General features: G+C 34.5%; 1 protein-coding gene and 1 pseudogene across 2 annotated transcripts; both read right to left on the bottom strand.

The window, feature by feature from the left end:
* Positions 1-23,087: 23,087 nt before the first annotated feature.
* Positions 23,088-24,627, bottom strand: LOC143581970 (trihelix transcription factor DF1-like; annotated as a pseudogene). Its single transcript, XR_013143909.1, has 3 exons — positions 24,401-24,627; positions 23,275-24,049; positions 23,088-23,224 (listed from the first exon to the last, which is right to left on the bottom strand). The product of XR_013143909.1 is annotated as a trihelix transcription factor DF1-like (transcript).
* Positions 24,628-56,178: 31,551 nt separating this feature from the next.
* On the bottom strand, positions 56,179-57,675 carry LOC143581974 (uncharacterized). Its single transcript, XM_077064645.1, has 2 exons — positions 56,254-57,675; positions 56,179-56,210 (listed from the first exon to the last, which is right to left on the bottom strand). Exon 1 carries the CDS (start codon positions 57,578-57,580, stop codon positions 56,327-56,329), a length of 1,254 nt encoding a protein of 417 aa, XP_076920760.1. The 5' UTR covers positions 57,581-57,675; the 3' UTR covers positions 56,179-56,210; positions 56,254-56,326.
* Positions 57,676-72,089: the final 14,414 nt, after the last annotated feature.

Raw genomic sequence — 72,089 nt, 5'->3', positions numbered from 1 at the left:
ATTTCTAACACGCATGTTAGGAGATGAAATGTTTACAAAAAACGTATTGATTATAAATTAAGCCCGATCTAACGCATGTCAACATAACCTCCTAGTCGTGTCTTCTTATGTCGTCATTCACTTGGTGAACCTGTCTTGATAACCAGAATCCATCCGTATATTACGAGCTGCAAGATTGAACAAATTGTGGTTCCCGGTTGTGGGTGAGGATTTATGTTAAAAAGATGTCCAGATTTCAATCCAAGGGTACAACAGCCGAAGCAGTATTTACTGTCGAGATTACCCTAGCACCCGACTATATTTGTGACGAGAGATTGGGATCGACATAGAGAGAGAGTTGGAACTGAGAACACGTATCATCGGCAGGGAGCCGTTTTAGTTTCGTGTGCATGGTAACGAGCTGGTTAGGATGTCTGTGAATTTGGGTCATGATTGATCTAGGTTGTCGGTGTGTTGGTGTCTCGAAACTGGTCTCCGGACCTTTCTATATATAGTAGTTAGGTGATGAGTCACCATGACACGTGTTAGCTCGTGGTGCACACATCACTAGGAGGTGACACGTAGCATGCTGACTCATCACATGTAATGACACTTGGCGCCACTTGCCATATGATGTTGCCATGTGTCGGTTGGTGGCACAAAACTCTCCAAAGGATGACACATAGCAAGTTACTCAACACTCACATTTACACTTGCCACACTCACACTGTCACACCCCGACCAAAGGCGGCGGAACATGTCGAGGTGTAACGATTGCCTATAAGCACATGACACTATTTAAAGCGACAATATTTAATAAACTCATTTCATTTCACAACATCGAAAATGTCACATAACGAATATTCATAAGACAAATACAACAAAACAAAGGAAATAATATATTGTTCATTTTGCTAATATCCTAATGGTATTTGTGACGTTTTCTCCACAAGCTCCATAATCAACCAAGATGTAAACCTGTAACATTTCATAAAATAAAGTTTATCAACACAAAGGTTGGTGAGCAATTCATAAGTTTGAACAATAGGCATTTAATAAGAAAAACCACAATCTTGTATACAAAACAACAAATAAATAGCAATAATTTGGATAATATGAGGTCGCTAATAAGAATACATTAGCGGCACCGTCTATAAGAGAATACCAAATAGATTCGGATTTCATGAGGTCATTAATAAGAATACATTAACGGCACCGTGCTATAAGAAAATACCAGATATTTCACGGATTTCTGATTCAACTCTCCAAAATCGGTAAACACATATGCACATAACCATGTAAGCATAGAACACCAAATCGAGCATTTATTTAAGTAAGTATACAATAAAGTTTGTGGTTTAAGACTCAAGTATAAAGCATTTAATTTGAATAAGTATGAAATGTCACCCCCAAAACAAAAGATAGAAAAACGGGGTATGAAAGTACTCACGTTCAAGTAATAACTTGAAAGATGATAATTTGAAGATTTGCCGGAACGGCGGGTTTAACGATCAAAGCCTAAAAGAAAAAAAGTCTCGGATTTAGAAAGGTTGTCTTGAAAGTCTCTAAGTAAAATAAATGTTGAGAAATGTAAACAATTAAAGTTTCAAGGTTTAAAATGTAACTGTTTGCAATTTATAATAATAACCCTTTAAAAATGTAAGTTTGCTCGAAACCGGGTTAAAGTATCTAACCTTAATATTTACTCAAACTATGTTAAGTAATAAGGTGAGTAAAATGCAAGAGTGCAAATCCCTTGAGAATAAAGATACTAAAACGGGTTTTAACGAGTGTTCGGGTTGTTGATTCGGGTCTTGATAATTGGTCAAACCCAAAGTCAACTTTCCAAAATATTAAATGTTATGAGGTAACTCACAAAAATTAAGTAAGACTTAACCAAGTATGTAGATCTATTGTTTTAGAACTAACAACATACGTTAAGCGAGTGTTCGGTTTTGTCAGTCCAAACTTTGTTATGAGATCAAGTTGGATCCAACATTTCCAAGTACTTCAGAAAATAATTAAAATCAGTTTATAAACTATTTTTAAAGAAATATACAAGTCTTGATAGCTAAAAACACACTTGTGTGTCTTAAGCGAGTAAAAATCGGAGGTTCGGTTTCCATCTCACAATAAGTTCATAGATGGTTTCCACATGCCCAAATATCCAAGAACTTGTATAATAATATACAAATGAAAATACTTAAGTTTTACAACAAAAAAGTTAACAATAAAGACTTTAAACAAAAGTTCGGTTTACGGTTTCAGATATAGTTTCGGGTAAAGACCGAGTTTAGAATCTACCAACCCATAACCATGGAACTCATAAAAATGGTTTTATAAACTGAAATCTAACATTAAACATGTTTTAAACAAGTATTTAATAAAAACTAGTAAGCAAAGTTCGGGTTATAGTTTAGAGCTCTTTACGGTTGAACCAAAGTATAGACCCTCAAACTCATAACCATGGAACTTGTAAATAAACTAAAATGAGCAGATGTTAAGCATGGTTAGTAAGCAATAATAAAGTTGGATTTGTTAGATGAGGAAAATATATAACAAGGACCACGTAAGTCCTCCATGAAGTCTTGCCTTACAAGATCCGAAACCTCACCGACCGGAGCCGGAAAAGCAACTACCAAAGGTAACAAGGGGTGTATATTATGTATATGTTGTGTCACCATAAACAAGTATTACTAAGGTTATATGAACAAATTAGAAGGAAAGATTAAACTCGGTTTGACTTTTAGAAGTCAAACCTTCAAGAACACAATAATAAACAACCTTGAATCTATGGAGTTTGAGAGAGAATTTGGAGATGTAGCAATTGTAAAATGAAGAATATGGGTGTGTATATATAGGGTAAGGGTCAAAGCTTCTTTGCAAGGTTCTCTTTTATGTTTACATGAAAATAGATTGGTTAAACAAACAAGCAAAGCACAAAACAACAAACAAAATCTGTAACATGTCAGACACCAGAAGGTGCCGCGCGAGCTCAACCTTTCCTCTGGCCACGCGGCGCGGCGTGCCCGGGGGGGGGGGGTTCCCCAGCTCGTCTTTTGTTGTTCGTTACGCGTCCGACAGTTCGTTTTTGATGTATTTTGCTCGTTTTAAATGTGTTTTCGAATCCGTATAAGGGGTTTTTCAAATTAAACAAATGGAAATGATTTGGTAATATAAAAAATCCAATATTTTATATATCATGAGTTTCGGTTTACAAAACGGGTAGGTTTACATGTTAAACGAACACAAAAACAAATATATACAAGACCTGTAATTGACGAATGTCACACACACACACATGGTGCTGCCACACGACGACACTTGTCACACTACCCTGTTCAACCACACAAAATACTAAGGCGGCTCTCAGACGTTCTACTAATGTAGAAAAAACCCATTTCTCTTTTTATCAATGTTCAAGTTCTCAGCTACACACTTTAGCGTATCGTTATGGTTAATATTAGCCGATCTCAAATATAAATTGATCTTTTTACGTGCTTGTAGATTGATAGCTTATTCTATTTTATTTTTAAAATGTTTTTCCAAATTTTATTGTTAAAAAGTTCATTGTTAAAATTGTTTTGTTTCGTGATCGATAGTGAAGAAACACGGATCTACTCCCCACTAATGGGTCCTAGATCCACTGAGTCCACAAGGTAGGATACGGTTACTGTCAACACGATATGAATACAATTCCTAAAGTCCAGTGACGTGAATCCTGCAAAACAGAACACCGTGAGCTCGTTACAGGAAGGACAAGAGGGGGGTCTTCCCGTAACCACCCTCCGGCGTGAGAATAAGTACCGTTCTTTTAAAGAGATAAAGTACTTAAGTAAATTGTGAGAGTATGGTGATTGTGAATGAATACCTCATGATGATCGAGAGGGTATTTATAGCCGAAGGATGTGGGAAGGTGATTGGGCCAGCTGTCCCTTAGGAAGATGCCTGCATAACCGTCTGGACACGTGTCCTTGTGTGATAGGTTTAGCTTATGCGTTGCATGTGCATGTATAACGACCTGGACACGCGTCCTCTTTCCATTTGTTAATGGGAGAATATTGGACATGTGCACGGTTATAACGACCTTGCCAGGTGTCACTAGCTGATTGGCCAAAAGATCTTGAATTGCCCAAGAAAGCATCTTGGTAAATCTTCTAGAAGGTAATTGGTTATTGACAGCTGTCCCAGAGCATTACCTCGTGGTCATTAACGCGGAAGGTTATTCCTTCTTGCGGATGACTTCTGAGGGTGCTATGATGCTTCTGCATGTGCTATGAGAGTGTTTCTTCCTCAAATGATTATGCGGATGACTTGTGTGCCCCGCAGGTGTCTTATGAGGGATTTCTGAGTGACCCACGGGTAGTCCTTAAGGGTATTTGGGTCTTTTTGGTACCCTACCTCTATAACTCCCCCCAGTCCAGTGTTTCTTCCGTGTGAAGTATTTTATGCGGGTGAAATTCTGGACTTAATGTGGATTTGGGGGTTTTTAACTTTTCAAGTTGGTGAGAAATATCTTTTGTTGTCTGTGGATAATCATGGAAAAGGACAAGTTGACCACTCGCAGGCGCGTGTGTAGGTGATATGACGTTTTTGATGGCCGTTACTGTACCCGACTGTACAACTTTTTCTCTTTTTCGAATTTCCCGCGTGACGTGGCGATCTGTTACTAGACGGTTTTTTCTCTCTCTACCGTTCATATCCCATCGCATTAATTGTGGTGAGGGATTTCTTATGAGGGATTTCTGAGTGACCCGCGAGTAGTCCTTAAGAGTATTTGGGTCTTTTTGGTACCCTACCTCTATAAATACTCATGTTCTATTGGTGTGGTGATATGGTGTTTGTTCTTATAAATGTGATGGTGAGTTCAAATTCTTTTAAATGCAGAGAAAATGGAACTAATTTAAATGTTAAAAATGTGTTATTAAATAGTAGAGTATAAACCAACCGCTAATAATGAATTAATCGTCTACTTGAATTGTCTATCTTACATTGCATTATATAACCTAAAGGAAATCCATCCTTTAGACTATGGCATCACCGCCACTTCATCCACATTTCAGCAGTTCAGCCATGTAGTTAAGGAGGGCTTGAGTCCCTTTGCGAGCTAGTATATTAACAGGTGCAGAGAGAAAAAAAAATCTAGATCCAACTAAATAATATGTAATAACTAAACATACTATACAAGTTTTCTGAGGATAAAATATTAATATCCAAAAAAGTTAATATTATATCAAGAATGATCAGTATTTGTTTCGAAGTGTACACACGTTTCAAACACGCTAAATAAATGCCACATCATTCGTCAAAAACAAGAATCTCTTTAGCCGTTGATCTCACACGGTATCGTCACCTACGATAGATCTTATGGCTTAAAATTGACGGATTGCTAATTTGCTATAGCAGGTGTTTTATTTTAATCAGGATTAAATATTTCTTAATAACTAAACTGAGGTCGTTTTATTTTATCAAAACAATACGAATTTATGAAAGTAAAATTTCATTTAGAAAGGAGGAGAAAACATGCTGTGATAATTTGATTATGAGTACGTAACACATTTTTAACTGGCGTAATATTAGGTTATAGTTTCACAACTAACACAATAACCATTACACTATGAATTTAACATTGTGCATGCAAAATCAACTTTATTGTCATGTTGTCTTTGCTGTTGTGTTAACAAACTCAAGCGAACAAGACAAAGTTACATGAGTATGAACGAGAAAAATAAAATAAAACACTTAACCTTGTTTATGAAAAACTGATTTGAGAATGAAGCTTCTAGATATTATATGATACGCAAACTACATGCAATTAAAATAACACATCATATTTATTTTTATCATTTGGCAGCTCCCGTATATATAGTATACGAGTTCAAAAGCTAATGATTAATACAAGCATATCAAATGAGAGACATATAACAAATGAAAGCTATAAAATAAAAATATATACTGAATCATAATTTACATAATGTATTTATCATGAGTATACTAAATAAGAACAGTAGAACTAGTATATTCATCAATGAATACACTAACGTTTAGAATAAAACAGTAGTGTATCGAGTCATGAATACACTATATTCTCAAAATTCACGATTAAGGTAAGGTATTCAGTAACAAATACACCATTTACTATTAGAACAAGCGTAGTGGGCGACGGATTAGAGCGAGAAGGGGCGACAACACCGCCTCCGTGGGCGATTTTTGGGGCGATTTGGGCGGTGGCGAGAACTTCTTATCGCCTGAGATGTATATGTGATGTGTGTATTGTATCTTACTATCTAATCTAACTATACTAATAAAAGAAAATAATGAGTATGGATGGCAACGGGCCGGGTTTGGGCCGGGTATTGCTAATCCCATGCCCATACCCGTTTGTAAAATCGTGTCCCATACCCGGCCCATTACCCGTCGGGTATTTGTCGGGTAATTACCCGTCGGGTTTCGGGCATACCCGTGGACATCGGGTATACCTGTTAGGACTTTCAAGTACATTTTTTTAACCGTTATATTTATTTTATACCTTTTATTTATACAAAAATTATTGCAAATTTAAATATAATGCACTCCATATATAAAAGTGTGACAATAAATAAATAATATCATTATAACTTTTATATATATTTTTATATACGTGTTTCACAACCTATGAAATACAAAGAATTTTTCGGGCATACAATTCGGGTACATATGCGGGTAAACGGGTATGTGTTTTCGGGTAATCGGGCCGGGTATCATCTAATCCCATACCCGGCCCGTACCCGCGAAATTTTTAAACCTAATCCCATACCCGGCCCATACCCATCGGGTTTCGGGTATACCTGTCCCATTTGATTCGGGTTTTGGGTATACCCGTCGGGCTCGGGCTTTTTTACCATCCCTAGTAATGAGGATGATGTGCCAATCCTACATTCATACTTGGCCTAATCTCTCTTCTTATTCATCCTACATATCCATGGGTTATGGAGCAAACCATATTGGCAAATGGATTATAATTTCCTTTCTAATTCTCTAATTTTTCATCTAATTCATCCTAACTATCCATTGGTTATGGAGCAAAATAATTTTGACTAATGTGTTATAATTTAATTTCTAATTATCTAATTTCTCATCTTATTTATCCTACATATCCATGGGTCATGTGACAAAACAATTTTGAGAAATAGGTTATAATTTCTCTTCTTATTTTTTAATCTCTCATCTCGATATCATAGTAATCCACGGGTAATTGGTCAAAACAATTTTTGCAAATGTTGTATATAAAAAAAATCAAATTTGTAAATTTGAGATTTTATACTTCTTATTGTTTGTATTATATATTTTATCTTCTTTTTATCTATAATTTTGTTCATTTTTTCAAATAATGGATCTTTTTATTTTTATTATTTTACAAATCTCATGTAATACACGGGTTAAAAGCTAGTGTACGTGTATATATATATATATATATGCGTGTGTGTGTATTAGCCTACAACATCATTATACCCCAAAAACAAATTCCTATCCTTTGCTGATTGGGAGCCACGTGTCGTAATTCGCCCAATTTATAGCTCATCCACTATGCATAGCCTTAAGAAAGTCCATCCTAGGTAATCATTAAAAATTAATGACTAAAAGTTAATGACATAAGGCTGAGGGGTGTGGGGGGCGCGAGAGGGGGCGCGAGTGGGGGCTCCAGCCAATAATATTGTGACGTGTGGCAGAGAGAGAAACTTGATAAGATGGGTGTTGGTTTTGGTGCTCGCGCCCCGGGCCCTGGTGTGGAGGGGCGCGAGAGGGGGCGCGAGCGGTTTTTTTTTTATTTTTTTATAAATGTATTAAAAAAACGTATTATTAAAAAAACAAGAAATCATTTAAAAAAACACACATTTTTTTGAAAATTCATAATAAAAAAAAACATACTAAAAATTAAACAAACAATAATATTTAATAATAAAACTAATCTAATACAAGATCATCTGGTCGCCTCGCCCACAAATGTTCAACCAACTCATGTCGAAGATCCCCGTGTATCTCACGGCTCTTGATATTTGCTATGTTATGAAGTTTTTGTTGATCACTGATTGTGGACGGTTGTGGCGGAATGTCACCTTGGTAGTTTTGGCATATAGCTTTGCCCTCGTCTTCTAACGTCATGTTGTGTAGGATAAGACACGTGTAGACGACGTCCATTATCCTCTCCCGAGTCCAATAACGTATCGGGTTCGCCAGAACATAATATTGTTTTTTTATAGCTCCAAAAGCTCTTTCAATATCTTTTCTAGCAGACTCTTGCTTCTTCGTAAAATACTTCCGTTTGTCGGCGATTGGATCTGTAAAAGCTTGAACTAACACAGCCCATTCGTTGTAAATACCATCGACCAGATAGTACCCGTACTTGAAGAGTTCTCCATTTGCAAGAAAAGATTGAGGTGGTTCAACCCCGTCGATAAGGTCGTTGATCAAATGTGACTGATCGATAACATTAAGGTCGTTATTTGACCCAGCAACACCAAAAAAAGCATGCCAAAACCAAAGATCCTGTGACACCGCCGCCTCAAGTATGAGGGTCGGCCCTTCATGATCACCACGGTGGAACTGACCTCGCCAGGCCGTTGGACACATAGCCCATCCAACATGCGTACAATCGATGCTACCTAGCATCCCAGGAAAACCATGTTTTTCTGCGTGCACCTCATATATGCGTTGGATGTCATACGTTGTAGGTTTACGCAGATATCTCCGAGCGTAAGTCGATATGACTCCTACGTACAATATATATTACAAAATGTAATAAATATTTAATAAAAAGTAAAATTAATGTTTTTTACCTTGGCAGAAAAAATGAAGGGATTCACGTGCAACCTTTTTCGACATCTGTAAATACTCATCCAAAGCGTCCGACGAGATGCCGTACGCTAATTGACGGATAGCAGCCGTGCATTTTTGAAGAGGGGTAAAACCGGGAAGACCCCTAGCATCCTCCCTTTGTTGAAAAAAGGGATACCGTGCCTGTAAATCACTCGCTATACGCGTGAACAATTGCCTGCTCATTCGAAAACGAGTTCGAAAATCCGACTCCGCGTATACCGGTTGAGGGCTAAAATAATGCCTCATCAAAGTATCGTTAGCACCCGATCGATCACGATCACGAGGTGGTGCTCTAACCCTCGGGAGTCGGGGTTGATGGGCTTGATTTTGCAAGAGATTGACCACGGTTGCGGTCAAAACTCCCCCTACATGAAGAAGCAAATCATCCTCTTCGGAGGAGTCGGAATCAGACGAGTACGACGACATTATTTTAAAAAAAAAAATTGGGACGATGGGTTGTTTTTGGATTTTTTTTTGAAGTTGTGGTAATTGATTGATATGAAATGGGTTATATATAGGAAAAAAATTTTGGGTTTTATAAAGGAGTTTGGGATATTATATATGAGTTTGGAGATTGAAGTTGTGTTTGATATGGTTAAAATGGGTTGATTTAGGGGTATTATATAGGATTTTGTAAATGTTTTTTTAAAAAAATACCCGAGCTCAACGGCTCTTTTAGGTGGGCCCACCAGCTTTTCCTATCTCTTCTCCCGCGATCACCCTTGCGCTCGCCTGGAAATCCGCGCTCGCGCCCCTCTCGCGCCTCGGTGGTGTGGTGCTCGCGCCCCGGGGCGCGAGCGGATGGCCTCACGCGCCCTTTCTCGCGCTCCACACCCCTCAGCCTAATAGTAATTGGGTTTTTCCTAAAATGATATTTTATATAGATATAGGACTATAGGAGCCAGATGTGTATAGGTTGGATTAGGGGTGTGCACAAATCATGTAGACCCGAAATTACCCGAGACTAGTGGTGCACAAATCGGTTTTTTTGAAAAAACCGGTTCGGTTATTAACCGGACCGGTTTTTTTTATCCAGAAAAAAACCGGTTCGGTTAATAACCGGACCGGTTATTAACCGGTTTTTGTCAATGAAAACTCAAACCGGCCAAACCGGTTTGGACCGGTTTAGAAACCGGTTAGAACCGGTTATTAAACCGGTTTTTTTACAACCGGTTTTTAATAACCGGTCTAACCGGTTTTTTTTTTTTTTTTTTTTTTTTTTTGCTTTAGGGTTTAGGGTTTAGGGTTTCGTTGTTAGCATTCTTTGCTTGGAAGATTAAAAACACATAACTTTCATTTATAGCTTTTACATTAAAAATACAAACATTAAATCGTTATCGCATATTCGTAACTCAAAAATACAAACATTAAAGAATGCTTAGACACGATTACATTAACAAGTTGATGTTTGTTACTCATTTTCTTCGCTACCCGATCCCGAGCTATTCCTTAGGTAATCGTGGGGATGACCCGAACGACGGTTTCTCCCGTGTTCGAGGCACCCATGTTGACCGATGAAGCAGCACTTTGGGAGGCCATGATAATCGACTACGAATTAAGAGTGGTATACTCGAGTATGAAATAAACGACTACGAAAGAAGAGCGTTTGGAGTTGTATAATCGCGTATGAAATAAACGTTTAGAGCGTTTGGAGTTGTATAATCAAGTGTGATCTAACCAATACCCAACCTAAACTATATATAGATGTTTGTGGGGGTAAAATGGTAAAAAAACAAAAAAAAACGGCTAAAAAACGGTCAAAAAAAAAAAAAAAACGGCTATAAAGCCGTTTGGTAACGTTCGAAAACCGGTTTAACCGGTTAACCGGTTATTAAAAAACCGGTTAACCGGTTTTTTTATAACGGTAATAAACCGGTTATTTTAAAAACCGGTTAACCGGTTTTTTAATAACCGGTTATTAAAAAAAACCGGTTATAAAAAAAACCGGTTATAAAACCGGTTTTGGCTCCAAAACGTATAACCGATACGTAAACCGGTTACGTAAACCGGTCAAACCGGTTTTTAAAAAAAACCGGTTTTTAAAAAACCGGTTTCCGGTTGAACCGGCCAAACCGGTTCCGTAACCGGTTTTTTTGAACACCTCTACCCGAGACCCCAACCGAGAAATGCCCGAAACCGAACCGATATCATGAATAATTGTTGGTCTTCGGTTCCTACATCATGCAACTTACGGGTTCGGGTCGGTCCTCGGGTATGGAGCAAGGGTAACCCGAATCTATCACCAAAGACCGAAGCTATTAAATCATGAAGCAGATTTCATGAAAACTGTAACATTAGTCTTCTGGATTGGATTATTGTATACCTTATGCAGAAGTAGAACTATAATTAATATAAGGAGTCTACTTCACGTGAGAAATTAGGCCATATGTTAACAAGAAACAAATGAAAACGAAATAGAGAAGAAAGGGTGAACAAAAAACATCATGAAGGAGACAGAGAAAAGTATACAAACAAATAAGAAAGATGTTTCATCTTCTTTATGTATAAAAATAATTACGTACGTATTGGGAAAATAAATGTACAATAAATTATTCATTGGAAACTAAAAATTTTACATTATAAATCAAGAGGGTCCAATTTGCGTGAAGGATGGTAAAAATTAAAGTTTAGAAAAGGTTAATACTTTTACTTATTACGAATTCCAATGTACTGACTTTTAGTCAAAAAGTAGTGTATATTTTCTCCATTAGTCTATGTTCCTCTTTCACCTTCTTTCAAAAACCACATGTTATCTCTTATTCTTCTTCCAAGATTCACGAATATGTATTTTCAAAACCTTCATCTCTTTCACCTTGGTTTTCTCCATTTTATTTTCACGATATCTAAAACTTCGGTCTTTAGTCACTACCCGACTCGTCAAGACCGGAAGTAACCGACACCCGAAATAAGCCCATAGGTCTGGGCTTCGGTTCTTGTTTATCCATCTTTCCGGGTATCGGTCTGGGTCGGGTATGACCCGGTTCGGTCCGGTCTTGCCCGTATGTGCAGCCCTAGGTTGGATCATCGTTGAGCTCTCCCTTGCATTCTTAAAACGACGTCCATTCGTCCAAGTGCCCACCAATTTTCATGAAATCAGTACCACAAACATATCATATATAAATATAAATATACAATGCAAACTTTTTTTTAATAAAATCAGATAAATCAAATCAAACTTATGATAATATCTTTATAACTACTTTGCCTATTAATAATAATTAAATATGACTCGGACGTGAAGAATTATTTTTCTTTAATATATTACTGTATAAAAGTATTTATTTTATTATTATTACCTTGAATTGAAAATACGTGAAAGAATCCATATGGATCCATTGAATTCAACAAATAACTCACTAGACTCATGTTAGAAGTTTTTCATGAAATTGTAAGACTTTCCAACGTATATATTTTGTCGCAATTTTCGTGAAAAAAAATTCGCTTTTCTCATGCTAGATGTCTTATATCCATTGAATTAATTGTTACTAGTATAAAATATTGGTTTTAAATTTTTATTGCAAATTGTAACACACAACTTAGAATGCATATATAAACATATACAGCAATTTAATAAGTGTCATTTATGAAAAAAAATTTGTCTCGAGGTTCTATAAGAAAATATATAAAGAAAATTCAAAATATCCAATCCCGGCTGACACAAAGAACCATAGATAAATATATATATATATATATAAGTAAAAGTTAATATTTTATATTTTTTCAGAACATCATGACATTATACAATAACATATAAAAACTTTGTATATAGTCAATGAATGTCAAGTATTTATTTTTTTAAACACTGAAATGGTGTACATGACAGGGACGATAGTCATGAAGTTGTAATATTCAATTTGCGATGCTTAAATCATAACAAGGACATGATAACTAGTCACCCGAATTAAGTATAGCCCATCATCCAATGACTTAATATTTTACTAATAAGACTTAAAATGAAATATAATTTGATATGTTAGAATATAATATCATTACTTGTGTAACATCAGATTTGGTTGAGCACATAAAAAAAAGTAATAGTTCAAAACTTCACATTGAAATGTAAACATCGATATCGACATACGGGCGGAACTAGAAGGTTTGGGTCATCACTAATTTTATTTTATTCATGTATCTATGTTACTATGTATAGAGAATAGAGATGATTCAAAGATTTTAATGATAACTAGTAGAAAACCCGCGCGATGCGGCGGGCGAGACAATTTGCAAGGTAGCGGTCGTTTCTCATTAGTTTTTTCGATCATCCTGTGATATGTTGTATGATATGTCTGCTAGTTTTTTTTTATTTATAGCATCAGTGTGGTTTACCTGTACCTTGAGACTATCTTGTATCTCCTCTTTAATTGCTACGTATGCAGGTTGGAGCCATTTTGGGCATTAAGAAGAACAATGTTTAGTCTCTTACACATTTTTTTTATCAAAACCAACAATTTTATATATTTAGCATAAATAAATAAACTAAACCATAATAGTCTATAGATGTTAAAAAGATATATGATATTAAATTTAGTACGGTTTACAAATACAATTCATTACTCAATAATTTAGGAACAACTACCAAAGATCTAGAATTACAATCCTTAAGAATTTAAGACAAATACAATTCAAAAGGTGTAAGAGTACTTAAAATTTTATAATAACAATTATCGTTTTGATTTGTTTTTTAATCAATGATTAAAAATAAAATACATATGCTATACATTTATACCCTATTATTTGAAAGACACTTAAAACAGTTTGGCAAATTTGAGTATGCGACCAAACTTAAAAAGTACAAGACCGGCATCAAATTACACATCAATATTATCAAGCATGATCCAAAACCATAATTCAAAAATGATCTAAAACAACATATATTCTGTTAATGAATATATGTTGCACACCAAGACCTTCAGTTTCCATTAACTTCAAGAGACCTTCATTCACTTTCTCATGATCCATCAAATGCATGGTACCTTCATTAAACACAGATAACAAATGATTATATTATGATTTAACTCCATCCACTCAAAACATAAAAAACATGAAAACAATACCCCTTGTATTATTTTAATATGAAATTGTGTCATCATTCATTATCCCACATCAACCTAATAGACAACACAATAAGATACATGATTTACTCAATTCAAACATAATGCAATATAGTACTTACCGCAAATACACACATATTTGGTGAACGCTTTCATGAAGGATATCCTTAGTCATTTTGGTTAGACAACTATGAATCATTATGTATGTCTTTATAAGTCATCAAACCTCTTACAGCAGCATTCACCTGTTAAGTCAAAGGTTAGTATCTGGGCGGTATAAAACGTTTTTATTATAGATTATAACATAATTGATTGAAAGCCCTCATTTTAATTGTGGACCGAAGCTTATTAAACCATTTTAACAGACCTCAATTCCTTTTGGGTCACAATGGGCCATTTTAACACTTTAAGAAAAGGTCAATTTGGTTATGGGTCGGAACATGTTCGGTCAAGACGACTTCTGGTCAAAACGGGTCACCTTTTACCGAAGGTCAATTTGGTTCATGTTAGGATAGTGTAATTTTTATGGATTTAATTATTATAAAAATAAAAGAAAAATGGAAGAAAAAAAATAGTTCTGCTGAATATAATTGCTGTCAACCATGTTTATCTGTATACTTATGAAAATTACAAATTGAGCAACTATAAAAGGAGAAAAATGTGGTTGCAAATTCAAAGTGGATGAAGAACAAATGACACATTAGTCCGCTATTGCACCTATTGTGAGGACTTCGGTTATAAAAATATATACTTTCATGGCGTCGTACACACGTTGTATCTATATAATGCATAAAATCTTAATTAATTTGTAACAAATAAGAATTTTATTGAAATAACAAAACTTGAGGTTAGTTCGGTTGACCAGTCAAGAGGGGGGGTCAAGTTGATTTAAAATGGATTCCTTTTTGTTTGCAGATTAATAGAAATACCCCTTGTGTACAACCCAAAGTGAATGAACAAACAACCCGTGACCTGTTTAAACATTGCCGAAATGACTCATATTAGTATATCCGACTCGTACTTGATCACCTAATCAAACAGTTAAGAACCTTCAAATTGAAGATTTATAAGAGGTCAAATAGTCAACAGTCTTGAGAGTGAAACGGATTCGTATGCAGTTTGACTTACAAGAGGTCAACTGGTCTAACAGTCAATAACCTTCAAATAAAATTACTCTTTGACAAAAAAAAAAGATAACTAACCAGATAATGATTCAAAATTCTTTATTAACAGCCCGTAGACTTGCCCAAACTGCCCCTTGAACACATTTATCTAGTAGCACAAACAAAAACATTTACGGTTTAGTGCTAATAGGCCTTAAAGAGAATCATCAAAAATCAAAACTACTCTGGTTGTGGTAACAACAAACAAACATATGTGAACTGACAAAATATGGAACAGGTTCAGTAGTTACATAAAGGATGATCAACAGTTAACTTTGATTGACACTTGAAGTCCATTTATGTTTACAAATTCGTTAGATATAAGAAAAATATGTGTAAATAAGTGGTACATTGTTTATATATACATTTAGGAAAACTAATTTTATGTTGATAATTGTGTCACTGCATATAACCACTTAAAAAACAAAAATAATTTAAATGTGACAACTGACAAGTATTTTAGGTGGCTTCAGTTCGGTTTTCCTTGAATTGAGTTGTTTCGCTAAAGAAGTTCGAATCGGGTTGTTCCGAGTTTGTTTCGGTAATCATTTACGTTCAAATAAGAAACACAATGAATGTTTACTGACTACCATGATTTGACCCATTGTAGATAAAATAACCCGAACGAACCTGTTCTAAATATGAACCACATTAAATTAAATAAAAAAATGGTTGAACTCAATTCAAAGCAACCCAAAATCCGATAAGATATAACTTACAACCTACTCACACCCACAAGCAAAGTATGAACTAACACACACGTTCTTTTTCATAGTGAACGAACACAAGCAAAAAAAAAAACTTTTTCATTCAGTTGCTTGTGTTTCCATCATTTGTAAGATTAAACATAGATGAACAAACAAACGGTTCGATACCTGGTTCGTCGAGACGGGTTGGCTGCAAATAAATAGAAGCTTTCCGTGCACGGTTCATCCTTTGGCCGACTGATAACCATAGCAGACTATGAAGACAAAATCTTAAAAAAATGTCAAATTAGCAAATTATATATTACTCATGCAAAAAACTGTGTAATTTTCTATATACATTACATTATTTCTCACTTCTTCCTTACTTCATTCCACGGTAAGTTAATTCTTGTCTCAGATACATGAAGTTGATTTTATAACTTCAGTTCAACAAGAACAAAGAACCAATTTACAGTTCCTTCAAGAAACTACAACCCAGTCACCATCTTCTTTGCTAAATACCTAAAAGAAGAAACAAAACAAACAAACAATCAAACAGCCACTTTCTCAAATTTAAACAAACAAACAAGCAAACATCTTATTTTGAATTTAAACAATTTATAAGCTGTATGAGTTGTAACACATGCTAAAACAATTATACAACTCTCAAATTTCAACATATCCACTTTCTCTCTCTTATCTCCATTGTATATACTGGTAGATAATATGGGTTAAGTCATTCTACATATAAGGACAAAAATGAAAAAGATGAGAAGGATTTGTAGCAAAAAAAAACAAAAAAAAATGAAAATATGGAATGCAATCCCTCAATCTTATATGGAGGATTTCATGTTAAGTTGCCACGTGATGCAAGTGAAGAATCTTGGATCCCTCCATCTCAGAAGGCGGATCAAGTAATCTCCAACTTACATATCACCGTTAACTTAGCGTGCCATTAGATCATTTCCTCCATCTCAGATAGAGAAACACCTAAAACCCATTAACACTCTTGTGAAACACCCATAACCTACTTTCTTTTGGTAAAACCTATTAGTTTGTAAAAAAAAAAAAGAAGAAATCAAATATTTTATTGATTAATAAATTATACTATATGCTAAATATGAAGTTTGGTGCCACAAGTGACTTGATTGGTCCACTTGACATCACCTGATTAGTCCACTTATTTTTGTTTTTTAGATATCTTTATTTTTATTTGTTTTTAGATATTTGTTATTTATTTAAAATAATTTTCTTAGTTCACACATTTTGTTTTTTATTTAGTGTTGATACCGTGAATTCCGACTAAATTTGTGTTCGCTGTCGTAAATCGTGATTTTTTTGCGGTGTTTTTTGTTTTGATTATTTAAATATATTAGTTGGTTGTATATTTACGTGCTGTAGAAATTATTTTTCAGTACCGTAAGCGGATACCTAAAGAACTAGTGTCGGTTCGCCACCACAACGTGCACTTTTTTACCATTAAATGCCGACACCGTCGATTCCGGAAAAATTCGTGTTAGTTCCCCATCACAATATGCGAGTTTGTTATATCGCCCCATTTTTTAAAATAAGTTAATTTGTTGTATTTGGGTTTTAAAAAATTATTTTTGGTTTACTTTGGTGTCGTAAGCCGATGCCGAAAGGATTCACGTTGGTTCGTCACTACAGTGAGCGTTGTTTTTTGTATTTGTTTTGTTACAGAACCGTAACCTGGTTACTGATCGAATTAATGTCAAATTGTAGTTGCGGTGTGCATGTTTTACCAACCTACCAGATACCGTTCTAAGTGGTTTTTTATTATGAACTATATGAGTGTCAATACCACCAACCCGGCACAACACGCCGGGATACTACCTAGTTATAAAACAATTTATAATTAATTACATGCACTTGAATGTATAGTTAATCGATTAGGTTAGTAGCTCATTCTCCCAAGCTTATATATGCAATCGACCTAAAGAATGAGCCCGAATTTCTTTTTGGCTTAGGCCCATAATCTAATTTCGACCTAAAGAATAACACTGGTTGTTGTTAGTTAACCTAGTCCCATCCGTAACATTGAACTTCTTAGTTTCATTAGCAGAGAGGTAACTTTCATACGGTTTGCTACAGAAGTGCCACGAATTTTAGACACGGTGTCCCAAAATTTAACTTATGAAAGGAAAAAAATCCAACTCTAACACGAACCTAAGCTCACCATGAATATTGTCACGTCACGAATGTTAAATGCGGCCTTCATGTAACCACCTAAAGTTGATTCTACACCAAAGCTGAGTAGACCCTATAAATGTTATGTTATTGAAAATTTTGATAAGCATAATACAAACTATGACCCTATATTTATAGGGTAAAATACAGAGAGAAATAAATAATCATACAAATATAAATACAATAAACGACATAAATAATATGAACAAATATTCCCCGCATTTGGAGTGGTGGTCGGATACTAGGATGGATGTTCAAACTGGATTAAAATACATATGTATGTTATAATGCATATTATTCATCTAAAGAAGACAGAATTACAAATTTTGTCCTTTAAAAATAGCCAAAAACCGGTTCGTGTCCTTTTCTAAGTTTTCTTGCAGGCGGTGTACTTTAAACTTTTTTTTTCTACACGTTATGTCCTTTACGCTAACTGGGTTAGAAAAACTCAGTTAAATGACAACATGTGCATAGCATGTGAGGGCATATTGGTCTTTTCGTCTACTGGTAGTTATTTATAATTAAAAAATAAATTAATATATTATAACAAAAATAAATAATAGATATTAAATATATACTCTCTCTCTCTCTTCCCGTCTTCTTTCTCTCTCTCTACTCTCTCCCTCCCTCTCACTACAGCAACACCACCACTGCCTAACCACCAAACCAACCACCGTTCTCAGCCGTGACCACCACAACTACCATCACCACCAAACCAACTCCCTTTCTTCTTAAGTCACCACCAAATCAGGTGACCCAACTCCATTAAGTGACCAAAACAAGTCCCCCTGTACCGAAACCGGCAAAAACTCAAACACCCTTTTCGTAATTTCACTTGAATTGATACCCGACAAGCTCCCAACAAAAACCCCTTTCGGTAAACCCGACAACTGGGATAAGGAATCAACCAAGTACCCATCAATTATAGTCAAATTGGGCAAATGGGTTTGTTATAAAACACTCGAATTGGTTAAAGATTGATGAATTGGAGGATACGAAACCGGTGTGATATCCGATTGCTTGATGAAAGACGTGTCTGTGAACCTGAAAGGCTTGTCTTTGCGTGAAGGCCATGGGGTGTTGAGAAGGGTTTCTGAAGATAAAGATCGAAGCTTTTCAAGATTTGGTGAAGTGGGTACGGAGTCTTCTAGTGATTCTGCGATTTGGAGGACAAACGGGTCGGATAGGGCGGAAATTGGGGGTCGGGTCAAAAACCTGGGTTTGGGTTTTCTTGGTGGTGTGAAGGATGGAGATGGTGTTGTGTGGAAGATGGTGGTGAAAGCTGAAACAGTTAATTGTATGGAGTTGGGTCACCTGATTTGTTTTGGTCCATAGATCACTGGTTTGGTGGTGATGGTAGTTGTTTTGGTCATTTATTTTAAGTGACCCAACTCCATAGATCACTGGTTTGGTGGTGATGGTAGTTGTGGTGGTCACGGCTGAGAACGGTGGTTGGTTTGGTGGTTAGGCAGTGGTGGTGTTGCTGTAGTGAGAGGGAGGGAGAGAGTAGAGAGAGAGAAAGAAGACGGGAAGAGAGAGAGAGAGTATATATTTAATATCTATTATTTATTTTTGTTATAATATATTAATTTATTTTTTAATTATAAATAACTACCAGTAGACGAAAAGACCAATATGCCCTCACATGCTATGCACATGTTGTCATTTAACTGAGTTTTTCTAACCCAGTTAGCGTAAAGGACATAACGTGTAGAAAAAAAAAGTTTAAAGTACACCGCCTGCAAGAAAACTTAGAAAAGGACACGAACCGGTTTTTGGCTATTTTTAAAGGACAAAATTTGTAATTCTGTCTCTAAAGAAATATATTCTCTATGATCAGAAGATATTTGGGAACTTCAATTGGATGTTTGGATAAGTTATATTTATTTTTTTATATGTATAAAATTTGGAAGTTTCACACGAGGTTTTTTGTTTGTGCATATTTGTTATTCAAATCTCCATTCATGTGTCGTTGCTGTTCATCATCGAGCACCCGAGTGGTACTAAAATAAGTTGTAGGCTGTACCGCTATACTTTCAATTTTTTCATACGCGGTATTAAAATGGATTCTTGTTTATTTTTGTTTATCTAATCGTTAGTTTTATTTAGATGATTGTTAGAGAATCAAGTTCATGAAGATTGAAGATTCATGGAAATTTGGCGGGTCGATGCCGCTTGAATGAGAAGTTTCAAATTATGAGAATATATTAGTTTTTTTATTTGAAATATTGTTTCTTTTTTTTTAAAGCCGTAATTAGATTTCAAATTTAAAATTCTGCTGAGTTTGCCCACATGTTGGTGACGTGACATTTGAATTGTTATTAACATTTCAAAGCTATTTCGTTTTATTTGTTAACACTTTGTGATTTTATCAGTTTCTTTACACATAAGAACATGAAAACTGTATTTTTAATTACGTGTGGATATATGTTATAAATATAGGGTGCAGTTACTGTACGCTAATGCCTTAACATACGGTGGGTACGGGAGACGCTTAAAGGCAAAAACCTAAAACGCTCAAAAAAACTTAAACGCTCATTAAACACTCAAAAAGGGTCTTTGTGAAAAAATGTGAAAAATTGATCGATTAACCATCCAAAACTGCTTTTTCGGTGAACCAATGATTGATTGGATATGTATTGACGATTCCGAGATGTTTGGATGTGATTTCATGTATCGATTCGTGGAAAAATGGATTCGCGTACGTATTGTACGTTAAGGCATTATTGTATTGGCTCTTTTCCCTATAAGACTATGTGGCGTGGTCAGGTGATGTGGCGGACGCCCTTGGGCGCGGAACACCACCAAGGAGCGCCCTTGGTGGTGGGGTGCGGACCCAAGGGTCGTCCAAACAATGGGCGCGATGCATGGTGATTGTGGGTCCCCCTCTCACACACACATACATATATATATATATAGGGGCGCGGATGGGGGTATTAAACTATAGCGAGGCGGGCTTCGATGCCCCTCGGTGCTTACGTGGCGTTGACGTGTTACGGTGGAGGGGCTTCGAAACCCCTCACCATAAAGGATGGTCTAAATATGCATAGAACACTTTGTATGTTGCAACTGATCCAACAACATAAGCCCAAAGTCCCAAACTGGGCTTCTTAATGTCATTTTAAAAATCCAATTATTATGAAAGGGCCGAATGGCTCCAACATAAGACATCATTACCGGGTTCCAGCCTTCCAGGGTTCCAGGTAATTTGTTAAGCCCAAATAAATTCAAAGCCCAAAACCGTAAGCTGTTCCATTCCAAGTTCCCACTTCCAATAATTCCAAATAGTTTTATGGCCCGATGATCCCGCCTAGAACCTCGACCGAGCTTACACATCAGGGTCAAGTAGCGGGTAGAGGTTTTACCAATAAAAGGGTACGAGTCCGGGTAAAGGCCTGGTTCGGTTTTGGTCTGTAAGACCTGTTGCACAAGCCTTGCAAAAAGTAGAGAGTTTTAGGATGACACTTAAACTCAAACTATGTGGGAGTACCAGAAACCCCAACATATAGGACGAGTATAGAGGATTGAAGAAGGTAACCGGGCATAAAACCATGTTTAGAATTACTTTTAAAATGCTTCACATGTATGGGTTTTAGTGATATACATGTTTACCCAACCCGATTACTGGATAACATATACTTTATTTGATTATGTACCAGACAATCAGACATAACTTGTACTAGTTTTTTATTTAAATTTATTTAAGATGTATACAATATATAATATACATGATTATATTCTTAGTTCCTACCAACTTGATTAATTTAAAGTACATATGATATATAATATGTATGAACCTTGCAAATATGCATGCGTGATACCCAACGGGTTTTGAGGCTTGTATGGTTTTATGAGATAAACTTTTATAATCAGGTATGAGGTTAGGATTACCTGAACTCGTCCTCAAACCGACCAATTTCCAGCCCTAAAGAGGTCAATGGATATAAATATTAACTCAAGTCACTTTCATTTCTCATTATTGGTCTCTAAATTATTATAATCACTTTACATCAATAAAAAAACGATTTAAAAAAACAAACGTCTTATAACATAACATATTAGTTTTCTCTTTTGGTTTTCTATATTGTAGTTAACAAATATACAAATTTATTTAACCTTCTTATATTTAATTAACTTTAAGTGGTTTCTTAAGCAATTGTAATAAGTCTAAAATCATATTTTATTTCATTTAACACTATTAATTCGACTATATGCAAAATGTTAAAATTTAATAAAGAATCATTAAAACGCATTTAATTTTTTTATACTCCAATGTATTAACTTTTAAGCATCTATAAAAGTTTGATTTTGAGGATTCAAGTAAATAAACTAAATTAGTTCGAAAAAAAGAAGTAAATAAACTGAATAAAATATAATATATCAGATTACAATTTTATTTAAGATGCATCCAAATAATAATATTCTAGTCATAGTTACATAAACTAACATGAGATCAATTTACATAAACTTCAGAAAAACAAATTAAAGAAAAAAAAAATTAAAATCACAACAAACAATTTTGTTTGAAATATTATAAACTGGAAAAGTTTGAAATAAACTTTAAATCTAAACATCAACTTCAGACAAATCCTTTATCTTATACGGTTTAACAAGCCAGCTTATTTTCTAAAAAGATCATGTTTAAGCAAAACCCACTTATTACATGAGTCATGTTTAGAATAACCTAATTAATAAACAATTTATATTAGTAATTCAAAATTAGCTTATTTTTGTTTCATGTCTTCATAGTAATTGTCATCTTCACCGTAATATCGAGAATAAAGCATAGAGAACACGAGAGATTGTAAGTGGGTAGTGACACACACACGTTTAGGGATGATATCGATACCACATCGGTACCAGTATTTAAGGTAAAATTCAGAAAATATCGGTACCCTACTGTACCTACACTGTTAGTGTACCGATACCGAAACTCAAAACTTTGCTATCGATTCGGTACCTATGATACTAAATCAAACTCAAAACGGTTGTATCCGAGGTTCCTCATCGCGGTTGATATTTCCTCCCATAGCGGCCCCTTCGGCACGTTTTCTTGGTACTTGTTGTCGAGTTGTGTTCAGAGGGTGATCAATGCATTTATCTCGGCTTTCGGCCACCGAGATGATGGAGATGGGCCGCTAGTGTCAAGACTTTTTACCGCTTGTGGTGGTGGTGGCGGTAGAGCGGGTGGAGGAAGTTCGCGGTGTGACGGTGGCGGTGGTTGTTGAATTGGTCCCGGTTGGTGTTGGTGGTGGTGCTTGTTGTAGTTGTTGCGGTACATCTAAAATGATAACACTAAAATCACTAACTTTAAATAATATTATTAGTTACATGGACTAAAAAGATTGTTGATTGTATCTGTTGGCTTTTTTCTTATTTCATCATTGATTATTGGAACAACGTCAACGTTTTTACCGACTAAAGACAGTAAAAACGTGACGATGGCGGCATCCTTTGCTGTCACCATTGATCTCTCTTTAACTAACCGGTCGTGTTCTTGATTCATTTTTGCGAGCTCCTGAGCTCTCCAAGCCTCCTCCTTCGCAACCCGATCTCTCTCCCGTCTTTCAAGAGTGTCAAGGAACTTCATTTGTAGTTCCTCTTGCTTCGCAATAAGTTCCTTCATCAACTTCTCGAAAAACCCCTCCTATTTCCTCTTCTTATGCGGTGGCTCATTGTCAGAAGTATCTGACGATGAACCCGAATTAGTCGACCCCGACATATTCGGTTGCATAAAAGGAAAAGTCCTTTTATGATTCACCGGCGGTGGAGGCATCGCCATAACCGCCGGAGCTGCAACCGAAATCGGGCTCACATTGTTTTGTTTTGAATAGTATCGGGGCCCGCGCCACTATAAGGTGGCGGAACACTCGTATTATCGGACATGGGCACCAAGACAGGCGGCGGCTTCACGGAAAGAGGCGACGGAGAACCAAATGCGCCCCGATGACTCGATTCCAAAGCTTGTAATTGATCCGAAAACCGATACGTTTTATCCGATTTCAAAGTCCGGCCATCTTTAGTCCGCCGGTGGTACTTATACACGTTCTCAAATTTCTCTCTACATTTCTTTGCACTCCGATTAAATCCAAGCTCCAACATTTTTCTGATACAATAAAAAATATCCTAAAACCTTATTCACATCAAATTAACCTTAAACTTAACGTTAACATAAGTAAAACAACAAACATAATTATTCCCGAATCCAGTCCTAATTCAACAAATCACAATTTGATGACAATTTAAAAGCAACAATTTCAAATTATAAATTTATAATTCAAACAAACAAAAACGTCAAGAAAAACGGCTTCCAACAAAGTCAACTCAAATCCGTTGACTTTTCCGGTCAACTAAGTTAGACCACCGATTCATAGATCTCGCCGGAAAATAAGCCACTTCATCACAAAATATTAAAGGGTTTTTAATAATTTTATGTTATAATTATACAAATTTATACCTGGAGACCACATCCCATAAGGGGCCTTTGAGATTGGAATCACGAAACGCTGCATCCATTTCTGAGCGGATTCTAATCAACGCCGACGTCTCTTGCTTCGGCCACCGGTTGCCGCCGGAATTCCGGTCAGCTTCCTCCGTAAACCCACCGTCATCGCCATTTACACCAGCGTCATTGCCGGAGTTTACAATAGTCGCCGGAGCTGCTTCCATCGATGTAGATTTTGTGGAAGAAGGAGAAAGTAGTAGTAATAATAATAGTAATAGTTATTATTATTATAATATATAAAATGCATCAATCAAAGAAACAAAAGAAGGGTGAATTGTTGAGGGTTATATGTAAGTTGAATTTAATAATTTTATTTTGGTGGGGATCTGCCTGTCGATCTCACACCCAGAAAAATAAATATTGATCAAATGTAAAAAAGATATTAAAGAAATAAAAGAAACTTTTTTTTTTCTTTTAATGTGGGAATCTTCTGCTGTCATTGTTCGTTCATTGCTTTTTGTTGTGTTATTAAATAAGTTGAGTTGTGTATAAACAAATACTACGATTTCATTTTTGTAAAAATATTTGCTTATCATGTGTTTCTTTTCTTTAATAAGTCACTCAATTATTTTACATTTTTCTATATCTATATCTAACCTGTGAAAAATATGTTTGGATATTATATTGTTACCTATCAATGATTAGTGACGAGCAAAATGGGTACAGGTACCGATTGATACCGGTACCCATACCGATTTGGTACCGTCGGTATCAAAGTTTTAAGTTTCGGGATCGATAAGGTATGGTATCGGTATTTTCTGATTTTTTACATTCGGTACCGGTACTTTCCCGGTACCGGTACTGAACTGAATATTTCGGTATCGGTATTTCCCGATCTTTTACCTTCGGTGCCGGTACTTTCCCGGTACCGGTACCGGGACCAAGAATTTGCAATTTTTGGGATCAGTATTTTCGGTATCAGTACGGTACCGTGCTCATCTCTATCAATGATTCATTGATTCCTTAACTCGAGAAGAAGTGTTTTAGCAGTAGCTCAGTGACTTTCTTTAAAGACTGCCGTTAGTTTTTATGTTTTGTTTGTGACAAAGTGTCGTGCGTGAGTTAGGGTTTTATCACGGTGGGGCTTCTGGTAGTGAATTTTTTCTGGAATTGGTGACGTGTTGGGTCAGTATGTTGTCTGAGATCGAGGGCGTATGTGGCCTTTTGCCAGTGAATGTACCTAGGTGGTCGGACTTTGTTTGGCTTTTAAAGAAATCAACGATTCGTTAAGTTCGTTCTAAAATATATACAATCTGCGTTGGGTGCCTTCTATATCTCAATCACTCTGAAGAAACGAACTTAAATACATGAACTTGGTTGTCTCGGGGGGGGGGGGGGGGGGGGGGGGCTGTTAGACCTTCAATTCTGATTTGCGTATCCTCATCATTTGCACCACTAAAGTTACAATACATATACTAGGTTTTAGAGAGACTATTATTAAACGTTTGTGCTCCAAGGCTTCTCGCCATTCCTCCGTTCTCTCATTCAGGCTCACTTGACACTCTGATAACAATACAATATCATATGTGAAAATCTTACACGACAAAACTGCATCTAGATCGACGCAGACACTCATCCAAGGCGACAACAAAAAAAATGGGCTAAGCGCTGATTTTTGATGAAGACACGTCTCCACAGGGAACAAATATGTATCCTCTGTTGATGCACCAACACCTATTTTGGCTTCATCACACATATCTTTAATTACCTCTATATATCTACAACCTTTAGGCTATCCTAAATCACTCAACGTGACACATTATCATTGGCCTTTTCAAGGTCAATGAAATCATATGTAAGTCATGTTTCTTTACCTCTAAACTTCTCCATTATTCTCCGTAGAATGCGTATCGGCTTCATAGTCGATCAACCTAACATAAATTCCAATTAATTCACCGACTTTGGTTTCACGTCTAATATGTTATTGTCTCGGGATAATATTTCCACAGTTTCATTGTAAAAGAAGTTATATACTTGCGTTCACATATATTATTTGAAACCCTTCAGATCTAAATGTAATTTTTCATTTTAAAATAATGAAATGTGATTATACTTTTTTATATTTCTATTAAGGTGGCCCCGTTTACTTTCCATAAAATTTCGTGTCCATAAGGTGGCGGCTAAGGCTTAGCCGCCTTCACAGACATGTCACTTGTGTATTGGTCAAAAACTCACTGATTGAAAATATGTATGCTTTCAATTTTGGGAAAAAAAAATGGGTCAGTTATTTATTTTGTAATTTCCCCGCACTTTTAATCGTATGTACAAGGAAGTTAATCACTTATAACTAACTTTTGATGCTAACATATTTTATTTTTGTATCATTTTTTTATCCTTTCTTTTCTTGAATTCCGAATAATTGTAAATACGTAGTTTTATTTATGTTTCCACATAAGTTGCTTTCAAAACCAGTACAGGTCAAATATTAAATACTTTTAGCTTTTTATTCAAAACTCAATATTACGCTAAATTTTAATGCAAACGACAATGTTTCTACGTATGCTTTGATATTAATTGATTCAATACCGAGCTCATGCTATACACAACCAAAACACCTATGTCAGATATAATATATATTTGATTCTCCACGTCAACTTAGTTTTTACAAATACAGTCTTATTTATACATACATTTCGATATAAATTTATTAAAATCGGGTTACTGTAACGTGTGGACAAACGTTATTATTTGTGTTTTATCAACGTTCTCGTTGTAACACACAGACTAATGTGTATCAACATCCCCGCTTCAACGCACGGGAACATTTTCTAGTTCATATATTATGTTACATTGTGTTGTTAGCATATCTTAGGTGAAATACATGAATAGTGAATGCCCTTACTAAATAGACTTTTGAAAACGGCATGGATCTCATACATCACCTTAGATTTTCACATATATTTTTTCGTCTATACTGCTCGTATAAGCCTATACAGTTCGTATAGGCCCTGAGTCGTGTCAGTTTGTATCAGGCCTATATGAGCTGTTGAAGACGAATAGGGCGATACGAGTCATATATGCTACAAATAAAGTTGTTCTTGTGCCCCTCCGTACATTAGTCAGTCATGCATGACCTATACGGCACGTATAGTCCCATACACGCCGTATAAGACCATGAAGGATGTGTATGAGGATCACACCCCCTTAAAAATACACACATGTAGCATGGTGTATTTTATCATGTAAAGTGTAAACATCGAACAACGTTTTATATCTCACTTTGTACCTAATTTATGTGCTATGGATTTTGTACACGCTTATGTCTCTCCGTTATGGTACTATCATGAGTTTAATTTTCTGTTTTGAAAAGTCAACATGTTTTATTTTCCCAAGAAGTGAATTTTTAACTTTTGTGTTTTGATTAAAATTTAAGTCTTCGACCTTGTTATAAACTTATAAGGCTGGTCGCTATAGGGCTTGATTGGGATGGTTTTTGGGGCGCGGTGGGCGTGGAACACCGCGGTGGGGCGCAGTCCAACCAAGGGCGCGATGGTGCCATAACGGAGAGACATAAGCGTCAACTTAGTTTTTACAAATACAATCTTATTTATACATACATTTCGATATAAATTTATTAAAATCGGGTTACTGTAACGTGTGGACAAACGTTATTATTTGTGTTTTATCAACGTTCTCGTTGTAACACACAGACTAATGTGTATCAACATCCCCGCTTCAACGCACGGGAACATTTTCTAGTTCATATATTATGTTACATTGTGTTGTTAGCATATCTTAGGTGAAATACATGAATAGTGAATGCCCTTACTAAATAGACTTTTGAAAACGGCATGGATCTCATACATCACCTTAGATTTTCACATATATTTTTTCGTCTATACTGCTCGTATAAGCCTATACAGTTCGTATAGGCCCTGAGTCGTGTCAGTTTGTATCAGGCCTATATGAGCTGTTGAAGACGAATAGGGCGATACGAGTCATATATGCTACAAATAAAGTTGTTTTTGTGCCCCTCCGTACATTAGTCAGTCATGCATGACCTATACGGCACGTATAGTCCCATACACGCCGTATAAGACCATGAAGGATGTGTATGAGGATCACACCCCCTTAAAAATACACACATGTAGCATGGTGTATTTTATCATGTAAAGTGTAAACATCGAACAACGTTTTATATCTCACTTTGTACCTAATTTATGTGCTATGGATTTTGTACACGCTTATGTCTCTCCGTTATGGTACTATCAAGAGTTTAATTTTCTGTTTTGAAAAGTCAACATGTTTTATTTTCCCAAGAAGTGAATTTTTAACTTTTGTGTTTTGATTAAAATTTAAGTCTTCGACCTTGTTATAAACTTATAAGGCTGGTCGCTATAGGGCTTGATTGGGATGGTTTTTGGGGCGCGGTGGGCGTGGAACACCGCGGTGGGGCGCAGTCCAACCAAGGGCGCGATGGTGCCATAACGGAGAGACATAAGCGTCAACTTAGTTTTTACAAATACAATCTTATTTATACATACATTTCGATATAAATTTATTAAAATCGGGTTACTGTAACGTGTGGACAAACGTTATTATTTGTGTTTTATCAACGTTCTCGTTGTAACACACAGACTAATGTGTATCAACATCCCCGCTTCAACGCACGGGAACATTTTCTAGTTCATATATTATGTTACATTGTGTTGTTGCATATCTTAGGTGAAATACATGAATAGTGAATGCCCTTGTTACTAAATAGACTTTTGAAAACGGCATGGATCTCATACATCACCTTAGATTTTCACATATATTTTTTCGTCTATACTGCTCGTATAAGCCTATACAGTTCGTATAGGCCCTAAGTCGTGTCAGTTTGTATCAGGCCTATATGAGCTGTTGAAGACGAATAGGGCGATACGAGTCATATATGCTACAAATAAAGTTGTTTTTGTGCCCCTCCGTACATTAGTCAGTCATGCATGACCTATACGGCACGTATAGTCCCATACACGCCGTATAAGACCATGAAGGATGTGTATGAGGATCACACCCCCTTAAAAATACACACATGTAGCATGGTGTATTTTATCATGTAAAGTGTAAACATCGAACTACGTTTTATATCTCACTTTGTACCTAATTTATGTGCTATGGATTTTGTACACGCTTATGTCTCTCCGTTATGGTACTATCAAGAGTTTAATTTTCTGTTTTGAAAAGTCAACATGTTTTATTTTCCCAAGAAGTGAATTTTTAACTTTTGTGTTTTGATTAAAATTTAAGTCTTCGACCTTGTTATAAACTTATAAGGCTGGTCGCATAGGGCTTGATTGGGATGGTTTTTGGGGCGCGGTGGGCGTGGAACACCGTGGTGCGGCGCAGTCCAACCAAGGGCGCGGTGGTGCCCAGCAAGCCAACGGCCGACGCGGATGGAGAAAATAAGGCGGTCCCCCCTCCAACGGCTATATACCTTCGTTCCAGACAAAACCCATCGCTTCCTTTTCATAGATCCGAATAAACCGGAGATGGTTGGAGGTGGTCGTAGTTATTTGTTTTGGCAGAGGAGATGGTCGGAGGTCCAGACAAAACCCTTTTCATCTCAGATTGCTTCATTTTCATTGACGAGATTGAAATGGAGATGGTCGGATGTCTTTGTTTTGGTAGAGGATAAGGTTGAGTTGTTGAGTTGATATATAGGGTTTGGGTGTTTGGTGTTTTGACAGAGGAATGAGGATGGTTTGGGTGTTTGGTGTTTTGGCGTTTGGTTTTTTAGTTTTATAAAAAAAAATAAAGGGGCTTCGTAGCCCCCCACCATAGAGGGGCATCTTTGGTGTGAGACTTCGAAGCCCCCAGTACCTACGTGACGCTGACGTGGCACTTATAAGGGGCTTCGAAGCCCCTCACCATAAAGGATAGTCTAATGAATTCATTTAAATAAAATGCTATTAATTTGGTCCAAGATTATTTATGAATAGATATTATATAATATTTTGTATATCAAAAGCTGGTTTATTTTAGTTACATGTTTCAAAAATAAAATAAAAAAGATGAAGGAGTATAATGACAATAAATTAATTTGTTAAAATGTTATATTAGGTGTTTCAGAATAAAATTTCTTATATATTAGAAGTATATAAGATTATAATCTATAGGTTAAGTTATTTTATAAAGACCAATAAAAATGAAAAGTGTGAAAAATATTAATTGATTGATATGTGTTAACTGTGGACTAATGGAAAAAAGTTATAAAAGTAATAATACACATTTTAGCTCTTCACATGCAAGTTACATGTTAATTCTGCAATCATTTTAAAACATCTATAACATTTTCATATGATATTTTTTTTAAAAAAATGTTCACCATAATAACAAACGTTTTTTAATCTTTAATATGAGTATGATTTTGTTATATAATAATAATAAAAATTACGTTATTGTGTCTTTTTACTTACAATTGTGTCTTTTAACTCATTATTGTGTTTTTTTAATACTAATAACACCGTTGTGTAATAATAATATGTAAACATAATGAAAAATACCAACAAATTATCTGATATATAAAACACATTGATGAATATATATTACACAATAACCTGAAACTTAAAACACAATAATGAATACATATAACACAATGACTTGAAACGTTAGACACAATGGTAAATACATATAACACAATGATCTGAAACGTAAAACACAATGGAAACTACATATTACACAATGACTTGAACGTAATACATAATGAACGTAAAAATGACATGAAGGTAGTAAGGCACATGTCAATTTCTCCATCATTTTCTCAAATTAAGTGAACGTTGAGCACAATGACTAACACACAATGATAAGTAAAAAAGACAAATGTTGAGCACAAAGACACAATGACGTAATCTTTATTTTAATTTTTAACTTTAAAATGAGTACCAACTGAAAAACACAATGACCAAAATCTATAACACAATAAATAGAAATTCTCAATTAAAAACACGATAGACATCAAATAACACAATGTAAAAAACCCACTATTTTTTTATTTTTATATAACAATATGATATTCATATAAAAGATAAAAAAACACTTGTTATTATGATAAAAAAATTTCTATAAAAATGTCGTATGAAAAAATTATAAACGTTTTAAAATGATGGAGAAATTGACATGTGCCTTACTACCTTCATGTCATTTTTATCAATTTTTATTCTTAAATTATTCTTCATAATCCAAATTTATACTTGTTGCCCAAGTTGATAAAGGAATATATCTATCTATATTAATAAAAGAAAATAATTCTGGACACGTTGTATTTTAAGGTTAATTCTCATTATCAAATTCCCGTAAAAATAAATTATCTTCTATGATGGAAAAGAAAAAAAAATCTTGGTTCTAAATATAATATTGGTTATAAATTTAACATATCGTATTAATTGGTCAATCTTCATTAATTGAATTATTAATGCCATAAATTATATTCTAAACATACTTAATATAAAAAATATATTAATATAATAATTGCGTGTCATAAATATATTTTCTTTAAAATTGAAATGTATATATAAAAGAGTTTATTTTTAAAGAGTACATTAACATTCAATTTTTTTGAGAAAACTTCATATTGAAGAAAACTATGATAAGTTTTTTTTAATTTATTTTACAAATATTCAGTCTTAAAAATAATAGACAAATTTTTCACTTTTTATATTTATTATAAGACAATTGTGATAGTTGAACAACAGTGTTTATAAGGACAACATGAAAGCTATTCAAAAGGGAAAACCTAGGGGGTGTTGGCCTAGCTTATATTTTTGTGCTTATGCTTATATCTTTTTGAAGCTTATAGCTTATTTTATATCATTTGATAAGCTTTTTTTAGGTGTTTTGATTAGCTTATATTCTACAAGTTGATTATATATCTTAATAAGTTGTTAACTCCATCATTTTTAATTTGTTATAGTAATAAGTTACTTCAATATTATTAATCCATCACCATTTGAAGACAAATGAGTAATTTACCTCCTTAAACAAATAAGTTTCTTTAAATAAGCTAAATAACCATCTTCCAATAAGCTTCTACAAATTAGCTTATATAAGCTTATAAGCCTAAGCTAAAAAAGCTAAACCAAACACCAAATAAAGCTTATTTCATAAAAAAAAGCTAAAAAAGCTATAAGCTTTGATAAAAAAAGCTAGGCCAAACACCCCCCTAGTGTCATTTTTGTTTATGGCTGAGTTTGATTAGTAAAACATTTTTATGAAAGACTTTATTAACATCTTTTACATCGAAAGACCTCATTGTTTTAAATGTTGCTTCCAATGACATTACTTCATTATTGTATACCGATGGTAGAACAACTCATTCTCGATTTAAAATTCAAATATATTTGATGATATAAAACAACTATATTTGTAATACATTTTTTACATAATATAAATAGACTCAATTATCTTTTTTTTATCTGTATTAAAATTATTCATAATAATTTATAAACTAATTTATGCCGTGTAATACACATGTTTTTAAAGCTAGTATATATATATATATAGGGAGAGAATCATGAGAGAACTCCATTTTATGGAGAGAACTAGAGAACTAATAATGAAGTATTTTTAATTTAATTAAAAAAATATTTTTAATTTTTTTTTCTTCATCCTTCTTATATGTTGTTATTCTTCACTACCAAAAAATATAAAAATAAAAAAATAATAAAAAAAATTAATGAGTAATGCATATATGCATGCAATACACCGACTTTTTTTATAATGCATATGTGCAATAGTGTGCATTTTGATATTTGAAATAGTGTTGAATAAATATATATAGTTGTTTGTATTGTATATTTGCAATAATGTTATATTATATACAAAAATTAAAAAAAATCGATATAGTGCATATGTGCATTAGTGTTGTATTACATATATGCGATAATGTGTTTTGCATACAATTATTTGTGTCGTATTTGCATATATTCAATAGTGTGTATTGGATAATGCAATTGTGTTGTATTATATGCAATAAAACACTATTGTATATATGAAATAGGCATTAGTGCACATATGCACTACAGTACTACACCGACAAGGTTTTTTTTTTAGAATCAATATCATCTTATTAGAAGGAGTAAAGAAAAAATATCACAAAATATTTTTTTAAAAATAGTTAAAAATAATTCTTTAGTAGTTCTCTCTTTAAGAGGAGTTCTCTCTAGATCTCACCCCTATATATATAGGGGAAAGTGAATATGGGGCTGTTGCACATGTAAGCTTACATGTGAAACTCTCCAAAACTACGTCGTTTTGTCTAAATAAACATCAAAACTACGTCGTTTTTAATTAAAAACAATTAAAGATTAAATTTCACAAAAAAATTTACCAAAACTAATTGATATTGTTTCCTAAATTATTTGGTCTTTCTCAATTCAAATTCTCACATTCACCCAGTTTCATAATTTTTTGTGCAAATCCATCGATGGACTAGAGGTGTTCAAAAAAACCGGTTACGGAACCGGTTTGGGCGGTTAACCGGAAAACCGGTTTTTTAAAAACCGGTTTTTTTAAAAACCGGTTTGACCGGTTTACGTAACCGGTTTACGTATCGGTTATACGTTTTGGAGCCAAAACCGGTTTTGTAACCGGTTATAAAAAAAACCGGTTTTTTTTAATAACCGGTTATTAAAAAACCGGTTAACCGGTTTTTAAAATAACCGGTTTATAGCCGTTATAAAAAAACCGGTTAACCGGTTTTTTAATAACCGGTTAACCGGTTAAACCGGTTTTCGAACGTTACCAAACGGCTTTATAGCCGTTTTTTTTTTTTTTTGCCCGTTTTTTTTGCCGTTTTTTTTTGTTTTTTAACCCCCACAAACATCTATATATAGTTTAGGTTGGGTATTGGTTAGATCACACTTGATTATACAACTCCAAAAGCTCTAAACGTTTATTTCATACGCGATTATAACTCCAAACGCTCTTCTTTCGTAGTCGTTTATTTCATACTCGAGTATACCACTCTTAATTCGTTGTCGATTATCATGGCCTCCCAAAGTGCTGCTTCATCGGTCAACATGGGTGCCTCGAACACGGGAGAAACCGTCGTTCGGGTCATCCCCACGAAACGAAACCAAGATATTTGGCAACATTTCGACCTATGCGAAATGTCTAACGGAACCCAAAAAGCTAGATGCAAACATTGTTTGAAGTTTTATAACAAAGAAGCAAACTCCAGTTTAAGAGCTCATGTAGAAAAGCCCTCTTGCAAGGTCTTGAAGGACGAATCCGGAAGTAGTTCGCAGCCGGAGATGACGAATCAAGGAACGGTGTTTACGTACGACCTTGAAGCGGTACGTCAACAGTTTGGCAACTTTGTGATTCAACAATCACTTCCTTTCAACCACTTCGACAACCCTCAATTCACGCAGATGATGCAAAAGTATGTTCAACCACGCTACCAACACGTAAGTCGTTCGACCCTTAGAAGAGATATGCTTAAAGCATGGAAAGACGCTAAATCCGAACTAATTTCATACTTTTCAAACTTACAAACTGGTGTGAACTTAACAACGGATGTGTGGTCGGTACCTAATGGTTCGCCCGACTCATACATTTGTGTGACGGCTCATTGGGTTGACCCCCGGTCGTGGCAAATGATGAAACGAACCGTTGCGTTTCAATTGTTTGATTACCCGCACACGGGTAGAAATATTTTTAAACTCTTGGATAAAGTCATTCGACAATACAAGATTGAAGATAAAATCTTTTCAATATCGTTTGATAACGCGTCCAACAATACGGCCGCGGTTGGCCATTTAAAATTAAAGTATAAACCTATTTGTGATGGAGCGTTTTTTCATAGCCGATGCATTGCACATATTATCAACTTGGCCGTGCAAGATGGGTTAAACGTGATCGAAACGCAAAGAAACAATTTTAAAAGAATGTTACGAGATGTTTTTAGCAACAATAAAACATTTTCAAGATACAAAAAATTTTGTGATGAAGCTAATTGTCAATGGTTGGGGCCCAATTGGGATTGTCCAACAAGATGGAACTCGACTTGTGATATGTTTGAGAAAGCCATCCAACAAAAAGAATCACTAGTTGCGTTTCATCAAATAATGTCAAGTAGGGGTAAATGTGCACCGTACGATCCTAGAAACTGGTTATTGATTGAGATCGTTACGGAGGTTCTTCAAATTTTTAAATCTTGCACAACTAGTTTATCCGGGGTTTACTATCCAACAAGCCCCATTGCTTTACCAAAAATTGCTGTCATGTGCACAAAGTTGACTGAAATTCATTGTAGGGGTGCACCTTATTTTGATATGGGTGCAAAAATGAAAGAAAAATTTATAAAATATTTTCAACAACTACCCGCTGTTTTGACCTGTGCGGCTGCGTTAAACCCTTGCATCAATGTTGGTGGTGTTGAAGCTTTAATAGAAAAAATTTGTGATGAGCTAGGGTTAAACGACGATCAAAACCCCTATCATAGCCAAACTTTAAAGAATGATTTCAACACCACATTGGCAAACATGTATGATGTTTACCTTACAAAACACGGGTCGTCTTCCCAAATTCATGACTCGTTAAGAGCTGTTGCCCAATCCCAATCCCAAACCGACCTTGAAATGGGGATGTACTACATGATTTGGGAAGACGCCGGTAAACGTCAAAGGGTAAACACCCCAAGCAGTGAACTTGGAAGGTATGGTGGTACCAACTTTGTGAAACACATGACTCCGGATGAATTTAGAAGTCTTGATTTGCTGGCTTGGTGGAGAGGTAAGGAGGATGAGTTTCCGATCCTCGCCGCCATGGCCAAAGATTTACTAACGGTCCAAGCTTCCACGGTAGCTTCGGAGTCTGCTTTTTCTGTTTCTGGCAGGGTTATATCGATTAGGAGGACTCGACTCACTCCAGCAGCTGTAGAGATGTCGATTTGCTACAAGGATTACTTGGACTCTTTAGACAGGGCACAACATCAACGCTCACTCGAGGGGGAAATGGACTATGAGGCGGCCTTGTATGAAGACGAGGTCAATCAAGGACACATTCAACCAATGACCGATGAAGAAGCCGCGTACGACGATTACCTAAGGAATAGCTCGGGATCGGGTAGCGAAGAAAATGAGTAACAAACATCAACTTGTTAATGTAATCGTGTCTAAGCATTCTTTAATGTTTGTATTTTTGAGTTACGAATATGCGATAACGATTTAATGTTTGTATTTTTAATGTAAAAGCTATAAATGAAAGTTATGTGTTTTTAATCTTCCAAGCAAAGAATGCTAACAACGAAACCCTAAACCCTAAACCCTAAACCCTAAAGCAAAAAAAAAAAAAAAAAAAAAAAAAAAAAAAAAAAAAAAAAAAACCGGATAACCGGTTAGACCGGTTATTAAAAACCGGTTATAAAAAACCGGTTTAATAACCGGTTCTAACCGGTTTTTAAACCGGTCCAAACCGGTTTGGCCGGTTTGAGTTTTCACCATTAAAAACCGGTTAATAACCGGTCCGGTTATTAACCGAACCGGTTTTTTTCTGGATAAAAAAAACCGGTCCGGTTAATAACCGAACCGGTTTTTTCAAAAAAACCGATTTGTGCACCTCTACGATGGACTACTCCAAGTAAATATCTAGTATCTACTAGTGGTTTTATATATTCATAAGAGAATTTACCAAAACTAATTGATATATATATATATATATATATATCTCCCAACATGAACAAGTTCAAAACCAATTCATGAATTCTTTCTTTGTTGTTTCAAGCTTCAAAACTCTATAGGCACATAAGGTACCATACTTAATGTATAAATTGTGTAATAGACCAATAGTCTACTAAATGCATAAATACCTTGTGATTGCATGTTTTATATACATTATGGGTGTCTAACTCAAGGCCATATGCCATTATAAACAACGAAACCCCACATAGTTTAAGGTTCAATTACACCCATCACCATTAATGACTTTCGTAAATGCTCATACATGCATTAATTTATTTTACACATAAGTAGTTTTCATCCATTTAAGTTCTAGGTCATAGCTCAATGAATCATCCATCACCACACGAATGCCAGGTTGTTATATTGATTCTCTTCATGTGTATCAAACATAAGCAAACAAATACGAACATCGTTCACAAGTATTTATGTATGTTCTTAGTAATTTTGATCAAATTTGACCCACAATAGAATTTCAAGGAAAAGAGTGTGTTAATCACCCACCATGAATGAAAAGTTATCAAAAGAATCATTGAAGTTCAATTCGAAGTATAAGGTTAAAAAAGGTTAGACTTGTGATTTTAGAGAAAATGATGTTTTAAGATTTTGGCCTCAAAGCAAACTATGAAAGTTATAAAACTTAGTAACCACTTAAATAAGAACAAAGAGGTCCATATTTCAAGATAAAGGTTCGTTTGTTATTTGATAAAGAATTAGACAAGGAAAATATAATGGACGAGTGAATGAAATGTATAAGAGAAACATATGAAACATCACCATTCCATTATATGATAGTGAAATAAATCATTACTTGTGATGATTGATATATGAAGAAGATAAAGGAAAGAATTGAATACAATATATTAAAAATGATAAAATACCCTTGCCTAAAATAAAGAAAATTTACTAGTTATCTCTCTTTGTTTTGAAAGACGGTATTATATTTATAACATAGCAAACAACTTTTTAGTGAGTTTTAGCTCAACCGGCAATCCAACATTGGAGGGAGATAGAAGATTTGGGCTGGAGACCATAAGGTCTCATGTTCGAATCTGATCTCAACCGGACTTTACCGTAGTTGGCTTGGACCACCCGACGCTATATACGATCAATGGCATATGGAATCGTTTTTTTTACCATTGAGTTACCCCGATTAGCCAAACTTTAGTTGTTAGTCATTAAAAAAATGTAATTTTTGTTTTATAATCGTCTGGTTTAGTCAAAATACATTAAAAAAAATATTCCTAAACAATATTTAAACATTACGTTTATAATTCTAATGCTTAATGTCATTCCCATTTTGGTGTAGTGCTAAGATAGTTTTAATATGAAATTGAAGGTCAAGCGTTTAGTCCCGATGATGTACATAATATTTAGCTATTTCAGAAAAAATATAAAAAATAATTCTAATGCTTAATGCATAGAAATAGTGTTCTATTATATAATAATAAGAATTTAAGAGACATTTGAGTTGGTTTGGCTTTAAAAATGTTGATAGATAGTGAAAAGAGGAGTTGCCAAAAAAGGAAAGATAAAAGAGGGGTAAGGAGAGGACGAAAATGATAATGAGTTGGTTATTTGTTTGTCCAGCTAAATATAGTTAAAAGAAGCCGCCCCATGTAGCCCCCTTTTGCCTTTTGGGCGTTATTTTATGTCAAATTACTCTTGTATCCTTATCGTGCCTATCGTCTTTCAAGTGCCATTACTTTTATAGTTGGAATGTTCACGATATAATATATTATACTAGCTTTTAGCCTCCCGTGTTACGTGATTCATTTAGGTTTTTGGTTTTAATTGTTTTCAGTTTTATTTTTGAAACAATTTGTTTTATATTTCAACAAAGTTTTGTTTTGATTTAATACATATATATTAGTTTGTTAAGTTTATTATATTTTTTAACGTTTGATATATTTTAATTGAGATGGATAGGTTGATAGTTGGATTAGAGTGATTCCTAGTCAAATAATGACACCACTAATGGTATATTTCACCAATATCCTCCAACAAACTTTTGGTATCATGAAATTTCATTTTGTTTTTAAATAAAATTTGTTTAAACTAAAAAATTTGTTGTTTGGCGGGCGTGTTTGTGTGTTAAGTGGTGGTGGATGGTTGGTATGGTAGTTCATGACACGCTATTCTACTCAATAACAAAATTACACAATTAGAATTCCTTTAATCCAACCAAATTTAAACACATATTTGATGATACACAATAAAATATTTAGTCGCTCGTTTTCTCTCGTCATTACGAACACGCAACAATGGGTTGGTCAAACAGGTTGGATCTTACTTGAGTGCGTAACCACTTGATATCATCTTTAGTATCGACAGTATCATACATTTCTTCCAAATGCACGCGCATACAGGAAAAGAACACGAGTTACAAATGAAATGCAATTCGAAATAAAAATATATATCCACCTTACAATGATCATACGAAGCAACACCAACCCACACTCTAACCCCAGGAACTATAGTTTGCATTCAAAATGTAAAGTTCAAAATATACAGCATGCTAAAGTTACCAGCTCTTGTTTAAAATATCCATCATTGCAGCAAATCTCTAACCCCAGGAACTATAGTTTGCATTCAAAATGTCCGCCAATGTTTGAACCTGAAGAAGGGAATCAAAGACGAAATTAGAAAAAACAAAACACAAAAAATGCACTAAAAAAGAATTACAAAATTAGAATGCATTTTAAAATAATTTGTATACCAAATTTCATTAAAATCCCTAACACGCTAGTATCACTTAAATTGGCCAATTAGTAACTCACGCTAACTGCTGATCTGTCATAAGTCATAACCACTTTCGGGTAGTTAGTTGCTGATGTTTATACAAAGAGACAGAGGGATGACTAAACCGTTTGTTAATAAACCAACTATATCTATGTTTTTCTATTTCTAAAATGTTAACAGTTCATTTTTTATTTGTGACTAAATGAAACAGTTCAAATTAGGAAGCCCGTGTAATTCTCTCAACCGAAACATGTTACCCGAACAAAAACCGGCCAAAACTGATAAAAAAAATGTCAAAACCGGTCAAAAAACAATGGTATAACCTGATCAATAATCCGATTTAAACCCGAACATAAACTTATCATAAATTGGTGACTTTTGTTGACCAAACCGAATCAGTTTCAACTTAACCGGTTGGCTTTAAACCGGTTAGTACTTGTCATGTTTGCAACAACACATGATCGAACATTCGTTGAGTCATGTAGCTGATCACCGGTGGTGAATACAATAATTTTTGCCATATGGGATAATTATGGGCCGGGTCAAAGAGCTTCGTAGGAGAAAGGAAACAGATTGAAGCGTTAGCATATATAAAACATGAATAAACAATTAGAATAAGTAAGCACCAACACAAACCGAGATGTTAGACATGAAGCTATTATGAATTTATGATTGGAAGTCATGTAAAATTATGTGGTGGTTACCAAGATTCTAACTTCCGTATAGAGCAGCATGCCGGCAAAAGAAAAAAACATATCCTCAAGATTGTTAAGTCCATAAGCACAAGAAATATAAAACTTGTCATGCCAAAAGTGAAGGTTTATTAGGGCAGTTGGCTATAATCGGCAAGGAGATGGAACCCGCAAACAAATTACAGTTGCGAAAAATCGAGTAACCGAGTGTAGGTATAGGGTACGTCAAACCCGGTATGACCTTTTATTTAGTACATAATATATATTATATTTATTACATTATTATTATTATTGTCTACTAACTTGGCCCGGGCTGGGGGTTTGTGGAGGTAACCCCTAACCGGTCTGGCCCAATAAAGGTTAGAGTTCATGATGGTAGCCATGGAGTTTCTATATAAGGAGCCTTCATCATTCATTTGAAGGTTCTTCTCTTGGACCCTTGGCTCCCACATATTTTTGTGTCTGTAAAAAAGAGTTTACTCTTAGCAGTCACCTCCACACCCCCACTTTTCTATGGCAGATCTCGAGCAACCGGAGAAGAGGGCGGAGTCGTCGGTTCGTTCATCTCGAAGACCTAGGAACTTGGACTTGGATCCGACCCGGATCCATCCCATGTTTCTTCATTGGCGCTATCCGTGGGACACGACAACGAATTAAACTTTGATTCTCATCTCGGTTCTCAGATATGTTAATCAAATATTCTAGATCTATGATTTCTTCTTTCAGATCTGTTCTATGAAAGTCAAACAAATTCATAGATCTGAAAATATTCCAGATCTGGGTTTTAAATTTTTTCACATGTCAATTTAAATCATAACATTAAACCATTTAATAAGTATATATAAATAAAGGGTTAAACTTTTCAACCAGCAAAACTAACGAGTCGACCTGAACTTGACACATTTAGTAACACATGTTCGGACGTTTGATCAACAACCAACCCGAGCCCATTTAGACTAAATCAAAACCATCAAAGTTAGTGTTAGGCTTCTTGTGATTTCATAACTTCACACACTACAGCCCACAAACCCGCTGATTTGACCCAAATCTGACTTGTTTAAACATGGAAAAACTGAAGCATTTAAACTTAATTCACACCCGCAAACTTTACGTTAAGTTTCCTGTCAGCGAATGAATTGAAAATCTATTTGTAACTCAAAACAACTTTGACAAGAAATAAAAATTACCCAAAGTTGTCTGCAATCCCTAAAATACCCCAGGATACAATCCGAAAACCATAGTCATCTTAGTAGACATATCTGACCTGTAACTTGGCCCGTTTCAGTTTGTACACTAATGCAAATGCAAAACTTGAAAAAAAAATCAAAATTTGACATGCTCGTGTCAAACTTAGAACAAATTGCCCCTTTTAAAGCTGTTAACAAACTTCAAATACCAGTTCCAATCTGAGTTTGACCTATAGCCCAAATCATAGCAGCAAACAATATATAAGTAAATACGGGATTTTATTGCCATGCTCACCTATATAGAAGATGACACGTGTCACAGCCAAACTTACGACGGAAATGCCGGGGCGTGAACTGATTGTCCACAGCTCTCAAGGTACTATCATGCAACATTTGAGATCAATATCTATTTAATAAATTCAAATAAAACAAATATTCAATACAATATCCAAACAAAAATAAATATTGCATCAAACAAACTTAAACCATAAAACAATTGTCTCATTTAAATTTCTATAACTTCATTCCTTAAGTGATCTTCCAACTTGAACTACTTCACATCACACGATGACCTGCATATGCGTTTAAAATAAAGTAGATTTGTCAACACAAGGTTGAGTGAGCAACACACCAGTTTAATGTACATATAATATATAAAAACAAATATTCCCAACAAGTCATATGAGATAAACAATTTAACTAATGAGCAAAGATAAATGAGATGTTGAGAAGCACAACTGGCGTATGATTATACTATTATGAGATTATGTTGAACCTTCCCGAATGAGATTCACAATAAGCATGTAAGCACATAACAAGTATGGTACAAAATTGTTAACACATAAGACAATAGTTGTAGTTTGAGTATATATATAAAGAGAAATAATATGTTGACGCATATGTCCCCAAAATGTTGAAAACAAGTAAAATAGGGGAATGTGAAAGGTGAAAGAGAATATTAAGAATGATGATATGCGGAAACCACGCGTTGACGGTAAAGCCTATACAGGAAAATGGGAATACGGATACGCTAAGTTAATGTACAATATCGATTATGAGAGCTCGATAATTATAATCATTATTAAGTTAATATTATACCCCTTTTTTAATCATAATTAATATAATACTATATATAAAGATATAATATATAAAATTATTAGTTTGTTAATCGTATATAAAATAAAATATATCATTTAAAAATATTACTAGTTTTATAAGTATATTTAGAGAACCCTTTGCAAATTGAGAACTTTGAGAACCATCTTGGACCTGTTGGGTTCCAGTGGTGATCAGTCAACGGTTTAACAATTAAACCCGGTTTAATAAGATTAGTTTCATAATTATTAATCACATTAATATATGAATACGCAGCGGAATATAAAAACGAGTAATCACCATTTAACGAAACCGTACAGGATCCGGTTACATACGATACAAGTACGATACGAAACAACCAAAGGAACATAATTCTAAACCGACAATATTTAAGTTTACCTCGGTTAATGAATAACCGGTTGAGACACCGAGGTTCAACGAACAACGCTAGGTGACGAACTAAACAAACGAGCAGCGGCGGTGCACTACGGCAGCGACGGTGGTGGCTATTGACACGTCGAACAGAAGCGAACAAGCTACTACAACGGTGCTTATCAACGAGGCTTCGTGGAGCAACGGTAGTGGCCTAAAGTTGGCTGGGTTTCGGAGGTAACTTTGCGGCAGTGATGGTGGCGCAAAGCTGGTGGCGGCTTCTAGGTTTTTTTTCGTTTTGTTTTCTGATTATCTTGTGCCTTTCATAATGATTGGCACAATCATTATATAATGATAAGATAATAATAAACTTTGAAAAACAAAGCCGGCCCTCCTAATTAAGCCCACGTTGGAATTGAATTAAGCTCACCATTTTATCATTATTTAAATATAGAATAAATATTATTAATTATTTATATATAGTATAAATAATTAATCTCGTTAATTATTCGTCATTCACCGATTAGTCTCTTTAAACGGATTTTAGTTCGTTGCCCTAGGTGTAACTTTTACGGGTCACAACCCGGTCGGCCGCGTTGACTTAATCGGACCGGTCCATATTTCCAACAGGACCACTATAAATACCTTTAAAAAATATTTAAAAAAATCACAAAACAAAAAATAACAAAAATTTTTAAAAAGTAAAAAAACTAAAATTCTTATATTTCATTCCGGTTTCATTTAATTAAAAAAATGTCGTATTATACACATATGTATAATTTTATTTAATCTTTAGTTACGTAATATACACATATGTACAGTATCATTTATCTTAAATTATACATATGTGTATACAAAAACATGTAAATGTACATATATGTATATATTATACATATGTGTATATAATTTAGCTAAACCGAGTTTTTTTTATGAAACCGGGATGATAAAATAAAAATTTTGGTTTTTTTACATTTTTCATTTTTGTGTTTTTTTAATTTTATGATTTTTTTTTATTTTTGGGGTTTTTGTGGTACAAAATGGTTCTCATAGTTCTCAATTTCAAAAAAGTTCTCTCATGATCCTGATCCGATATATATAGATAAAGGATATAATACGAAAATTGATTATCGTACATTACGTACGTGACACCCACAACCCTAGATTTCAAAAAACACGATGTGGTAAATTTGTAAATTATTTCAAAATCGTTTCCATCCTAATTAACCGTTGCATCGATTCAACCATCGTCATCGGCGTCATTTGCAGACACACACTTCAATTGAATTTGAATTGAAATACGCCATTTGCAGAAACCAAGTTGCAGACGTTCCATATTTTTGTTCATATGATCGAATCGATGATCAAATTGAAGGTCGATTGATAATTATTTGATGATTACGAGATTATATGAAGTGATTTCAGTGTTCAATTTCATGTTACATGTGTTTAATTTTTTTGTTAGTTTTAGAATTTCTGAACATCCAAAACTTCTTAGAACTTCTAAACTTTATTAGAACTTCTAAACTTTTTTTAACACCCAGAACTTATTAAAACTTCTAAATTTTATCAGAACTTCTAAACTTTTTTGAACACCCAGAACTTCTAAGCTTTTTCAGAACTTCTAAACTTTTTTAAACACCCTGAACTTCTTAGAACGTATCAGAATGTTTAAAGAGGTTCAATTTTTTAACACCCATAACTTCTTTGAATGTATTAGAACGTTTAAAGATGTTCATTTTTTATTGAACACCCAGAACTTCATTAAAAGTATTAGAACGTTTAAAGATGTTCATTTTTTTTAACACCCAGAACTTCATTGAACATATCAGAACGTTTATAGGTCTTCAGTTTTGTTTCAGAATGTTTAAATATAATATTTTGAACCCTAATCAGAGCTCGATTGAGTGCATTATTTCTGCAATTCCATAATCGATTGATGAATCTAAATACTTCTACACATCAATTCGATTGATTAAGGCCCTGTTTGTTTTTGCCTCTTTTCTCCGAATAGAGGAAAACGTCTGATTCGGTCAGACGAAATCAGACGTGGGGCTGTTTGTTTTTTTTCTGGCATTAAGAGGTTCAGCGTCTTAATAGCATCTGAACCAGTAAGAGATTTTAGTGGGTATGAAATCCTCTTAACCCAAAAAAAACATACGTTTATCTCCGGCCTCCATTAACTTCTAACCCGGAGACTAGGCTCCATCTCCGACGACCAGAGGTTCGTCTCTTGCCTTCACCTCTTAATGATTCAGATTTCAGACATTTGAACCACCTCTTAACATTCAGATGTGGTATTCAGATTCAGACTTAAATCTCTAAAAAAAACAAATGGGGACTAAATCATCATTTTGGTGTTCATTTTGGTCAGAACGTTTAAACTTTGAGCATAACGTTTAAACATGAACCCTAATCATAGCTCAATTAAGTGTGTTAATATTTATTTTCATAATCGATTGATGATTCTAAAGCCTCTTACACATCAAATCGATTGATTAAATCATCAATTTTTGATCAATTTAAAGATTTTTAATGTTCAGTGACGTTCTATTTCAATTTTGGTTTTTGACTTTTGAGATTTCATACTGTAAGTTGTGATTAGAGTTTAGAAATTGGATGAGATAGATTAAGGAGTTCAGAATTTGGATAAGAATCGATTTTAAATCGATGAATTTGATCGCGAACTACTGTTTGGGTTATTTACGAAACTGCCACCGCGTGAAATTAACATCGATAACGGATTATTTTACGTTAACCTCCCCCCCCCCCCCTCTCTCTCTATATATAGCAAGGTTATAAGAAGAAGTAGATTTTTCCTAAAAAGTATAGAAAGTTTGTTTTCACCATTATATCTAATAAAACACACCGCACAATAAACACACCTTAGCTAAAACAAATCAGACCACCCAATAAACACACTTTTCATATCCACCATCAGATAAACATATCTAACGCACCAGATTACTTCTTACAGTTCTTAGATACACTCCACTTCTTATTTTAACTCCACCCTATATATATATATATCTATATGTATATATGTATATGTATGTATGTATTAAAAGAAATATTTGTTTTCATGTTATTATATATATGTATATATACATATATGCTTACATATACATACATACACGAACGAAAGACGTGAGAAAACAAGTGTTATATAGTCGGATTTCAATAAAATAGTTTTAGTTAATTATTATTATTAATATACTTATTAATTGGTTTAAAAAGAAAAATAAACAAAAATACTAAAAACTCGGGGTTGGCAGAGTTCGGACCCGCGATATGCCCCCCCACCCCTTCCCCCCCCCCCCCCCTCCCGGTGACTCATATGATTTAACTAGCTGGGCTACCAGCAACGTGCAAATAAGATTAGAAACCATTAGTTATAAACGGACACAAATTCAACCCAGATTTGATATGAACCCTAACGAATTTAATTGACCAAATTTATTATTGTTAATCAATTAAGCCTTAGCGCATTTGATTATCACGTTGATGCGATCTTAATACACTATCAATTTACCTCAGATGATGTACGGGAAAGGTTAATTAATGTATAACAGAGCCGGCGACGAGGAGGTCAAGAACAGAGATCAAATGAACACGATAATGTGATTTAGTTTAGGGTAATGATTGGCGACGACTATGAGATTGTAGGTGTGAGTTTAACTGCATCATAAAATCCCGTTTATATAGAATCGATTTTTGGGTTTCGTTTGAATTTCAAAACGGATGATGGCTATCAGTTTGGCCGAAGTTTTCTAATAGATAATGACGATGAGGTCGATGATCACGATGACAATATGATTACGAGATTAATTAACACGTTTATAGCGAAAATTATGGTCTAAGTTAACAGATTAAGCATTCGGGTACAAGAAACAAATATGGATTCGGGTCTGATCATGGGTATCCATTTGTATAATATGGGATATTATAATACTTACATAAAGGACCCTGAAGTTTGAATATGGACCAAGGAGATAAATCTTATGTTTTGGGCTAAATGTGTCAAAATACTAAAAACATTATTATAAATAATTAAACATTGATAAAATAATCAATTGAACTCGATAAAATGCGGGAATATTATTAATGATCAAGCCCGGACCCGTAAATGGGTCGGGTAACGGTTACAATTGAAATGCGGGAAACCCGAATTGTTACAACATGGTTTCACCTTAGCCGTCATTCATCGAACCCGTTGAGATGTTTCAAATGCAAGTTCTTTCTGTCTCGTTAGTTTTAGTTGCGACTTTGTTTGTGTCACCTGACTAAGATCACCATGTTCGCTGTATACAAGTTAATTAAAATTACTAAATCAAAACAAATTATAAAACTAACAACTGTTAGTGCACAAACAATTAATTAACAAATTGAAAATTACCTTACCCCGACTGTAGAACCTCATTACAATATTGATGGTGAGTCAATCAATCAGATACTAAATTAGTGATAACTTGGTGGTAAGTGATCAAACTCAAATGATGATTTTGGAATTAGTAGAGATTATGAGAAATCAAAATAGGGATTTGTAAGCGGATTTGTTCCAATTGCGTTCAAAACTTAAGATTGATTGCAATTGACTGATATCTGATTTCGATTTCATACCACACCCGTGCAGTAGCGACAGAAGAAGTAATGCCGCCTTCCTCAATTGGGTTTTGTCATCGCAAAACATAAAATACTCGAGCAAAAACATATAAACAATAATAGTTTTACATATCTTATTATGACTAGAACCATAATGATTCTCTACATTTATATACATGTACACAATATCTATGAAAATAATTAGTTTTGTAATTTTCAGTTTTGTCAAAAGGCTTTTGAATTTGAAAACATCATATGTAGCTCATAAACAACAAAATTAATTTAAACATTTAAAAAGTTAATTATGCGTTCGGATATGTTGCCACATATAATACTTAATTTTAAGCTAATTTTAATTTTAATTTTATTTTGGAACGGGTGGAGAAGGAGCTTAAGGAACCAAGGATTAATATTTAATATAATAGGTTTTGCGATTCAAAAGGGAATAGGGACGTAGCTTGTTGTTCGCTTACCCATTATCCAGATGTAGCTCGATTTATGTTTACATATATTAATATTTATAATAATATATTGTGGTATAAACAAAAACCTTGACCATTCAACTATAATAAATTAAATATGTCTCACATTAATGTGTATTATTATATTATATTTATTTATACGGTAATAATACACATATGACAGAGAATTGAAATTTTGTGTTTTAGGTTTTCGTATTTTTCAAATTTAGATAGTTTTGTTGTCTCATTTTGACCAGTTTGTTATCTTACTCATGTTGGCTTTATAGTTTGACTTGAGCGTTTTCTTGGGAAACCATATCGCTCACTGCCGCTTGACAGTCGTTGTGCCGCTACAAGAGCATAACTCTGGCATATCAAGCAATGTGATGAAACCCAAGTGAGCTCGAGATTTAAACTGACAACCTCACAATGGCTTAGCTCAAATCATTAATTGTCATAATTCACTAAAAGTGACAAGTGGGGATCGAATTTTAATATCTACCAAAGAAACCAAGTCTTTTTATCACGAGGCCACAAGTAATGGATTAGTTGTTGGAGATATATATATATATATCCAACAAAACAATACACGAATGAGGGGTAAACAATGATGTGTTTTTCTTATAAAAAGAAAAATTAAATTTGTGCACATTATAGGGTTTGGACTTCAAACTCTTAAGTTTTAACTTTGTATTTTACACCTTAACCATCTTATCGCCTCATCAACGAATCAAATAATCATTATCAAAGTATTAATCAAATAACAATGATGTTTGGCATATCTTTTTATTTCTTTCTTTTTTATTTAAAAGTTACTACTACAACATTTATCATTTATGTCACTAACATCTTTACATACTATTAAAGCAATACAATTTGTACACATGTTATTCAACTAGCCTCTCCATATCAATTGTTCACATGTCATTCAACTAGCTTCTCCACATCAATGCCACATCATTGCCAAGTCACCAAACATTTTTTTAATAAATCAAAAATTAGTTGCGTGGACTAGGATTCGAACCTGGGCTTTGAGCGAGATGAAAGTCTTAATACATAGCACACAAACCATCCAACTAAGCTATATTGATGTCTTTAAGAATGAAAAATATATCCTATATATTGAAAAAACACATTGTATTGGAAGTGAACAATGAAAATTAACTCAAAAATGGAAACAAATCATATGTATATTAGTGCATGTCCAAACAGAATCTTCACAAAATATTAAACAGTGAAAGTTAACTAAAAAGGAAAATCATTAAATTATATATATATATATATATATATATATATATATATATATTATATTTATATATTAATATTTTAATCTCTCTCTCTCTCTCTCTATATATATATATATATCGGCTTACTAACTCCATCATCCACCATCTTCTATATTCCGGTAATGTAGATCGAGATTAATCGTTTTCCGGTAAGGTTATATGTAATACTTTAATGGCCAACAATGTTATATGATTTTCCGGCAATGTTATATCTTTTTCCGACAACATCATATTTTCTTCCGGTTATTGTAAATCTAACCTTTTTATCTTTATTTTCATTGTTAACTGATTTTTTAAAATCAGTTTAGGTTCTAAATCAAAAACGGCGACGAAGTTAATATTTCTACGTATTTACGTTATTCCGGTAAGTTTTCCGTTTATGCGTTATACCTATAACAATGGGTGTTTTATATTTATTTGAAGTTTAATATTTTTCCTGTTTTTTTGTTATACATGTTTTTCTTCTAGGTTCTAAATATAAATCAGCTTCATCCATATTCAGTATCATTATTTATTTTTTCCGGTAAGACACTTTTAAATTATCCGGTTCTAAATTATAATTATAATATTCCATAATATCAATGTTATAACAAAACTTTATTATTTCAGGTAATCTAACCGATTGATTTACGAAAAATTTGATTTTAGTTTCTTAATAAAAAACGGAGATACCATGGTTATTATCATTATTTGTTATTTTTCGGTAAGACATTTAAATTTTTCGGTTATAAATTAAATATCAAATGTTTCATAACATCAGCATTAATATTCTACTTTATGACTTCAGGTGAATGTCAGGAGTCATACAACCTAATTTCAATTTAAATTCTACGAAAAAATTCGAGATACCATGGTCATTCTCACAATTTCGTTTTTCTGGTAACACCTTTAAAATTTTCCGGTTATTAATTATAATTAAAATAATCCATAATATCAATATTAACATTCGATTTTATTATTTCAAGTTGTTGTCCCATTCATATTATCTAATTTCACGGATTGATGATGACTTTATAAGATGTATTTTTTTATATTGATGTATATTTATTTTTTGAATAATCATGTATATTCATGTACATATTTAATTATCACATTAATACAATTTATTTAGTTTGACTTTCCTTATTTGTTTAAATAACCGAATTAACATGAATATTGTAATTTAAATACTTTAATTATCCCAATCATACTTTAATTAACATCAATATTGAATATTGACTTTCCTTATAAATAATGGTTCATAATAATAATCATGATTTGACTACAATATATTATTTTATGTAGATTTAATTTTTCACTATATTTTAAAACATAACTTATATTACCGTATTTTTATAATTTACAAAACTATTTGATTTCTATTTATATTTTAATTTAATAAATTTATGATCGTTATAAAATTGATCACCATATATAAGTATATGTAATGGATAGTTATAAAGTTGATCACACACTCAAATTTGACCTTATATATTTAAGGTCAATGTAGGTCAATGATTTGAATATGGTAATTCTAAACAATATTGGTATATGATTAACCATTAATTTATAATTAATGGTCCATAATAATAATTATTATGATTTGACTTAAATATATTTTTTATATACATTTAAATTTTGACTATATTGTTACATTTAAACAACTTAATTTTAGAATTAATGATCAATAATATAAATAATAAGTTGACTAAAATTTTCAAAGATAAGTTATATTACCTTATTTTGATAATATTTTGATAATTTACAAAACTATCTGATTAATATTTATATTCTAATTTCATAATTTTATTATCGTTTCTATTTATATTTTATCTTACATAAATAAGTATATGTAATGGATAGTTATAAAATTGATCACGCACTCAAATTTCACCTTACGTATTTAAGGTCAGTGGAGGTTAATGCTTTAAATATGGTAATTCTAAACATTTTTGGTATATGATTAACTATTAATTTATAATTAATGGTCCATATTAATAATGATGATTTGACTAAAATATATTATTTTATATACATTTAAATTTTGAATATATTGTTACATTTAAACAACTTAATCTAATTGTGTTTATAAATGTTAATAACTTAAGGACCATATACAATATATACAATATACAATATTGTATATATATAAAAAATATCTTTGGTAATTGTATACAATATACAATATTGTATATATATATATATTACAAATTCAAGTTAACTTTCCAGTAATTGTATGCATCTTTGGTATATGATTTAGACTTTATTTGTCACACCCCCCATCTTAGGCCTAGGAGTGCGACCAATAGTTGGTACCACAAGTGTAAATAAATCAGAGTTACGTTATATTAGCGGAAGACTTGTAAAACTTGTGGATTTAAGTTGTAAAATTACAAAAGACGGGATAAAAAGATTCCCGTTTAGTTATAAAAGTATTACTTGTTTTATCATTACAAAACCACCATTATATGTTCAAGTTTATACAAAACAAAATCCGAGCCATCGGATATATAAGTAGCACCTCGATACTCCAAGTGCTAATCTTGGTCACCTGTAAAATGTAAACAAAATACGTCAGGAACGAATGCTGGTGAACACGCTGACGCTAAAATATTTTCTTTTACATTATTACCCCTCGAGACTACGCCTTGCCTCGGCCCATCGTGGCTAAGGAATAACAAAGTTAAATAACACATTTATATATTCGAGTCTCTACTCTAGGTCACCTCAGCAAACACCGCAGCGTTCGACTTAGTTAAATACCCGTATGTATACACAATGGTCGTGCTTCCCGCGGGAAAGCGTCCTACGACCAGGCGTGGTGCGATGTGCCCACAGCGTTCTACCACATGTAAGGATCCAGAAAAACGTATACTACAGCCTGAGGGCTAGGCTTATACTCTTATTTATAATGGTTTTAGGAACACGTGTAAACAATTTTCATATAACATGTTTGACTCGTTTGAAAACAAGTTTGTAAAAGTTTGGGGGCGTATTCACCTTATCGCTTTGGGATCGGCCTCAACACCGTCCGAGGGTATTTCCCTTGCTATCTCGCACCTATAGTACGAGTATAACCATTTATTAGTCGGATATACAATCCGGCTTAAGACCTTTAGTCTTATTTTATATTCTCTACCTCGATGAACCTTTAGTTCATAGATTTCTTTTACTTGAAAACCTTTAGTTTAAAAGTAATTATAAACCTTTAGTTTATTTATGAAACCCGACGTTTCTTCTTCTCAAAGAAACGTATTCTTTTCTTTTATTATTTAAGAATACCCATTATTACTTAAATAATATTTTCATAACAAAGAATATATACTTACACACACATATATTTATCAATATTCATATTCTTATCTTTTGTTCCTTTCTTTGTTATGTTTTCTTTACTTTTATCGAGGTATCGAGTATAACCTCAACTTAATGTTCAAGCCTTTATAATAATATTTTATTATTATATTCATTGGCGTTAAGCCTTACCTTAAAGGCTTATGAAAACCAGAATAATTTGAGTAGCACTTAAACGTCACTTGGTTTTCCTTTGTCGTCTTTGACCAACGTCCCTTCTTATTGCCAATGATAGTACCAATCTTCAACACTCGTTGGCACGCTTTTTGAGACTCATTGTCATGTTAACAAACGCCTTCTTGGTATGTGGGTGGAGGGTGGCACGGACTTCGAGGAACGTTGGCACACAAAACGAAGAATCGAGGCACGATTATCGAGGTGGATCGAGGGCACGTATTTCGAGGTGTAAAGAGATGTTAGAGAGAGAAAGGAATACTGGATTTTTGGTGTGGAGGAATGAGATCCCGGACTTGCTATTTATAGGCAAAATCTGGAGTCTCATCGCTGTACGCGACGGCCTCTTGGGCACCCGTCGCGTATCGCGACGTAGCCCTGGCCAGTCACAACGTAGGTCTTCCACGTGTCGCTACGTGGCAGACGGTGTGCCACGTGGCGGACGACGTGCCACGTGTGGCCACGTGTTCGGACACGTGGCAGACGGTGTGCCACGTGTGGACACGTGGCAGCTCTTGTGCCAGAGGTGTCAGGCCACGTCATCACGTAGCGATGACGTATCGCTGTTGACTCTATCTAGAACCTTTGACCAAGCCTCGTCGCGATACGCGATGGGCTTGTCCTTTGTCCTGTCGCGTATCGCGATAGGACAAGACAACAGAATTTTCGTTTTAAACCCTAAGGTTTAAAAATTTGACAAATTTGGTCCTTTAACTTTGGAAAGTTTATAATTTGAACTCGAAATTTTCTCGATGTTACATTATTTTATAATAATGATAATAAATAAAGATTTGACTATAATTTTCAACCTTTATATGAACTTTACAAAAATAAGTTATAGACTTTAATATTAACAAACCGAAATTCAAAATTATCTTCCAATCTATTTCAATTTTAAATCCAATATTATAATCTCTACAACTACTACGTGTTATTTCGTACTTTCGTTTTAAATATTACCCGGGTTTGAAATATATTGTTAGTTCAAATACTATCATTTGGAACAATATTGAACAATATTGAAATATATCATTATTTATAAGTACAACATTTGCATTTGATTTAATTTATATGATGTACATATATATTATGTTTTAAATATGTTCCACCGCGTGTAACACGGGCACTATCCTAAATCAATATTAGAATCTATGTTTCTTTTAAGAGATTTGAATCACTTAAATCTTGCTAATGTTAGAAAAGAAAGGACACATTTTGATTTGGAAAATGAAGTTAGCGAGAAGGTAAAATGGTTGTTAGAGTGTGAGAACTATGAGCCAAATTTTGATGATCTTCTAAACTTTTTGGAATCTGAAAATTAAATTTAAGGTAACACTTATTCAATAACTTAGTTATGCATGAATTTGTTGTTTAAATTTATTATGTTTGTTGACATGTTTTTCCACCCGTGTGTAACATTGGCTATACCCTAGTGCACCAATAAAGCTCGCTATTATTTATTTATATTTGCTTATTTATTTATTGTAAGTTATAACTACTACCCTCTCATGTCCTCAAAAGTCATACCAATTGGGTAAAAACAAACGTTGTCATTTTCTTTGTAATAATTGAAACTGCATTTATTATTATGAATTATGAAAGTTGTAATATTCCCCTTCTATCGGGTTAACCGTCAAGATAGTGGTTATAGTGTCGTTTTTTTGGTATTGTTTTATACACAATATTCATATACTATTCAACAAAAATGTTTTCAAAACTAAACTTACAACACAACACAAATGTTTTCAAAACCATACCGGATGGTAAACCGTTTGCTTTTGATACACTGATTGGACTGGATTTAAGAACTGGATAACACCAATAATAATAATATTATAAAAATTAAATACTAGCACTGAATTTAAATTTAACTTAGTTTATGATTCATATATCTAACATGTGATAAACAAGAATATTGCTAGCCCGGTTACAAGGTTTAGATGATTAGATCCCGTGATCAAGCTTTGAAGAGATAGTAAGGTAATGTTTCCAAAGGATACATTATTGTAGCAACCTAGAGTGCCTCGTTGAATGGCTTGCTGTGCCATAAAACATTTAAGGCATGTGATGATTATCAATTATGACTTGGTTATAAAGCTTTAAGCTCTGGGCATATTGTGTCATTCATATGTTGTTCTTCATGAGGATGAAGCATCATTGGTCTGGAAGACAACAATTTCACCATGTGAGCTCCTGATACCATGCTTTTCTAGGCTTGTTTGTTTCAGCTTCTTATTAATGAAGACTAAGAATTTGTATGGATGATAATTACAACACCATGTGTTCCTTGTCTAGCATGTCTTTTTTTTAGGTATAAATCTAATACCCTAATACCGTACCAATTTTGTCGGCGACCAGACCGAAGGATACCAAAAACAAAAACATTAAAAAGAAATACCAGTAATAATGATGATGTTTGGTCAGTATCAGTTTGGTATGGCACCAAGACGGGGTACTGGTATCACCATATGAGATATTATCAGTCAATGGTGCAAAATTCCTTCCATCTTTGCATTCTCAGTTAGAGACATGCCGGAACATCGTAAAAATTTACCTATGGACTAAACCAAAGAGAAAATTGGAGCAAGCAATCGTTTTAACATGTTGGTGCCTATGGAGCCATGTAAAGGTCGTAATAACGAAGTCTTAAATAACAAAAAAAACATCTCAGTTTCCAGGTTGGTGGAGGAGATAAAGACTGTTGGCTACTTGTGGTAAAGAATGAACCAAAATCTCAATTGTTAAATGTCTCAATGATGTGATTTTTAATTTTGTTTCATTTCTAGTAGTTACTTGAGTCATGTCTACACCACAAGAAAAGTCTGTAATATAAAAGTCACATTCATTTTCACCATTTCATTGACTACTTTAATGATGGTGTTCAAATTGTATTTGATATTCCATTAATATTTGACTAAACTCAAAACTGTTTTGACAAGTGTAAGATTGCTCTCAAGTCTCTTTACATATCAACTTTTCTATCAAATCAAATCAACCACTCATAATTATATTATGATGGTGCTTCAAGCTACTCAAAAACCTATCAGGATTCAAATAAGCCACTTCATAATTATGTTATGACGTGCTTCGACTACTCAAAAGACCTACCAATGATGCAAAAACTCGCATATGCAGTCACTAATCAGTAATTAACAGATGACACTAAGACGACACAATTTCATACTTCGATAAACACAAATATCACCTAACCAAAACCAAAAAACGGAAAACAAAATAAGTTATTTTTAATCATCCTTTTTATTTTATAACCAAAAACCTTATTGATTAAGATCTGCAGACATCTCCTTACGCTTCAACTCCAACGCCATTTGATCATTCTCCATCTTCATCCTCTCGTTTTCCATTCTCATCATCTCCAACTCGTTATCTTTCTTCCTTTGAAACCGCTGCCACTTAAACCGCTCTTTCTCCAACTCCAACATCTGAGCTTTAATCTGTATCTTCTGCTCTTCTAACTGTATCAACCGATTGTTCACCCACTGATCCTGCAACATACTCGATTTCCCACCTTCTTGATTCACATCCGGCTGCACGTTTTTCACCTGAAAATCATCACTTTGTTTCACCCTCTTTGAAGATCCGTCACCATGGTGATGATGATGGTCATAATATTCATCATGGTCATCCAAGTACGGATCTTGATCATCTTCATCGTCTTCAAGATTCTCGTGATCATCTCGAGCTCTAAGAGCTAACCTTAACGAGTGTTGTAGTTCAGGATCGGGAGGAAGATGTAACCGATTCCCATTATGATACGAACACATTTCTTCATAATGCAAATGCTTAGAGCTTAATATCATTCTAACTTCCTCTTTCAACTTATCGGGAACATGATCCATTACTTCAAGAAGTGCAGGGTTTTCAACTACCTCACAAGACGTACCCCTTCCTAGAATCTCGTTCAACCGCTTGTACCGTTTATTCAAATCGTTAAACTTATCTTCACACTGTTGAGGCGACACAAAGTGACCCCGTTCGGCCATAACTTTAGAAATCGATTTCCACTTACCCTTTTTCTGTAAATTCGAATACTTCCTTCGCGACCCGCCACCAAACTCAACCGAAGCATCTTCACCTATATAAGAAACCGCAGTTATCAAAAGCCGAACCATCGGATCGTTCCACTTGACCCGGTGCCATTGTGAATTATTCACGTTCATATTTATTCTCACGTTTTTGGCTCGGGTTTCATCATCATGCTCATGATCATCCTCATCACTCACAACACCTGTTCTCCTTTCGCCTTTATTAAACTCGGCTAACGAAATCGTTTGATTATGACGATTGCAGTCTTGGATCGTCTGTATTCGACGAGGGAAATTCTCGTGACCCGAACCAAGCATCATTGATTGTTCTCTAGTTAACTGAAGGTTCGGGTTCGGGTTCTGATTATGATGATGAAGGTTCAAAGGGTTGTTTTGTAATTGATGATGAACCCTCATAGAGCTTTGTAAATCGAAAGCTCCTCCGGAACCCGAAATCGTATTACCAGATGATATATTACTCTCCATTAACAGATCAACCCAAATAATAAAAAAAAAGCCCTAATTTTGTTCTTCAAACATGCAATCAAATTCAACTTACAACAACACCAAATTCAAACCCAAAACCTACAAATTGAAGTTATAACGATGTATCGATCAAAACCCATCAAAACCCACAAATGAATTGAACAGATGATCGAGAATATTGAACGAATTAAGCAAAATCAAAAGCTAAGTGAATGCAATAGAGTAATTGGGTACACAGGAATCATATTCATATAGAAGGACTTACGATTATTATTATTATTATAATGATGATGAAGATGGTGATTGAGACGATGAGAGATCTGTGAATGATGATGAAATGAAATTGGGGTTTTGATTTTGAAGGTTCAATGAATTAGGGTGGATGGTGGGACCAGAAATGTAGCTCCAACAAAGAAGCGTAAAAGGGTGAACAAAGCCAAAAAGGGTGACAATAGCAACAATTTAATGGGAAGCCGAAACTGAAACCGGATATGTAGGAATGCTGGTTTACTGGTCGGATTGGTTCAACGTTGAGTAGAATAAGATGACGTTATAACTTATAAGTGTTTTAAAAAGTATTTACGTATTAACGGGATTTATAAATAGTATGTTGGTCCGTCTATTCGGCGAGAATGTTCATGACAATCGAAAAAGACGGTGTGTGCGGTTTTATTAACATTGTATTGGTGGAAAAGTGTTTGGAAACGGAAATGTGTTCAAGGGTGATCCGATTATCGTGGAGGTTCGTTGTAACTGGGTACATTGATTAGTCGTTGTTTGTTGTTTCCATTTGTGTTTTAGTTTTTGGTTTTAGGCTATAGCAATTTGCTAGAGCCGGTCTAATTGCTAGAGCCGGTCTAACGCATTAGTTTTTCTTAAAAAATAGAAAGGTAAAATCTCTGTAAATAAAATTATTGTTATGGTATGGAGAAGATAGGGTCTTGACAAATCAGGCCTACGTTTCAAATGATGAGACTTTTCCTATAAGAGTCGACTTCAAATCATATCTAAGGATGATTTTTTTAATGGAATCTATATAGAAGGAAACAAGAGTAATTAAAATGGAGAATAAACATAAACAATCAGTAAACTATTAGGCCATCCTCTATGGTGAGAGTCTTTAAAGACCCTTCCCAGTATCACGTCAGCGTCACGTGGGCACTGGGGGCTTCAAAGCCTCACTCTAAAGATGCTCCTCTATGGTGACGGGGCTTCGAAGCCCCTTAATTTTTCTTATATTTTTTATAAATTTAATAAAAAAAACAAATATATTAAATACAATAATTATAAAATACAAACTAAATTAAAATTAAAAACATATACCTAAAAAACAACTTTTTTAGTCGTCGTTAGAGGTGCACAAATCGGGTTTTTCTAATAACCGGGTTCGGGTATGAAACCGGTTCCGGGTATGATCGGGTATTAGAAAATCAGGTATTGAGAGAAACCGGGTAGGGTTCGGGTAAGGTATTGACGAGAAAAACTCAACCCTATGTACCCGGGTAGGGTATAATCGGGTTCGGGTATTGAAACCGGGTACGACCGGGTATTAATACCCGATTTTGAATTTATAAATTATTTATTCATTTTTTAAATTTGTTAAAAAATTAAATTTGCTTTGTAATTTATAAAAATAATTAAACTATATTTCAAAAACCATAAATCCACTTAAGTACAAATTATTTACTTAATAATATGCATTTTAAAAAAACTTAAACATAAAAGTTGTGAAGTAAACATAAAAATATAATATAAAAACTCATGTATTATTTCGGGTATTAGAAAATTGGTATTGGGTATCAGGTATAACCGGGTATCGGGTATAGGGTATGATCGGGTCCGGGTATTTACGGGTATAAATCGGGTACGGTTCCGGGTACGGGTATTGACCTCAAAATGCATACTCTATCCATACCCTACGGGTAGGGTCGGTTCCGTTTTCGGGTATAGAATACCCGTGTATTAAAAAAACTGGTTCCGGGTATTTTTTTCGGGTCCGGTTCCGGGTACAGGTTTTTTGTGCACCTCTAGTCATCGTAACCGCCACCGCCGCCGTTTTCTTGTTTGTTTCTCCAAATATTTTCAACCAAATCCGATTGAACACTGAAATTCGTTTCCTTTTTTCGTATTCTTTATAAATTAGCAAATTTCTCATCTTCATTTACATTGTCATCGGATCCGGCGCATCGTTGTACTCCTCTTGACATATTGTTCTACCCGAGTCCTCAAATATCATATTATGCAAGATAATGCAAGTGTACATTACATTTCGTAACTTATCCATTTGCTGAATACGAGCCGGATGTCTAACTATAGACCAACGTTTCTTTAACACCCTGAATGCCCTTTCGATGTCATTTCTGGCCGACTCGTATTTTTTTTTTTGTAATATTTTCGTTTATCATCAGTCGGGCACATAAAGCTATGAACCAACGTGACCCAATCCGGATAAATGTCGTCGACTAAATAATACCCGTATTCGTAGTTGACCCCATCCGTGGAAAATGAGGTGTCGGGTCCAACTCCGTTTACGAGACGGTCAAAAAAGGGAGACACATTTATCACAGCTATATCATTGTTTGCACCGAGCATCCAAAAAGCGCATGCCATATCCATAGATTAGCGGACACAACAGCCTCAAGAATAGTTGTTGGTCCATCATGATCACCCCGATGATATTGACCTTGCCAAACAACTGGGTAGGCTTCCCAATCCCAATGTGTGTATCTGTTCTTGCACCTCGTATATTTTTTGTATGTCGTTTTGAGTTGGTTTCCTCAAATATTTTTTATGATATAGTTAAGGAATACCTAATTTTAATTTTTTAAGATCAGTTTATTAATTTTGCATTTAAACTGAGAGGATTTATAAATACATATTAAAAATGATAACAATACTCACATTCGCAGAACGTGTGAAGGGCTTCACGAGCCACTGTCTCCGACATTTGTAAATACTCTTCCATGGCGTCGCTCGCGGTCCCGTACGTGAGTTGACGAATCGCCGCCGTTCATTTTTGCAATAGAGAAAAACCTGGTCTACCTCTCGCGTCATCCCGTTGTTGAAAAAAAATATGATCGCGTTCTAAATCACCAACAATTTGTAAAAAAAGTTGGCAACTCATCCGAAAATGTTGCCGGAATTGTTCTGAATCAAAAGTCACGTCCGGCGAAAAATAATCTTGCATCAAACGTTCATGAGAACCTACACGATCCCGTGGTCGATGAGGACGTCTTGTTTGCGGTTGTGTGGTTTCGCAATGCTTGACTAAGACTCGGGCAACATCTAGAATAACACGAAATATCACCTCATCCTCAGAATCCGAGTATGAAATAATGTCGGGATGAGGGTAGAAGTCGGGTGTTGAATAAGAGTCGGAAGACAATTTTTGGAGAAAATTATATAAGTTTGTAGATAATTTTTAAGATGTTTAAGTTTGAGTGAATGATATTATATCTATATCTATATTATATATAAACGAAAACCCAAAAATCCTAGGTGTCGCGATGTGGTCGCTCCCCCCAATTTTGGAGTTACCAGATTTGCTTGGTTTTTAAATGAAGATTTCTCATGCATTTGATCAGAATTCATGGGTTTGGGTCTTATCAAACCCATATATTTCTTAAACGGGTTATAACATCTCATTAAATTAAATACTAATATCACCAAATATTTGATATAACAATCTTATAAAGTAGGGATATACTAAAAGTTAATATTATGATTTATTTAAAAAATATATATATTATTTATAATTAAAAAACCAATATGTAGTAAAAAATAAACGGGTCTTTGGTCTCATCAAACTCATTTAGCTTTTAAACCGGGTTATAACATCTCATTTATTTGTGAAACAATTTATCATCAAATCATAAGTATATTATTAACTTTCATACAATAAAAAAAGATAAAAATTCAAAAAATAAATAAATATTATAAACAAATAATATAAAACAACCCCTATAATACGGGGGATAAAAACTAGTATATATATATAATATTTTTTTTACTGTTTTAAAATAGTCGTTGAACGGAGGGGCCCCACCAATTTTGTTCAACCGCGTCGGCCGTTCAAAAGACCGGATCCTCGCTGCCCACCCTCCAACCGCACCCCACTGCAGTGTTCGCCGCCCTCGGTGCCCAAAAAACCGCCTCCTCGGCGCCCCATAGCGTATGGCCTTAATGGGTTGAGTTATTCTACAAAGGTCAACAAAAATGAGAAGTGTTAGAAGCCATAATTAATTGACATGTGTCAAGCAGAGACTAAAGGAAAATGGTATAAAAGTAATAGTATACATTTTCTCTCTTCACATGCAAGTCACATTTTAATTCCTCCATCATTTTTAAACGTTTATAACTTTTTCATATGATATTTTTTTTAAATAAAATTCACCATAATAACAAGTGTTTTTTTTATCTTTAATATGAGTATGATTTTGTTATATAAAAATAAAAAAAAATAAATCATTGTGTCTTTTGCTTACCATTGTGTCTTTTTTTCATTATTGTGTCTTTCTGTTTGTCAATATGTTTTTTTCGCCATTGTGTCTTTCAACTGACCATTGTGTTTTTTTTAAATACTAATAACATCATTGTGTAATAAAATGTAAATATAATGAAAAATACCAACAAATTATCTAATACATAAAACACAATGATAAATACATATTACATAATAACCTGAAACGTAAAACACAGTAATGAATACATATAATACAATGGTCTCAAACGTAAGACACAATGGTAAATACATATAAATCAATGACTTGAAACGTAAAACACAATGAAATCTACATATTACACAATGACTTAAACGTAATACACAATGAACATAATATTATATTTCTAAACTTAAGTGAATGTTGAGCACAATGACTAAAACACAATGATAAATAGAAAGACAAATGTTGAGCATAAAGACATAATGACGAACAAAAAGACACAATGATCTAATATTTGTTATTATTTTCTATCTTTAATATGAATACTAATTGAAAAACACAATGACCAAATTCTATAACACAATGCATAAAAAACTCATTTAAAAAACACAATAGACAACCAAATAACACAATATAAAAAACCCACTGACTTTTATATTTTTATATAACAATATGATATTCATATTAAAGATTAAAAAACTTTTGTTATTATGATAAAAAAAAATTCTAAAAATATGTCGTATGAAAAGTTATATACGTTTTAAAATGATGAAAGAATTGACATGTGCCCTGCATATGAAGAGAGAAAATCATTATAAGTGGGTTATTACCTCAATGTCCTTCTCATCAACTTTTATTTTTAAATTAATCTACACCATCCAAATTTAAAATCAATGAATTAGATTTCTTCTCATCATTCTCATTTATACTTTGTATTTTAATTTTACCCGACTATTAATAACATAAAGATTGTGAAATACTAAAATAATAACAAATAAACAATATAAACGCAAATAAGGATAAGAGGACGTGTGGAGGTCACCTTATGGGAAAATGGCTTTTTATATATTTAAAGGTACATATAAACATTGTTTTCTACAAGTAGAAGAAAAACAGTAAAGAGATTTCTTGAAATAATTATATAGAGTAAATTATGTCTTCGTATGTGATTTGGTTAAATTTTCATTTTAATTCATTATTTATATTTTTGAGCAAACGTGGCTTTGTTTTATGTCATTTTAGTCTTACATTCCTAACATTATGCTCAACTCATTTTTCAACTCAAGTTAAGGCCTCTCAGCAACATGATAGAGTCACGAATGAGTGTTTTTAGTGGGTTAAAATTATGAAATTGATGGATTAAACTCGTGAACTTGGTAATGTAGTTTAAGCAGACCTCTTCGCATTAAGGAGCTTCATCACCTACAAAATCTCCCTTGACTTTTGGTTCTTTTATCATCATCATCATCTTCATCCATTTTGGGTCGAGATATTCTAATCATCGATGGTTGATTTGAGGGTTCATTTCTAGTTGGAGAATTGATTGATGTAATGATAGAATGAACTTCTTTCACGATTCTTGGCTTACATATGCTTAGTTAAGATATTTGTTATGTATATGTAGTTGCCACTGTCACAAGAAGATATGTTGTTATTTAAACCTCTATCGGGTCCTAACTGATTGTAATTTGACGGAATTTTGAAGTAACTAAAATAATTAACTTAGGCAAGGAATCCTCCTGAGGACTCGACTATACCCGTGATTAACTAATCAACTGGCACAGACCGAAAGATACAACTAACTCGAGAAACACTCAGGGTTATTAGATCTCCTCCCGAGCTTATTAACTCACCTAAATGAGCCTAAGGGTTGTGTAATGCTCGCCGAGATAATGGAATGGATCACCTTCCGGTCTCAACACACAAAATGTTAAGGTTCATAATGTTGTATCACCTTCCGGTCACGACAACGCTGTATCCTCAAAGAACTGGTACTTGCAATTCGCGAGATTAAGGGAACATTCCATCTAACATTGTCGAATACACAAAATCACAAGAATTGAGGATGCATAGGTAAAGCTCACTCGCGTGCAACCCTATCCTAATTAAACAATGTACAAGATGAAATTGACAATCTATCACCTTCATGTCTTAAGATAAATAGCACACTGAATTATACCATATCACAAGTTGTATCATGTGGTTTCTTATTCCTACTTCAACCACAATCACATCAAAGACACGAAGATGATCAAAACCAAAAATTCTACATAATAATTACTAAAGTAATCAAACAGAATAACAAGAGGAACAAAAATAAAATTTTATCTCATAAACAATATTCATATACACCAAAGATCATGATTAAACATAAACTTTCAATAATAACATTCTAGCCAGGGTTGGCCCGGGGGGTGTGCGAGCCTCACCCCCCGGCGGGGCACGTAAATTTCGGGGGCACTAACTTTCTTATACATATATATGATTGATATGTAAAAGATTTGAGTCAAACGACATCGTCAATTGGTCGAATCGGTCGTTAATTTTGGTGTTAAAAAGTCACCGGAAAAATATGTTTGTCGGAAAGTCTTGGTGGAGAAGATGACAACATAATCAAGTTTCAAGTAATGACAAAAATAACACATGATCTTTATTTCATAATTAAATATATTATTTACATACTCGCCCCTTTTAGTTTTGTTTTAGTTATGCTTCACCGTTAACTTTTATTTCAACATACTATTTAAAATTCTTTAAACAATTTAAAAAATTGAGTATATATTAAAATAACTATATTAATTTTAATAAATTTTGTATTAATAACTCGTATAACTATTAAGTTTTAGGGTTTCAAAAATTTGGGTATTACATTCATATTATATTTTTGTTATAACATTAATCGTCGTTTATAAAAATTAGCTTATATATTTCGTTATTCGTTAAGGTCTACGGGCCTTTTTATTTCGGCTCGGCAGAGGTATTTAAATTCTCGAAGACGACCCTGATTTAAGCCAAAAGATAAATAAAACCAAAAACCATCAAAATCATTCAATAATCATCCAAACCTAGATAGTTTAACAAGTTTAGCAACTCACACTAAAGAACGAAACAAAAACACAAATGATGTTACTATTCATCGAAAAAGAAATAAAAATAGTTTAGTTACTATTGTACTAGTTTAAATTAGTTGACGAGCTAGCTTACTTCCTTCTTTACTTCCGAACTGCAGATTTACTGAGGTGTGTACTTAGTTGCTTGAGGTACTAGACTACTTGCTTGATAGTTGATTCTCCTTTTGTTTTAAGTAGTCGCGGTCGTCGCCCAAATCTCACAAAGCAACAACCTCTTCTTTCTTTTTTAATTGTCTTTCATTTGTTAAATCATAAGACCACCCGCTATGGGCGCGGTGGTGGTTGATGGCAGGCGCCCTTGGGCGCTGAACACCACCAAGGGGCGCCCTTGGTGGTGGGGCGCTGTTTTGCCGGTCGTTCGGACGCCCGGAAAAAGTGGGGGTATTTTGGTGGGCCCCCTCTCTCCATCTCTCACACACACATACATATATGTATGTGTGTGTGTGTATGTATGTATGTATATAAAGTGGGCGCCCTTTAATGGAGAAGATTTATTTTTGCAATATATTTATGCAATATCTTTATATTCTCTTGTAATCATTTATTTGAGATATAGAAAAATACCAATTTTATCATGGCATCAGGGCGTCTTATGCTTGTGTAAGTCCCGAATCTGGATCACTACAATTATAATATCAACAAACAAGTATTGGTGCGGAATACCAACACTTGGTGACTCATGAACACAAACAAACACAAATACGTAACACGAGGATTGCTTCAAAACACACGTATTATTAAAATACGTTAGGTGCTTAAGCACTATTACAATCACGTCTAGTAAACACGTAGACGGCCAAACAAACAAGTGAACGAACAACCTAACCCTATACAATAAATGTTCTATATATAGGGAGCAAACACTACTGGCCCAACACCTAACCAAAAGCCCACCGATATCCCAAGGGATCTCGGTTTACATCAATGCCCGTAGCCCAAGCCCAACATACAAGCCAAACCCAAATATAAGATAGACTAAGTACATACCACTATAATCTAGGCCCAACAATCTCCCCCTTGGTTGTAGCTTGGTCTTCGATCATGCTCCATGTAGTCAATATCAGCATCTTTCAACGTGCCAGCCCAAAACCTGCATCTGATAATAGAAGAAACCATACCAGTGAATTCTTTAGCAGCCGTTTCAAAGATCGGATCATCAATTATATAGAATGTAGTAAGGGTCTTGATGTCCTTTTCTCCACACTTTAGTAAGTCTCTTGGATCAACAAATCTATACTGCCCTTTTCCTTTCTCCAACTTGACAACAACTGTGGCAGTTACATTATCATACATCCAGAATCTCATGTTGTCCAAAGTGCCGTCTAGAATTATGACGGGTGGTCCATTGAACAACCCTTAAGTGATTTAAGACCGTTAATATAATGTTTTTAATTGGTTTATCTTGTTGAATTAGATGACTACGTTTACTCGTATAATTGCAAGTAGGAGAAGATAGAAAATGGAATTACGAGAACGTGGGCGAAAACGGTGAAGAAAACGGATTTGAAACGAGAAAGATATGAAGAAAACAAGAAAATGAGAAAGAGCTCCACCGTGGGCCATGGTCCAACTGATCAAAAACGATAGTTTACACCGTACCGTGGCGTTCTGGAGACCGTGGAGACCACCGCGGGCCACGGTGCGGAGCTGTAAATGCCGAAAATACTTGTTTTTATTCCGTTTTTGGGTGTCTTTTCATCTATCTAACACTTTGGAACGACCTAGGGGCGATTTTTGGGTCCAAGAATAATAGTTAGGTGATTCCAATTGTTGATTTGGTGTTTTTAATTCGTATGATTACTATAATTGAAGGGATGATGAACCGGATCATGCTCGGCTAATTCTCTTTGTGTTTTCCCTCGGATTGTAAGGTTTTTTTTTGAATGTTGATTGAATGTTTATGCAATTTCTGAGATAATAGTTTGATCTTATTGATTTCATTATTATGGTGTTATGAATTGATTGTTAGATTGTTAGTTTATTGAGTTCGTGTTCTAAGCAGTCAATTCTTGGTTCTGTAAGCAATCGAGATTAATCGGGAGGGATTCGGGGTTAGATAATCTAATTGATATTTGAGTGATTACCTTGCATTTACAATCCAAGTACTTAGTCTTCAATTATCACAATCGTTTGCATAAGCACGAACTATATCTTTATTGTTCATCTCAGTTTAAACATTTATTTTGGCATTCGTAGAAACCTGAAACCGAGGGAAGGCATATTTTCTCGTATTGTTTTAAAACCCGTTAAATTGCTTTAGTTCTTTTTGTTATTCAAATCAAACAACCGAATATTTGAATTTACTTTTGCACTTAGTTTAATATAGAGTAATTACTGTGCTACTTAATAACGCACTTTCCACAAACTCCCTGTGTTCGATACCCGCTTACTGCTATCTAATTAGTTGTATTCGGTTTATTTTTGGGTGAGTCTTCGATCTCTTGTCAAATTTTGGCGCCGCAGTCGGGGAGTAGTGTGCAACGTGTGTTAGCTTTAGTAGGTTTTGTTTGTTCGGGTTTACGCTGGTTGTGTTAGTGTGCAGGTACTTACAGGTGTATGCATACTAGAAGCTCTAACAGGTCATCACCGCTAGTTATTGATTCCAAGATTGATAGAACACTTCAAAGAAACCGAGTCCTACTCAGAGAGAACAAGCTTCTTAGTTCTCCAATTACATCGAACAGCACCATGGAATCATCAGTTCTCACTTCGGGTCAACCAATCCCGACTACACCTCCACCAAATGCACCTCCACTGATCACTACTACTATACCTACAGCATCAAGTGAATTGCAACCACCACCCACAACAGAACCCATCCCTGCTCAATACACCTACGCAACATCATCCACATTGCCATCTATTTCCAACATTTTTCGGGAAATTTGGCCTATGGTCAATGGCAACAACCGGAATCGGTGCAAGGGTTTAATCAACAACAACCGGTGGTTGTCCAACAAAACGTGCCACCACCACCGGTTCAACAACAAGCTCAACAACAACCACCGGTTGTTGTTAATCAAGTTCAACCGCCACCAATTGTTCAACAACCACAAGGGCAACCTCAAGATCAAAAATTCCAACCACAAATGCCTCAACCACAGTTTCAACAACTTTTCGCAACCAAAGCCCGTTTATAGGAAAATAGGTCAACCAAAAGTACCAATGGGGGTACCTAGAAGGCATGCAAGAGAGATGGTAAGGGGGATTGACGCACATTTCCGACCCATAATTACTAATAATCCGTCTCCGGTGGTTATCCCTCACAATCAACAAGGGAGGACATTTGAAGTAAGAACCAATTCCCTTCAAAGTCTTCCGAAGTATAAGCGTCTAGCAACAGAGGAACCTTACTTCCACTTGGAGGCATATGATTCCATTTGCAACACAATTGGGGGTCAAGGTTTTACATCGGATGAGGTGAAGTTGTTTCTATTTCAGTTTTCATTGGAAGACAAGGCAAAGAGATGGTTTTACACTTTGCCTTCCGCGTTTATTTATACTTGGGCCGAAATGCAACAAAGATTTTTGGAAGAATTCTATACGGCCCAAAAGACTAACGATGCGAGAAGAAGTGTGAGAACCTTCCAACAACAATCGGGGTAAATGTTTCATGAAGCATTCGAGAGGTTCAATATGAAGATCAAGAATTGTCCTCATCATGGTATTGCTTTATGAGAATTGTTGAATGCGTTTCATGAGGGTTTGAGTATGGAGGATGAACGAGTTTTGAGTTCGATCTCGAATGGCACATTTGGTACCAATTATGAACAAGATGATTGGGCATATTTGGAACAAATGGCGGTTACTTCAAAGAGAAAGGCCTAAACCGGACGAAGAGCAAGACCGACGATTGGTAGACCTCAAGTGCAAGCCGTGGAAGAAGGAAATGTACAAACCACTAATCAGGTAGTTAATGTTTGTACAAATTGTAACGAGTTGGGTCATGCTTCGGAGGTGTGTGTGGTAGGTCAAGCACCGGTGGAAGAGGTGAATGCACTTCAAGGGGGAGGTGGTAGGAATTACAACATGAACTCCAACACCTACCACCCCGGGTTAAGAAATCACCTAAATTTACGATATGGAAACCCGACCACTCAATATAACCCGAATTTCCAAGGGAATCAAGGAAATTATGTTCCTCGCCAACAATATAACAATCAAGGTAATTTTCATGGCGGGAATAATCAAGGGTTCCAAGGTCAAGGAGGTGGTGGTCAAAGTGGGTCAATGGGTCAAAGTTCGTCAAATGGGAATGAAGTTATGGACATGTTAAAGATGATGCAACAATACATGCAAAGGAGAAATCAAATTGATGACGTGCGCATGCAAAAGGTTGAAGTCCGTGACAAAGCCATCTCAATCGTTGACCACTCAAATGGGTCAACTTGCATCCGATGTGGTGAATTTAAAGAAAAACAGCTCGAGTTTAAAGAAGGGGAACAACGTGCATATCAATGCGGTAAGTCTTTTACCTAATTTTGAAATTTCTAGTGTTCAAAGTGATCCAACACCACAGTTTGTTGAGGGGATGGTGGAAGATATTAGTGATGAGATAGAAAATGTGGTTAATTATGAAACAATTTTTCAAAATAACTCTGAATTACAACCGAATGAAACATCTTTTTGTGAAAATTGTTCTTGTGATAAATGTTTAAAATTAACCAAAATAAGGGATGAGAGGGTTGATAATAATATTATCCCGAGTAAACTTCAAGACCCAGGAGTGCCCCTTTTATCAATCCAAATTGGTGAATTTAAAATAATCGGGCGCTGCTAGATCTTGAAGCTTGTGTTAGTATCATGCACGGTAGTTTATATGATCAGTATGAGTTTGGTCCGTTACAAAAAGTAAACACCACTGTGGTTTTAGAGGATCAAACCCATACACTTCCACGAGGAATGATATATAATGTGATGGTACATGTGGAGGATTTCTATTACCTAGTTGACTTTTTAGTGCTTGATTGTGCTAAAAATGTAACTAACACACAACCCACAGTCATATTGGGTAGACCCTTCCTTGCCACTTCACTTGCAGTGATTGATTGTGCTAAAGGGACATTGGGAATTAAATTTGGGAATCGTGATAAACAGTTATTATTATTTGAAAGTACTACTGACACTCTTGTTGACAATGAAAGCCTGAAGGCGGATTTTATTAACAAGTGTGTATCCTTGAGCAAGGATCACACGAAAGTGGAGTGTTTTTTGATTGACAGGTTAGTTGAGAAGAAAGAAGTTGAACATCAACAGAGTGAGAAGGCGGCAGAAAAAGGTAGCCGACCAAAAAAGACGAAAATGAGACATCCACCTAACCTAAATGATCCATGGTGGAGGATGAGGATGTTCGGGCCTGACCCTGGTTTACCGGAAGACTTGCAACAATTGCTTGAAAAGGAGCGTGCTTATAACGAAAAAGCTGCACGGGAGTGGGCCAGTCACCCACCTTGAATGTCATAAAAGTTTCAAAAAAGTGGTAATTGTACATTTTGTATATTTTATTTTTTATTTTGCATTATAATTTCTAGTTTGTTTGTTATATTGGTATTTTAAACTACCATCTTAGCAAAAACCAAGTGTGGGAAAATTCTTATGGATTTCTCTTCGACACTGTGTTGGGAACAACCCGGGTTTTTCATGGAAGGAAGTGGAGTTTTACTTAGTAGTGTCTTCGTTTTTATTTTCTCAAAACCATACATTAGGGACAATGTATCCCAAGTGTGGGGATGGGGGAATTTTCTTTTTCAAAATTTAAAATAATAATAATAATAATAATAATAATAATAATAATAATAATAATAAAATAATAAAAACAAAAAAAATCTGAAAAATTTTAAAATTTTTTTTGAAGAAACCGGAAGGTGGTAAGATGGCGGGGTAAAGTTTTGGTCCCTTTACATGGTCACAATTCCCTAAATAACATGTGCCTAGTTGATTTTAAAAGGAGATTATGTAGTTTTCTAATCAAGGTTAGCATGCTTTCGGTGTAATAACTTGCATAATATATTCGTTTACACTTGAGAATTGAGAAAGTATGGGTTGGTGAAATGGTTGATATTCTCCGATAGAACTTGTACAATTAGTGCATTTCGAGATCTTAGCTTGGCATGAGTGCAAAGGTGATAGAGGCACTTAGGTTAAGCCTCGTCTGGATGAGCGAGAGTGTGGTTTTTGGGGGGTTGGGGCCTCATACATTATACATATGAGGATGGTTATGTGAGGGGCGGGGGGTTGGTTCCTTTAGAAAACTTTTGTTGGGCCTATTCTTTTATTCGATCAAACCCAGTGTTATATTGCGAAACGACCCGACTTAATAGGTTTCTATGTAATTGTTTTAGTATTTATCAATTAGATAGGTTAAGCATTATGTTTATCATGCTTAAAAAACAAAACAAAAAAACAAAATTGTATTAGAGTTGCAAAGTTTAAGTATGCAATGTTCAAGTATTATATTAGTTCAAAAAAAAGTTAAAAAAAAAATGAAAAAATGATGATGATGTTAGTGATGTATATAGTTGTTTATTTCTTTGTTTACTTAGTTTGTTTGTAATAAGTCGGATTGGATCGTCTGAGCTACTTTCAATATTCCTTCCATACCCTTACACTTGGCCCCAATACAACCCGTTTTAAGACCTCTTGATTTGTATTCATGTCAAATGCATTTACATAGGTGGAGATTTGATTATTGTACAACCGTATGCAAGAAGAATTGATTAAATATGAAATGTATGTATGATCACCAAGAAAAAGTTAATGTGTAAATGTGTGTTATGTATAGGTAAAAACCAAAAGCATGTTAGGTTTGGTTAGAAATCTATGGTTTAAATGGAACGTCAAGGGGACTAGTGCTTGGGGGCAAGCAACGATTGTTGGCTTGGGACCTTGACTGAACCAGAATTGTTGGCTTGTTTGGTGGTTAAAAACTAAAAACGA

Source organism: Bidens hawaiensis, unplaced genomic scaffold (assembly GCF_021521415.1).
Source record: "Bidens hawaiensis isolate Kalapana, Puna unplaced genomic scaffold, B.hawaiensis_p1.1 tig00031336_1, whole genome shotgun sequence".
Lineage (NCBI taxonomy): Eukaryota > Viridiplantae > Streptophyta > Magnoliopsida > Asterales > Asteraceae > Bidens > Bidens hawaiensis.
This window is presented reverse-complemented; position numbering and strand designations above follow the sequence as displayed.

What these genes read in the sequence shown, in the direction of transcription:
- LOC143581974 (XM_077064645.1), bottom strand. Translation starts at nt 57,580, where the DNA reads ATGGAGAGTAATATATCATCTGGTAATACGATTTCGGGTTCCGGAGGA.